The sequence below is a fragment of the Dendrobates tinctorius genome, unplaced genomic scaffold (genome assembly GCF_039654945.1).
Source record: "Dendrobates tinctorius isolate UK_male_01 unplaced genomic scaffold, ASM3965494v1 ptg000001l, whole genome shotgun sequence".
NCBI classification, from domain to species: Eukaryota; Metazoa; Chordata; class Amphibia; order Anura; family Dendrobatidae; genus Dendrobates; species Dendrobates tinctorius.
In genome coordinates this window covers 11,072,215-11,143,578 of record NW_027361669.1, presented here as the reverse complement: position 1 = coordinate 11,143,578, position 71,364 = coordinate 11,072,215, and the positions used below count along the sequence as shown (strand labels likewise).

The following is a 71,364-nucleotide window of genomic DNA, read 5'->3' as shown; positions in this document are numbered from 1 at the left end:
CCTCACCAATCGTTACACCGATGCCTCTACCTTGTGCCAGTCATTACACTGGCTACCCATCCACTCCAGAATTCAGTATAAACTTATTACCCTCATCCACAAAGCCCTCCATAGCTCAGCACCACCTTACATCTTCTCCCTTGTTTCAGTATACCACCCTACCCGCGCCCTCCGTTCTGCTGATGACCTGAGGTTAGCATCCTCAATAGTCAGAACCTCCCACTCCCGTCTCCAAGACTTTACACGTGCCGCGCCAATTCTTTGGAATGTACTTCCCAGGTCAATACGATTAGTCCCCAATCCCCAGAATTTTAAGCGTGCCCTGAAAACGCATTTATTCCGACTGGCCTATCGCCTCAACACATTAACCTAATCTATCCCTGTGTGGCACAGCCAAAAGTTTTACCTTAACCAGATTTCCCGCATCATGTTCCCACATGCTTTATGCATCCATTAGCCCTCTGTGTTTGTACTGTTACACACTTAACATTATGGCTGGTCCATACAATCAGGGCAACTGTTACCACCCACCTTTCGTGTCTACCTCTTTCCTCATAGACTGTAAGCTTGCGAGCAGGGCCCTCTTTCCTCTTGGTATTTGTTATAATCTACTGTATGTGATTATTGTTATGCTGTAATGTCTATTGTCTGTACAAATCCCCTCTGAAATGTAAAGTGCTGCGGAATATGTCGGCGCTATAAAAATAAAATTTATTATTATTATTATAAGTGGACAGAAGACCAAGGTTCCTCTGGCCACTTGGTTTTAGCCTGCTCACTGTGAAAAGCTAAATCTCAGTGGGCTAAAGGACCAGGTCCCTTGGAGTGGTTTAATACCAGACTTAGTAAGCGAAAAGACCAGGTCCTTCTGCCCACTTGGATTTAGCCTGCTCACCATGAGAAAGCTAAATCCAAGTGGCCAGGGAGATCTGGTAATTCTGCCCACTTTGAAATAGCCGGCTCACAATGAGAAAGCTAAATCCAAGTGGCCAGAGAGATCTCGTCCTTCTGCCCACTTGAAAATAGCCGGTTCACACTGAGAAAGCTAAATCCCAGTGGGTTAAAGGGCCAGGTCCTTTGGAGTAGTTTAATACCAACCTTAGGTGGTGTCTTCCATACCACCCTTAGTGTGTGTATGGAAGACATGGGTAGAGGTCATGTTTTATGATGTCTCTGTGGCCTCTGTATGTATTGGAACCGGGGATCATCTTGGGACATTGATGTGGATTACGCAAGATCTTGTGCATTACATTGGACCTGCAGGTGTTTTTTTTTGGTAAATAAATGGGTGAAAGATGGTGTCTGTTTTTATATTTAAAATCCTTGTTTTTTATCTGTGTGTTCTTTATTTTTATTTACAGTGTTATTAATCGGGGTTTTTCATAGACACCTCTCTTACGAACCCTGGGTTTGATGTAAGCTGTGATTTTTTACAGATAACAGCTGGAATTATACTTAGAGATTACCCCAATTGCCACTGCACAAAAGCAATCAGGAAGAGCTGAGGCAAAGCACAAGAATCAGCACATGTAATAGATTATCCATTTAGCATGCAGCTGAGGACTAGTTTTATTAGTGTGGGAAGGGGCCAATATCCCTGGCCCATCACAGCTTTTTAATATCAGCCCTTAGCTGTCTGTTTTGCCTTAGTTGTTTATTAAAAATGGAGGGGACCCTAATTAATTTTTTTGGGGAGTCCACTAATTTTTTAATAACCAGCAAATAAAAAGCTAAAAAGCATACAGCTGTTGACTGATTAGTAGGCTGAAAAGGTTCATGTTTATTGGGCCATTCCCAGCATAATGAGACCATATCACAGCCAATAGAGGTCAACGTGGTCTCGATCTTTCATGCTGCAAAATGGGGGTATTAAGGGGTAAAGCTGAAAAAGGGAACAAAATGGGGGTAAGCAGGACAATAGCCCTGAAAAAAATGTGGATATTGAGATTACTTAACCCCTTCACGACCCATGATGCCTACGTAGGCATCATGAAAAGCCGTGCCCAAACGACCCATGACGCCCCCGTAAGCGTCATGCTATAAATAGCCCCCCTGCGGGTCGGGTGACCGGGGTTAATGAAAGGTCACCCGACCCGCACACAAAGGACCCTTTATGCTTCACCACAGGGGGGTGGCTTAGCCCCCATGTGGCTACGATCGCTCTGATTGGCTGTTGAAAGTGAAACAGCCAATCAGAGCGATACAATCCAGCCATGGCCGATGCTGCAGTAGCATCGGACATGGCTGGAGACACTAATTTAACCCCCCACACCGGCTGGCAGGGGCGATCGGCCCCCGCCACGGACTGACAGCAGCGATGGGCTGCTGCTGTCACGATCTGCCCCCCCTCTTCTTCCTTCCGCTCCCCCCGATGTCCGATCCCCCCCTCACCCTCCCCGGTACTTGTCATGTCCCGCTCCGGCTCCCGGTGTCCCGCCGTCCCTCCTGCATGGGCGCCGCCATCTTTGAAAATGGTGGGTGCATGCGCAGTATGATTGCAATATTTCAACAATTAAATTTGGTGAAATATTACAACATATCCATGGCTAGAGACTGCAATCAGATCCCCCACCCACCGACTGATGGCGCCAATCGGCTGCCGCCAACAACTGACGGCAGCTATCGGCAGCCGCAGTCATCATCAGGTCCCCTCCCACTTCCCTCCGCTCCCCCCAGCCATCTGATACCCCCCCACCGTCCCCGGTACCTCCTGTCCCTCCAGTAGCTCCTGGCCGTCCCGGTGTCCTGCGTCATGGGCGCCGCCATCTTGGAAAATGGCGGGCGCATGCGCAGTGCGCCGGCTGCAGATTCATTCATTTATTTTGATCACTGTGAGAAACTCTCACAGTGATCAAAATAAAAAAAAAGTAAATAAAACCCCCCTTTATCACCCCCATAGGTAGGGACATATAATAAAATAAAGAAAATATTTTTATTTTTCCATTAGGGTTAGGGTTGGTATTAGGGTTAGGGCTGGCATTAGGGTTAGGACTGGCATTAGGGTTAGGGCTGGAATTAGGGTTAGGGTTGGAATTAGGGTTAGGGCTGGAATTAGGGTTAGGGCTGGAATTAGGGTTGGGATTAGGGCTAGGGTTGTGATTAGGGTTGGAATTAGGGTTAAGATTAGGGTTAGGGGTGGGTTGGGATTAGGGTTAGTCTTGTAGTTAGGTTTAGAGTTGGGATTATGGTTAGGGGTGTGTTGGGGTTAGGGTTGTGGTTAGGATTATTAGGGTTGGGATTAGGGTTAGGGGTGTGTTGGGTTTAGGGTTGGAGTTAGAATTGAGGGGTTTCCACCATTTAGGCACATCACAGGGTCTCCGAACGCGACATGGCGCCACCATTTATTCCAGCCAATTTTGCGTTTTAAAAGTCAAACAGCGCTCCCTCCATTCCGAGCCCCGAAATGTGCCCAAACAGTGGTTTACCACCACATATGGGGTATCAGCATACTCAGGAAAAATTGCACAACACCTTTTGGGGTCTAATTTCCACTGTTAACCTTGGGAAGATAAAAAATTGGGGGCTAAAATAATTATTTTTGTGGAAAAAAAATGATTTTTTATTTTCATGGCTCTGCGTTATAAACTTCTGTGAAGCACTCGGGGGTTCGAAGTGCTCACCACACATCTGGATAAGTTCCTTGGGGGGTCTAGTTTCCAAAATGGGGTCACTTGTGTGGGGTTTCTACTGTTTAGGCACATCAGAGGCTCTGCAAACGTAACATGACGCCTGCAGACTATTCCATCAAGTCGGCATTTCAATACCTCACTACTTCCCTTCCGAGCCCTGACGTGTGCCCAAACAGTGGTAACCCCCACATATGGGGTACCAGCGTACTCAGGACAAACTGTACGACAACTTTTGGGGTCCAATCTCTCCTGTTACCCTTGTGAAAATAAAAAATTGTGGGCTAAAAAATCATTTTTTGAGGAAAAAATTTTTTTTTTTATTTTCACGCCTTTGCGTTATAAACTTCTGTGAAGAACTTGGGGGTTCAAAGTGCTCACCACACATCTAGATAAGTTCCTTGGGTGGTCTAGTTTCCAAAATGGGGTCTGTTGTGAGTTCATTTTCCTCTTCACCATTGAGGTCTGATGAACTCCCTCTTCTGTTGAAGGAAGGTAGTGAGGCTCATTACCAAGCACCTGGGCTGGATGATGATGACTGGGTGACAGGAATTACTGACGCCCTTCTGCCTTGCTGGTGATCTCTCTGAGGGATTCTAGGAGACCAGTCTGATTCCTGCTCCTCAAAAGCTAAGTTTTCTGCTCTGCTTTTTGCATTTGTGTTTTGGTTTTGTTTTGCCTTGTTTTTCTGGATTTCTGCTATTCCTTGCTGGGGTGAGCTGAATTCCTTTTTGCTCTGTCTTCAGAAAATACCTGAGTACTGATATAGTCTTTTTGAAGCCTAGCGTCTTCAGGGCTTTTTTCCCTATCAGCTGTTGGCTCTTGTTTTGATAGAGTTTTGGCGGATTACAGACAGCAGCTTTTTATCCTGTCCTATTTAGTTAGCTTGGGCCCCATCATTTGCTCAGCCTATCTTTCTATCTGTGTGAGTGTTTTTTCATCTTGCTTCACCGTCATTATATGTTGGGGGCTGCCTATTGCTTTGGGGTCTGCTCTGGGGCAGTTTACATTTCCCTTTCTGTCTTTAGGCTATGTAGTTCTCCGGCTGTGATCGAGGGGTCTAGGGCACCGTAGGAACCCCCCACGGCTACTGCTAGTTGTTGCTGATAGGTTCAGGGGTCTGCAATCCGATAGCTGCCAACTTCTCTGGTTTTCTGGACTTAGCTAGTATTTCTGTTTTTGCCTCCTACGGTGACTCATTCATAACAGAATCACCAGCCATACCGCAGATCCTAGGGTACTCAATAGCAGGAAAGAATTGTTAAAGAAAAAAAAAAAGTGTGTGTATATTTTTTGCTCTATATCTCTGAGGCCGTAGGGGGAATTTTTTTTTCTCTCAATGGAGATAAAGCAATTGTCTGATCGTGTGGAGCAGCTCGCTGCGGAAGTGCGGGGAATTTCCACCTACCTTGCTCATTCACATGCTGCTGAACCAAAGATCCCTACTCCTGATGTGTTTTTTGGGGATCGGTCTAAATTTTTGAATTTCAAAAATAATTGTAAATTATTTTTTGCCTTGAAGCCTAACTCGTCATGGAGCTCCGCACAGCAGGTTAAAATTGTCATCTCTTTGCTGCGTGGCGATCCCCAGGATTGGGCGTTTTCTTTGAAACCAGATGATCCTATTCTGACTAATGTGAATGCATTTTTTCAAGCCTTGGGGTTGTTGTATGATGAACCTAATGCTATTGATCAGGCTGAAAAGACCCTGTTGGCATTGAGCCAGGGTCGAGATTCTGCAGAATTGTACTGTCAAAAATTCCGAAAGTGGGTGGTCCTTACTACCTGGAATGATAATGCCTTGGCAGCTCTCTTTCGGAAGGGTTTGTCACAAGCCGTAAAAGATACTATGGTGGGATTTCCTGTTCCCTCTGGTCTTGACGATTCTATGTCATTAGCCTTTCAGGTTGATCGGCGTTTACGTGAACGCAGGACTGCACGAGAGGTGTTGCCACCTGTTGAACAAGTGTCTGAACCTATGCAATGTGATGGAGTTTTGTCCAGAGAGCAACGTCAGGAGTTCAGAAGGCGTAATAAGCTGTGTTTTTTTGTGGAGATGCCTCGCATATTATTTCTGTCTGTCCTAAACGAGAGAAACGTTTTGCACACACGTTTTCTGTGGGTGGTGTTCAACCTAAGTTTCTTCTGGCAATTACTCTGATTTGCTCCCTGTCCACATTTTCCGCCAAGGCTTTTGTGGATTCGGGAGCAGCCCTGAACCTAATGGACTTGGATTTTGCTAAACGTTGTGGATTTCCGATGACACCTCTGCGGATGCCTATCCCTTTGAGGGGGATAGATGCTACTCCTTTGGCGAAAAATAAACCTCAGTTTTGGACCCAGGTGGTAATGCGGGTTTCCCCAGACCATCAAGAAAATTGCAGATTTTTGGTGTTGCATAATTTGCATGATACCATTGTTCTGGGGTTTCCCTGGTTGCAAATTCATAATCCAGTTTTGGATTGGAAATCTGTGTCTGTGGTGAGTTGGGGTTGTCGGTGTGCCCTTAGTGAGGCTCCGGTTTTTTCCACCTCTCCTCAGTCGCATGATGTTCCTGACTATTTGGCGGATTTTTATGATGTATTTAGTGACAATGAGTCTGCATCTTTGCCTCCTCATAGGAGTTATGACTGTGCAATTGAACTGAGCCCGGGGTGTAAATTTCCCAAGGGTCGGCTCTTCAATTTATCTGTACCCGAGCACAAGTCTATGCGATCCTATATTAAGGAGGCGTTGGAGAAGGGTCATATTAGACCATCCTCTTCACCATTAGGTGCTGGGTTTTTTTTCGTGGCCAAAAAGGATGGTTCATTAAGGCCTTGTATTGATTATCATGCCCTCAACAAAATTACTATTAAATATCAGTATCCGTTACCCCTGATTTCGGATCTATTCTCCAGAGTTAAAGGAGCTTGCTGGTTTACCAAGCTTGACCTCAGGGGGGCGTATAATCTTATCCGCATTAAGCATTGGGATGAATGGAAGACGGCGTTTAATACTCCGGAGGGACATTTTGAGTACCTGGTGATGCCTTTTGGGCTCACTAATGCCCCTTCTGTCTTCCAGTGCTTCATGAACGATATTTTCCGAGACTTTGTGGATAAATTTTTGATTATCTATCTGGATGATATTTTGATCTTCTCCAAGGATTGGGATTCTCATGTGGAACATGTTCGGACTGTGTTCCAGATCTTGAGGGAGAATTCCCTGTATGTCAAAGGATCGAAATGCCTTTTTGGGGTACAGAGGATTTCTTTTTTGGGATTTTTTTGTCTCCGTCAACTATTGAAATGGACCCGGCCAAGGTACAGGCCATTTATGTTTGGGCTCAGCCCACTTCTTTGAAGGCCCTCCAGAAGTTTTTGGGTTTTGCTAATTTTTATCGGAAATTTATAGCAAAATTTTCTAGTATTGCCAAGCAATTGACTGATCTGACTAAGAAGGGTGCTGATGTGTTGAATTGGTCTCCAGAGGCTGTTTCTTCCTTTCAGGAGCTGAAGCGAAGATTCACTTCTGCCCCGGTTTTGCGGCAACCTGATGTCTCACTCCCGTTCCAGTAGAGGTGGACGCTTCTGAGATTGGTGCAGGAGCTGTTTTGTCCCAAAAGGATCCTGTAACATCTAAAATGAATCCCTGTGCTTTCTTTTCCCGAAAGTTCTCTCCATCTGAACGTAACTATGATGTGGGGAATCGGGAACTGTCAGCCATGAAATTGGCATTTGAGGAGTGGAGACATTATTTGGAGGGAGCTAAACATCAAGTCGTGGTCCTCACTGACCACAAGAATTTGATTTACCTTGAGTCGGCCAAACGCTTGAACCCTAGACAGGCTAGGTGGGCCTTGTTTTTTACACGTTTTGATTTTGTGGTCTCTTTTCTTCCTGGCACTAAGAATGTCAAGGCTGACGCTCTCTCTAGGAGCTTCTTTGCTGATTCTCCTGTGGTGACCAAGCCTGCTACCATCTTAGGCGAAGAGGTAGTTCTTTCTGCCATCTTGCCCGATTTGAGACGTGCTCTGGAAGAGTTCCAGGAGGACAAACCTGAGCGTTGTCCCAGTGGAAAGTTGTATGTTCCTGACCAGTGGAAGAAGAGAGTGATGTCTGAAGTTCATTGCTCTGCATTGGCTGGTCATCCAGGTATTTTTGGTACTAGAGATCTGGTGAGTCGGTCTTTTTGGTGGCCCGCCATGTCTCGTGATGTCAGGAATTTTGTGCAGTCCTGTGGGACTTGCTCCCGGTCTAAACCTTGTTCTCGCTCTAGTGGGTTGTTGATGCCTTTGCCGGTCCCCAGGAGGCCATGGACCCATATTTCAATGGATTTCATCTCTGATATGCCTGTCTCTCAGAGAATGACTGTTATTTGGGTGATTTGTGATAGGTTCTCTAAGATGGTTCATCTTGTACCACTCCCTAAGTTGCCATCTTCCTCTGAGTTGGTGCCCCTGTTTTTGCAACAGGTGGTTCGCTTGCACGGGATTCCTGAGAACATTGTATCTGACAGAGGAGTTCAGTTTGTGTCTAGATTTTGGAGGACTTTCTGTTCCAAGCTGGGAATTCAGTTGTCCTTCCTTTTCACCCTCAGTCCAATGGGCAGACGGAGAGAACAAACCAGACCTTGGAGTCGTATTTGAGATGTTTTATTTCCGCTGATCAGGATGATTGGGTTTCATTTTTGCCCTTGGCCGAATTTGCTTTAAATAATAGAGCTAGTTTTGCCACTTTGATGTCACCTTTTTTTTGTAACTTTGGGTTTCATCCTCGATTTTCTTCAGGGCAGGTGGAGCCTTCTGCCTGCCCAGGTGTTGACACTGTGGTGGAGAGAATGCACCAGATCTGGGACCAAGTGGTGGATAAGTTATCTCTCACCCAGGAAAAGGCCCAGCGGTTTTCCAACCGACATAGGACCATTGGTCCCCAGTTTAAGGTTGGTGATATGGTTTGGTTATCATCAAAAAACATTGCTATGAAGGTGGCTTCTCCTAAGCTTAAACCTAGATTTATTGGACCTTACAAGATTTTGGAGATTATTAATCCGGTCTCTTTTCGATTGGCTCTTCCTATCACATTTAAAATCCATAATGTGCTTCATAAGTCCTTGTTGAAGAGGTTTGTTGAACCAGTAGTTCCTGGGGTGGCACCTCCGGACCCTGTATTGGTTGAAGGTAACATGGAATATGAGGTAGAGAAGATACTGGATTCCCGTCTGGCTAGACAGAGACTCCAGTATTTGGTTAAGTGGAAGGGTTATGGTCAGGAGGATAATTCCTGGGTCTCTGCCTCTTATATTCATGCCAAAAGATTGGTGCGTGTCTTTCATCGGGCTCACCCTGATCGCCCTGGTGGCATGGATGAGGGTTCGGTGACCCCTCCTCAAGGGGGAGGTACTGTTGTGAGTTAATTTTCCCCTTCACCATTGAGGTCTGATGAACTCCCTCTTCTGGTGAAGGAAGGTAGTGAGGCTCATTACCAAGCACCTGGGCAGGATGATGATGACTGGGTGATGGGAATTACTGACTGGATATAAGGCAGCCGACGCCCTTCTGCCTTGCTGGAGATCTCTCTGAGGGATTCTAGGAGACCAGTCTGATTCCTGCTCCTCAAAAGCTAAGTTTTCTGCTCTGCTTTTTGCATTTGTGTTTTGGTTTTGTTTTGCCTTGTTTTTCTGGATTTCTGCCATTCCCTGCTGGGGTGAGCTGAATTCCTTTTTGCTCTGTCTTCAGAAAATACCTGAGTACTGATATAGTCTTTTTGAAGCCTAGCGTCTTCAGGGCTTTTTTCCCTATCAGCTGTTGGCTCTTGTTTTGATAGGGTTTTGGCGGATTACAGACAGCAGCTTTTCTATCCTGTCCTATTTAGTTAGCTTGGGCACCATCATTTGCTCAGCCTATCTTTCTATCTGTGTGAGTGTTTTTTCATCTTGCTTCACCGTCATTATATGTTGGGGGCTGCCTATTGCTTTGGGGTCTGCTCTGGGGCAGTTTACATTTCCCTTTCTGTCTTTAGGCTATGTAGTTCTCTGGCTGTGATCGAGGGGTCTAGGGCACCGTAGGAACCCCCCACGGCTACTGCTAGTTGTTGTTGATAGGTTCAGGGGTCTGCAATCCAATAGCTGCCAACTTCTCTGGTTTTCTGGACTTAGCTAGTATTTCTGTTTTTGCCTCCTACGGTGACTCATTCATAACAGGGGTCACTTGTCAGGGGTTTCCACTGTTTAGGCACATCAGGGGCTCTGCAAACGTAACATGACACCTGCAGACCATTCCATCAAGTCGACATTTCAAAACGTCACTACTTCCCTTCCGAGCCCCGACGTGTGCCCAAACAGTGGTTCCCCCACATATGGGGTACCAGCGTACTCAGGACAAACTGTACAACATCTTTTGGGGTCCAATCTCTCCAGTTACCCTTGTGAAAATAAAAAATTGTGGGCTAAAAAATCATTTTTTGAGAAAAAAAAATATTTTTTATTTTCACGCCTTTGCGTTATAAACTTCTGTGAAGAACTTGGGGGTTCAAAGTGCTCACCACACATCTAGATAAGTTCCTTGGGTGGTCTAGTTTTCAAAATGGGGTCACTAGACAGGGGTTTCCACTGTTTAGGCGCATCAGGGGCTCTGCAAACGTAACATGATGCCCGCAGACCATTCCATCAAGTCGACATTTCAAAACGTCACTACTTCCCTTCCGAGCCCCGACGTGTGCCCAAACAGTGGTTCTCCCCCACATATGGGGTACAAGCATACTCAGGACAAACTGTACAACAACTTTTGGGGTCCAATCTCTCCTGTTACCCTTGTGAAAATAAAAAATTGTGGGCTAAAAAATCATTTTTTGAGGAAAAAAAATATTTCTATTTTCACAGCTCTGCATTATAAACTTCTGTGAAGCACCTGAGGGTTCAAAGTGCTCACTATCCATCTAGATAAGTTCCTTGGGGGGTCTAGTTTCCAAAATGGGGGAATTTGTGTGGGAGCTCCAAATTTTAGGCACGCAGGGGCTCTCCAAACACGAAATGGTGTCCACTAATGATGGAGCTAATTTTTCATTCAAAAAGTCAAATGGCGATCCTTCCCTTCTGAGCCCTACCGTGCGCCCAAACAGTGGTTTACCCCCACATATGGGGTACCAGCGTACTCAGGACAAACTGGACAATAACTTTTGGGGTCCAATTTCTCCTGTTAGCCTTGTGAAAACAAAAAATAGTGGGCTAAAAAATCATTTTTGAGGAAAAAAAATATTTTTTTATTTTCTCTGCTCTGCGTTATAATCTTCTGTGAAGCACTTGGGGATTCAAAGTGCTCACTACACATCTAGATAAGTTCCTTCGGGGGTCTAGTTTCCAAAATGGGGTCACTTGTGGGGGAGCTCCAATGTTTAGGCACACAGGGGCTCTCCAAACGCGACATGGTGTCCGCTAACGATTGGAGCTAATTTTTCATTAAAAAGTCAAATGGCACTCCTTCCCTTCCGGGCCCTGCCGTGCGCCCAAACAGTGGTTTGTGACCACATATGAGGTATAAGTGTACTCAGGAGAAATTTCCCAACAAATTTTAGGATCCATTTTACCCTGTTGCCCATGTGAAAATGAAAAACCTGAGGCTAAAAGAAAATTTTTGTGAAAAAAAGTACTTTTTTTTTCTTCGGATCAATTTGTGAAGCACCTGGGGGTTCAAAGTGCTAATTATGCATCTAGATAAGTTCCTTGGAGGGTCTAGTTTCCAAAATGGGGTCACTTGTGGGTGAGCTCCAATGTTTAGGCACACAGGGACTTTCCAAACGCGATATGGTAACCGATAAATATTCCAGCATATTTTCCACTCAAAAAGTCAAATGGCGCTCCTTCCCTTCTGAGCCCTGCCGTGCACCCAAACAGTGGTTTATGACCACATATGAGGTATCAGGGTACTCAGAAGAAATTCCCCAACAAATTTTAGGATCCATTTTATCCTGTTACCCATGTGAAAATGAAAAAAATGATGCTAAAAGAAAGTTTTTGTTGGAAAAATTAAAATGTCCATTTTTTCCTTCCATGTTGCTTTAGTCCCTGTGAAGCACCTGAAGGGTTAATAATCTCCTTGAATGGAGTTTTGAGTAGCTTGAGGGGTTCAGTTTTTAGAATGGTGTCACTTTTAGGTATTTTCTGCCATATAGACACCTCAAAGTGACTTCAAATGTGAGGTGCTCCCTAAAAAAAATGAGAAATCGCTGGTCAACTTTTAACCCTTATAACTTCCTAACAATAAAAAATTTTGTTTCCAAAATTGTGCTGATGTAAAGTAGACATGTGGGAAATGTTATTTATTAACTATTTTGTGTCATATAACTCTCTGGTTTAACAGAATAAAAATTCAAAATTTGAAAATTGTGAAATTTTCAAAATTTTCGCCAAATTTCCATTTTTTTCACAAATAAACGCAAAAATTATCAACCTCAATTTACCACTAACATGAAGCCCAATATGTCACGAAAAAACAATTCATTATTTGAATGAAGCCACCAGACAACTTTCAGAGGTTAATACTTACATGAAGCTTAAAAATGATCCCAGAGGAAAATTTAAAAATGATCTTCGTTCTTTTCTCAGGAGATATGTTGAATTAGGGGTCATCCCCAAGAAATTAGCAGAACGCTTGCTACCGGAGTTCCCCAAAAAACCCTATTGTACTGTATTCGTAAAATACATAAGTCTATGTCTTGCCCTCCCAGCCGACCCATTGTGTCCGGGATAGGGTCTCTTACTGAACCTCTCTCCCAGTATATGGATTGGCTGCTTCATCCTCTTCTTGGCGACATCTCCTCCTATATAAAGGACACTAAGGATTTTTTGAAAGTTGTCAATGATTTTGAATAGCAGCCTGGTTTTTCTCTTGTGTCCATTGATATGGAAAGTCTGTAATAAGATTCCCCAGGATTTAGGGGTAGATGTGATAAGGGAAATTTTAGCCACAACGGACAAAGATGCTGCATTCATTGACTTTGTATGTGAGGGGATTTGTTTTGTTTTTAGACACAATGCATTTAAATTTCAGAATACTTGGTACTTACAGCAGTTTGGGACCGCGATGGGGACACCGGTGGCGTGCACTTTCGCCAATCTTTTTTTGGCTGTTTTTGAAAACAGGCATATCTATTCACTTTCAAACGTCTTTTTGAAGAAACACATCAAGATGTATATTAGATATGTGGACGATGTATTCATTGTGTGGTACGGCCCCCCAGATACATTTGACAATTTTGTGGATTATCTTAACAATTTAGGTGACATCAACATGTCATTTACTTCCAAATTTGGGGGCACCTCAATTGAATGTTTGGATTTTTTTTAGAAGTTAGAGAGGGTTCTCTCGTTACTTCAGTTTTTCGTAAACATCATCCTCTAACGCCGTGTTTCACTATGACAGTTATAACCCTTTTTACATGAAAAATTCTTTACCGTACAGTCAGTTTCTTAGACTAAAACGTATAAATAATACTAAGAAAGGCTTTGTTGACCAATCACGAGAATTATATAGCAGATTTTTGAAGAGGGGGTACCCTGAAAACCTGCTAAAAAAAACACAGACCAGGTTTAATCAGAACTCAAGTGGTGAGGCGAATAAAAGGGTTAATTGCAAGAAGAATGAAAAGGGGTTTGTTTTTTCGTTTGATTTTGGTCCTATGGACGGGGCAGTCAGGTCTGCAATCCGTAAAAATTTTACACATTTTAAGTCACGATACTGATTTATCAGAAGTGGTGGAGCGAGGACCCCTTTCTGCTTGTAGGAAAAGTGTCAGTTTAAAGGATATTCTTGTACATAATCGCATGGAAAATCCACATAGTAATTGGCTCAATTTGATGCCCCCGAAAGGTAATTATCGATGTGGGCAGTGCCCGTTTTGTTCTAATCATATTCTTGACCGTTGTTTACGTATAGGATCGGTAACTCATTATGTCACTGATTTTATTTCATGCAAAACTACTCATGTTGTTTATGTTTTATTTTGTCCTTGTAAGTTTTTTATATAGGGAAAACTATACGTCCTCTTTATGTTAGGTTTAGGGAGCACTTCAATTCTATTTTAACAGGCAAAGGGGTTCCTAGACTTATTAACCATATGAGAGAAGCACACGGTGGCAATCCCGATGCATTATCATTTGCTGGTATAGAAAGGGTTACTCTATCCTCACGGGGAGGTGATCTGAATAGGAATTTACTGAAATGAGAGGCCAGGTGGATTATGCAAACCCGTGCTATAGAGCGCACGGGACTCAATTAGAGGATTGATATGTGTGTTTTTTTGTGATATGAAAAAAATTTTTTGTAAAAAAAACTTTGTAAAAATTTTTTTTTTTGAAAAATCATTATTTTTTCGCCATTTTCTGGCTTGTTTTTTTCTCTTTCCTTTTGTATTTATGGTACTATTATATGTATTATATATTTATATTTTTGTTTTCACTTATGTGAACTATGTATATATATATTTTGTTGATTGCTCAGCAGGTGAGCGGCACCGGTGGGAGGGGTCCTGACTTCTGGTTGTGGGTATTTCCTCCTTGGCCGGCTGCAGCTCACCATAACCTGTGGAAGCAACTTTGCAGCGTGAAACGATCGTCGTTGCTATCTCCTTTTTGCACCCGTTCTCCCGCTGATATGCTTTTATAATAAAGCCTTGACTACACTACCCGGTGAGTGCCGTTCTTTTCCACTATTTTTTGCTATATGAATTAGCTTATTTTCCCTGAATGTGCACCTAAGGGTAAAGCAGTTGTATTGCCGGCTGCGTCTCTTTTATACACGTATGTTGGTTCGGATGTGTGGACTATTGTGATGGTGCTCGCCTTCTATTTCTGGACTTTGTATCATTGTTATTAGTGATGAGCGAACGTGTTGGGATAAGGTGTTATCTGAGCATGCTCGGGTGCTATCCGAGTGTCTTCGGCGTGCTCAAAAAATATGGCTGTGTCTTGTTGCTGTTCGACAGGCACAACACATGCAGGGATTCCCTGTTTGTTAGTCAATCCCTGCATGGGGCTATCAAACATCCACAAGACATGCAGCCACGGGGACTCAAACATATTATTCAAGCATGCCTGATATATTCGGTTAGCACCCGAGCATGCTCAGATAACACCTTATCCCAGCACGTTCCCTCGTCGCTAATTGTTGTACAAATTTGTGATTGAGGATGATGTCACATTTACATGTAGCTGAAACGTGGAGCCCTGGAGTTGATTTCTGGTGGGCCCTTAGCACCTCAATCCAAAACTGAACACAGATATTACTGACCTTCTCCATTCCAGTCAGTTTTTGCGCTTTGGCTGAGGTGGAGGGATCACAACTATAGCGCACATCACCTACCATCTATCTGTTATCTATCTAACGATCTATTATCTATCTAACGATCTATCTATAATCTATTTAACTATCTATCTATCCCTTATCTATCATCTATCTATTATTTATTATCTATCTGTCGATCTATCTATCTCTACCTGTCTATACAGGCTCAATGTGAGCAGAAATGTCATCATGATGGGCTATTAAACTGAAGCACTTCTATTTTTTTCACTTTGAATGGTGTGCTGCCTCCATTTTTTAATATCTATCTATTATCTATTTTCAATAAATTTACTATCTATTATCTATCTATTTATCTGTCTTTCTATTATCTATCTATCTATTAGCTATCTATTAGTCTGTCTATCTATCTATTATCTATCATCTATCTATCTATCATCTATCTAGCTAACTAGCTCATATCTACTTCTTTACCAACCTGGGCAAAACTTGAATGGCCCCAATAAAAAAACTTCAACAGAATTTTGAACTATCACAAGGTTTTTATTTGTACTGAACTTCTCAGTTGTGAAAAAGGGACCTTCTAGGCCCTCCCAGTCTCCAGAGCTCGGGTGTGACTGCAAACTGCCCCATTATAGTTATGGCCCAGCCGCCACAAACACGCAATAACTTCCTTCTATGACAGAATCACTGACTGAGTGGATCAGGGAAATGCTGTAGATATAGTATATCTTTACTTCAGCAAAGCATTTGACAAAGTATCTCACACAATCCTTATTGAAAAAATGGCTAAGTATGGAATGGACAAGGCAACTGTAAGGTGGATTCATAACTGGCTTAGTGATCGGACCCAAAGAGTGGTCGTAAATGGCTGCACATCCAGTTGGAAGAATGTCTCAAGTGGGGTACCACAGGGCTCTGTCCTGGGCCCTGTATTGTTCAACATCTTTATCAATGATTTAGATGAAGGGATTGAGGGTAAACTGATTACATTTGCTGATGACACAAAGCTAGGAAGCATAGCCAATACTAGAGAAGAGAGAGAGAGGATTCAAAAAGATATAAATAAACTGGAGCAGTGGGCAGCAACTAACAGAATTGATTTTAACAGGGAAAAATTTAAAGTACTACATCTGGGCAATAAAAATAAAAAAAGCATATACAGAATGCGAGGAATAGGGTTAAATAACAGCACATGTGAAAAAGACTGAACATGAGTCAACAGTGTGATGCAGCAGCAAAAAAGGCAAATGCAATTCTAGTATGTATTAACAGAAGCATACAGTCTAGATCACGTGAAGTCTTTATCCCCCTCTACTCTTCCTTGGTCAGACCTCATCTGGAATACTGTGTCCAGTTTTGGGCGCCACATTTTAAAAAAGACATCAACAAACTGGAGCAAGTTCAGAGAAGACTGACCAGAATGGTGACCGGTCTGCAAACCATGTCCTATGAGGAACAGTTACAGGATTTGGGAATGTTTAGCTTGCAAAAGAGAAGACTGAGAGGATGCTTAATAGCTGTCTACAAACATCTCAGGTATCAGCGCACTCAGGACAAATTGCACAATAACTTTTGAAGTCCAATTTCTCCTGTTACCCTTGGTAAAAAAAAATAGTAATTTTTTTTGTGAAAAAAAGTTAAACATTCTTTTTTTTTTTAAACATTCAAAAAATTCCTGTGAAGCACCTGAAGGGTTAATAAACTTCTTAAATATGGTTCTGAGCACCTTGAGGGGTGCAGTTTTTAGAATGGTGTCACTTTTCAGTATTTTTTATCATATAGACCCCTTAAAGTGACTCCAAATGTGATGTGGTCCCTAAAAAAATGGTGTTGTAAAAATGAGAAATCGCTGGTCAAATTTTAACCCTTATAACATCCTAAAAAAACCCATTTTGCTCCAAAATTGTGCTGATGTAAAGTAAACATGTGGAAAATGTTATTTATTAAGTTATTTGTGTGCCGTATCTCTGTGATTTAAGGGCATAAAAATTCAAAGTTGGAAAATTACTAAATTTTCAAAATTTTTACCAAATTTCCGTAATTTTCACAAATAAACGCAAGCTACATGAATGAAATTTTACCACTAACATTAAGCACAACATGTCACAAGAAAGCAATGTCAGAATCACCAGGATCCTTGGAAGCATTCCAGAGTTATGACCTCATAAAGGGACAGTGGTCAGAATTGTAAAAATTGGCCCGGTCATTAACGTGCAAACCACCCTTGGGAGTAAAGGGGTTAAGAAACACACATAATATAAATGAATGAAGCTGCTTGATCTTTAGTGGTTACAAGTATCTGACATCACTCGTGTTCCGCTCCTCTGTGATGTCACTCGTGTTCCGCTCCTCTGTGACGTCACACTTAGATCACCATTGTGACCTCACGGACTGAGGGGTTATACGGAATGACACTGCAGGAAGAGGCTTTGTCTGGAAAGACTCACTGTGTGTTACACAACTAGCAATATTCCTCCGGGATAAACTGCTGTTTTGATTTCTTCTGATCGTGACTGAGCTATTAAGATCTGTACAAGGCGCTCCTATCAACATCCACCACCAGCATTTTGGGCTTTGGCCCCTGGAGGTAAGTGTTTTCCCAGATATTTATCCAATATGGGGTTATTGTTAGTAAGTCACATGGTACATTTCTTGGAGGATTCTTCATGTGTCACTTGTAATTCCAGGAGCCTTCTCCCATCATGTATTCCCTATTCCAGGCTCAAACAAATTGTAAGCTTGAATGGAGATCCCCTGTAAGCGAAAAAGAAGTCACGTATATCTCTGATCTTCAAATTTGTGACTTCATCAATACTTTAGGGGAAAATAATTACAAATTTATATTAATGTCATGATCCAGGTCGGGGTGTGATTCTTGCTTTTCTTTCCCTGGCCTGGTCATGGAGGGGTTAACTTTTCCTGCCTCTTTTTGGTTCTTGGGTGGCTATGTATTGGTGCGGTTTTTGGTAGCCTTTGTCAGTGATAGCTCTGGCCCTTGGTTTGTGCAACTGATCTGTATACCCTATCTGTATACAGTAAGTGCAAAACTTTTTTCCTATGACAGCTCCCCCTGGTGGTGGTGCTCCGTAGTTGCATTACAGGTAATTGGGGAATTTATCCAACTTGTTGGTATTTACTATTTTCCTGATCTGTTCAGTCTTAGAGTTCAGACCCCCATACACATGAGACTAGTGACAGACCAATTCCCCAATATCAGCAGCTCTGCCCACAGTCCAAGTGTTGATCCTTTTGTTCCCAGCTAAATAAGCCACCACCAGAGGAATCTACCAGCGGCTTTCTCACATAGAACACAGGTGCGATCGGCAGAGCTAGCGCTCCTGTGCATGGAGGAGTCAGGAGAAATATCTGCCGGCTGAACAGATCAGCTGAACCATGGGCCGACAGCTAGGTGTTGTGTATGTGTCCCCTTACTCATAGGAATGATCCTAGGTCTGGTTACATAAATGAGGTGCAAAATATAATGTCTATATTAGTAGCTCCAAATATCTGACGTCTATTCTTTTCTTCCAATAGAATACTTCATTATGGTTATTCTACATCCTGCCATCTACTTCTTCCTTGGATTCTTCTCCGGTGTCGCCTGTACCATCATCTGTGGGTAAGTCTTATACTGATTTATGGGCTACACGGGAGTCTATAGAAGAAACATCCCATCTTCAGGTCATCACACGGATTCAGGAAAGGGAATCATCTAGAGAAGATGTTTCGTGGGTCATAAACTGGCTCTGACCGGTCCAAGCACAATGGACTTTTCTGTATAATTGAAAAAAATGCTGATTGTCATAGATCACAAAAATGACTGCAGATCGCGAGAGACAAAATAGATGGCGAAAAATAAATGTCTTCATAACATTCTGCAGAACACAGATAGACTTTACTTTACAATTTGCTACATGACTTCTGTTTTATCATTTTATAGACTTCTGATAAAGAAATGCTGGAGAAAAGATACAGAGAATCGGGCTGATCCTGACGGTATGTACAGCCTAACTAATCTGACACTAACGCATTTTGCAGCATTTTTTATGATTTTTTGTGTGTTTCTGGCAGCGGTTTTGGCGTGCTCGATTTATCTCTTGTGCATGCTGATAAAGTTTAGTGTTAAAAAAATCCTATTCCATAGAATCTGGTTTTAGCACAAAAAAATACAGCAAAACACGATACTTGCATTTTTGGTGCGGATTTTCTGGGGTTTTTCACCATCCATTGAAGTCAATGGATGAAAAAACACTAAAAGAAGTGACGTGCTGTACGTCCAAAGAAACATGCAAAGCACAAAATACCAATGACTAAAAAGCAATGTGTGCGCAGGAGATTTCTGAAATGTCATATGTTTTGCTGGTAATGTAAACCGCAACTGAAAATTAGCATGAAAAAACACAAGTGCAACATTTTACACTAAACATAATCTCTTAATAGATCTTGACAGTGAATTTACTGTAGACAAAAAGGAAACAATCTAGAAGAAACATAGAATATTTTTCTTTTGAAATGCTGATTTCAATGTTTTGTGTCACAGGAAAACAGGAGAACTCATCTGACCCTGGTTATATGCTCTACACTATAGATTCAGATGAGGATGTGATCATCTTTGACAGTAAGTTCTCAGGCTTTTCATACTTTACAAATTAGCCGTTATAAAACCTGTAAAATGTTGATATTCTTTAACAAACATAGAAGCTTTTATTTTAATAATGTTAATTTGAATGTTACACCTTTCGGAGAACATTTCGATAATATAAAGATTGTAAATGAAGAAGCTGCTCATGGACCCACTGCCGAAAACACCGACATCTCTACATCTGGCCCCGATCATGTAACCATCTACATGCCAGATTAGACTGTGGTCGCCGCCTCGGACAGTAAGTTCCTTTTTTCTTCATGTTGATAAGAAGAATGCTTACTACCATAAAAATAATCTGTTCTAATCTCCATAACTTGCATAAATTAAAAATCTGCCATCCTAAGCAATATATTATTGAACTGCAGTTCAAGCAATTTCTTAAAATTTCCTGGCCCTCAATCTCAGACCGACAGAGTAGAATCAATGTCCATTAATGAACAACTCATTAATTATACACTATCATTTACAAAACAAGAGGGCAGACGACTTATTCCACCTCCTCCTCTGACTCCTCCTTTGTCTACTCCTCCGCCTCCTCAAAATTTTGAGAAACATCTTGTCCTGGACAAAGACAGAGAGAAATATTAAGTCGTCATGAAGTTTGTTTTTCAGGAACTTCTGGCTTATGCCAACAAAAACCAAATGTAAGGCTTTAGAGCTTCATAAATATGTTTTATGATCTATGTTATGTATTAGTATTAACAGGCAATAGGCTAAATAATTAGGAATTGGGCACTAATGGCCTAAATATCGATGCGTTACTTTTCTTTATGCAAGCTAAATCATCAGTCTGTGAGCCAAAATTGGCTGCACTACAGGAGAATGGGAGTTGTCATTCTCAAATCACAAATACAATAAAGAATTATATAAATCATCTTTAATAAATCACAATACATAACAATATTTGATGAGTATATAACTATTGGATGAGCATATAACTACAAATAGAAAAACTACAGTCGGTGGTCATGGCAAAAACAAACAGATGAATATTTAATCACGATCACATTTTATACATAGCAATACTGACTTAAAGTGCAAATGTAAAAAATCAAAAGAGCTGATGGCAGAGTAAAAAGTGTTCTATATCCAATGTACTACCAGATGTCATAAGCAAATACTTGTACAAATGCTAAGCCTTAGTAACACAGAAAACCAATAATAAAAACAAAAGTCAGTACTAAGTACAATTAAGAATGCTATAGTACCAAAACTGCCACTCCACCACTTAACCCTGACACTTGTTTCACCATCAATCACAGCTTTTTCATGGGGATATAGGAACATGGTGCAGTGCTGTAATCTAAACATAGAAGATCCTAAAATAATAGGCAGGGTGCTATTCATATCACAGCACTGATAGGATGTAGAACATACCTGAACATAGACATTAAATAAAACCCATTATGTATTACATAGTACAGTATTATAACCTATAGATAAAGGATGACATGTAAATGTCTTCTGTTGCCCCTCTCATTATAATCTGTCTGCTTGTATATTAATATATTAATCTTTACTGTTTTACTAATTTTGTGACATTTATATTGCAGGTGAGGCAGAGCAGGGTCTCGCTGTGAACCCACAAAGAACATGGGATCCAGCTGGAGACGACAACTTTACATCAGCAAAAAGAGGCAGATTCCAGGCTTGGTCTCTGTTCTCCACCACTGGATATGACATTACTGGACTTTCTGCAGCTATATGCACTCACTGAACAAGTGGGTGTCCTACTGCACTACAAGGCAGATTCCGGGCTCGGTCTCTGTTCTCCACCATTGGATATGACATTACTGGACTTTCTGCAGCTAGATGCACTCACTGAACAAGTGGGTGTCCTGCCCAACGAGGCAGATTCCGGGCTCGGTCTCTGTTCTCCACCATTGGATATGACATTACTGGACTTTCTGCAGCTAGACGCACTCAATGAACAAGTGGGTGTCCTACTGCACAACGAGGCAGATTCTGGGCTCGGTCTTTGTTCTCCACCATTGGATATGACATTACTGGACTTTCTGCAGCTAGATGCACTCACTGAACAAGTGGGTGTCCTACTGCACATCGAGGCAGATTCCGGGCTCGGTCTCTGTTCTCATCAATGAACATCTACAGCTTAAGGGAAGTGCAGCCTTTCAGCCATGGTGCCCAAGAGGTTTCCTCCACTGGAGGTTTTTCCTCTCCTGAGTGCTGAAGGTCAAAAGCGGGACTAACTCCTAGCCGCGGTCTACGGACCAAACATTGGGCATGGGCAGGGCCTTGGGGGCAGATCCCAAGTGCGCTCAACCATGTGAAATAGCTTACGCTCAGGAACACTGAGGGATAGCGCTATCAGATAGCTCTACCCATTCATTTCCTTTAGGAATAGAGCTATGGGATAGCTCTACCCATTTACTTTCTTCATGGATAGTGCTATCGGATAGCTCTACTCAAACAGTATTAACGACAGAGCTTTTTCATACACAAGGTAGGAGTGGCAAGAAAGGTACACCAGGTATTTATGTTTGCTGTTAGTCTGCATATATGCCAGTCTGGTGCATGGTTATACACCATTGCGAGGTCAGTCTGGTGTGTGATGCAAATTGAGTCTTCAGAGAGGAGGAGGACTTAAACTTTAGCACCACCTATTGGAAGCAGCAATCCTAAAAGTCAATATCGACCCTTTAATGAGTCTTGTCACATGACTTAGGACGAAAACCAATCCGGAATCTCTATTTGCAGACACATGTTTTGGTGTGTTGTCCCTCGTCAGTGCAAAGTATGAGATCTGATTTGGTTAAGTAGGAGGCTTAAGACTGGAATAGCTGCTAGTCCTGGCTCGTCGTTCTCCACAAGTAGAAATGTTACCGCTTAGATCCCAGTCCTAAGCCTCTCATCTAGTCAAGTCTACAAGATTTTTTGCAAATTCCTAAAAGAAACGTTGTAGTAAGTTTGCAAGGGACAGAGGAGCTTCCTGCAAATCTGATTTTGGGTAATCAAATAGCCAATAACAGTTGAGTAATTTACATTTTAAGTCCATCTCCAAAGACCTGAATGTTCCTGTGTCTACCGTGCGCAGTGTCATCAAGAAGTTTAAAGCCCATGGCACTGTGGCTAACCTCCCTAGATGTGGACGGAAAAGAAAAATTGACAAGAGATTTCAACGCAAGATTGTGCGGATGTTGGATAAAGAACCTCGACTAACATCCAAACAAGTTCAAGCTGCCCTGCAGTCCGAGGGTACAACAGTGTCAACCCGTACTATCTGTCGGCGTCTGAATGAAAAGGGACTGTATGGTAGGAGATCCAGGAAGACCCCACTTCTTACCCCGAGACATAAAAAAGCCAGGCTGGAGTTTGCCAAAACTTACCTGAAAAAGCCTAAAACGTTTTGGAACAATGTTTTTTGGTTTGATGAGACAAAAGTAGAGCTTTTTGGGCAAAGGCATCAACATAGTTTTCAGGAGAAAAAAAGAGGCAATCAAAGAAAAGAACACGGTCCATACAGTCAAACATGGCGAAGGTTCCCTGATGTTTTGGGGTTGCTTTGCTGCCTCTGGCACTGGACTGCTTGACCGTGTGCATGGCATTATGAAGTCTGAAGACTACCAACAAATTTTGCAGCATAATATAGGGCCCAGTGTGAGAAAGCTGGGTCTCCCTCAGAGGTCATGGGTCTTCCAGTAGGACAATGACCCAAAACACACTTCAAAAAGCACTAGAAAATGGTTTGAGAGAAAGCACTGGAGACTTCTAAGGTGGCCAGCAATGAGTCCAGACCTGAATCCCATAGAACACCTGTGGAGAGATCTAAAAATGGCAGTTTGGAGAAGGCACCCTTCAAATATCAGGGACCTGGAGCAGTTTGCCAAAGAATGGTCTAAAATTCCAGCAGAGCATTGTAAGAAACACATTGATGGTTACCGGAAGCGGTTGGTCGCAGTTATTTTGGGTAAAGGTTGTGCAACCAAGTATTAGGCTGAGGGTGCCAATACTTTTGTCTGGCCCATTTTTGGAGTTTTGTGTGAAATGATCAATGTTTTGCTTTTTGCTTCATTCTCTTTTGTGTTTTTTCATTTAAGACAAATTAAATGAAGATAATAATACCAAAGAATTTGTGTTTTCCATCATTTTCAGGAAGAAACAGTATTATCTGACAGAATTGCAGGGGTGTCAATACTTTTGGCCACAACTGTACCTGCAAACATGTGGACATGGACAAGTACTCTTTCACCATGTTGTTATAATGCTGGCACCTGGTTGTACGGACACCGTATCAGATGGTGCTGGTGGATGTTGTGGCGTGCTGATGAATTTGTTTCATATTTCAGCCATGCTAACCCTCCCTTCCAAGGTGGTTCCCCAGGTGCATTGGCGACTTCCTCCTCATATGCCATGTGTTTCATCTGTCAGGTGGGAACGCCGTCAGTAGTGCTTCTACCTGCGTGTGCTTGTATTCACACATTTTGCCATCCCGCTCCATTGTTGGAAGTAATGATGGTTCTTTGTCTTTGCAGCAGGGATCCAGCAGGGTGGCAACCCAGTAATCAGGAAGGGTATGATCGGGGCAACTCTGCGGTCATTGCGCAGGCTCAGCAGCATGTATTGGCTCATTTGTGCCAGGCTGCCCAGAGGCAAAGACAAGCTGTCCTCCGTAGGCGGTGTATGGTCTGTGTCCTATATCCTCCATGCCATGCTCCAGTGATGCTCGCGAGCGACTTTGAGGGCCATTCTGTTGTGTTCACTACATGATGGTGAAGTGGTGTTGTTCCGCAGAGCGACTCACCCGTGCGTGCTGCAGTTGAAACTCCTTTATTACTTCTGCTCTCAGTGTCTACAGCGTATTCAACTCTTGACTTCCACCTTGTTGATACGTCGCATATGAGGCGCTGAGCAAGAAGGCAGAAGTGACGCTGCAGTGCAGACAGGCGAGCAGCTGCAGGGTGTGAACGCCATAAGTGTGCACAGACCTACAATTTCTGCAGCAGCTCTCACATATGGGTAATTTTAATAAAGATTTGCACCACTAAATTTAACACATGTGGCAGGCAAGGGATGTATATCAAACAGGCTAGGCCTAGAGCTGCTATCAGATTTCGCACGTTATCGCACACCATCAGGCCAAGACTTATGTTCAGTGGCCCCAACCACTCATCGGTCTTTTGTTTAATCACTGTCCACAGCTCCTGCGCAGTAACGTCCCTGCCCGCCCTTACTGTTTCACGTATCAGTAGTTATCTGTACCTTGCCACTGATGGCGTTGTGCAGTGCACACCTGATTTTTGCTGCAACTTGTCTATGCTGGACAGGGATGGCCCGCTTGAAAAATTAGTGGTGGATGGGAACCACGTACTGCACAACAGCCACCACCATCACTTTTTTAAAACTGTTTTTCTCCAATAGATTGAATGGCAGCGTTTCAAAGGCCAGGAATTTGTAACTGCTGTTATTCAGGACCATGGCCAGTGGGCGGGTAGTGTATTTCCTCTTTTTCTATAGGGTTTGGGTGATGGAGAGCTGAACACTTCCATGGGACGGGGTGGAGATGCTCGGTGACACTGCTGTAAGGACAAAGACCGGGCTGTGGGTACCTGTACCGAGCCAGGTCCGGAACTGTAGAGGCTGCCTCCCATGTTGCATGGGGCAGTAATGAGGAGCCGGACCAACCTCATGACCCGGGGAGGCGTTTGCTGTCCACAGCGGGACCGCGGGAGATAAAGGTGGCTTGCGCCCCATGACAGAAACCGAGAAGGGTGCTGTGGAGAAACCAGAGTATATTATATCTTAATTGCCCAGACGGCTATGTTTTTGCAGGCCTGGAGGAATTGACTTTTTGTATGTATATTTGGCTTGTGGATTTAAGTGTGGATTCTGGTGGGTCAAGAAGACCAACTTGCACAATGATATACCATGTAACATAGTGTGTGCTTATCTGATGTTTGTTTATATTCTGTAATCAGTTTGTTGATTTAGATAGGGAAAGGCTGTACTGAAGGAAACTGGGTAATTCTAAAAATAGCTTACCTGCCTCAGGTTTAAAAAGATTCTGAGACAGAGAGACGGGGTCTCATCTCATCACAAACAGCCACCAGCCAGACATTCTGCTAAACACCCAACGGACAAGAAACTCTTCAAGATCCCAGCTGAGGGTATGTCAGACCCGGCTGAAAGAACACAGGACTGCTCTCGGTTATCTCTCTACGCCTGTCGTGACCTCCTCTCTGTGTTATCACAGGTGGAATAGCGACCCTGGGAGCTCTGACATAACATCCACTAGCATCCCGGTGAGTCAGCGGAGGAGTGAGACCTTGTAATGTGCACCATCTTGGGGAAATTGCTGGAATTGTTCTGTTTACTAGTGGGTGTTGTGGTTCAATAAAGCTTGGCCACACTGTTTTACCCTAACCCTGCGTTGTCTGTGTAGTGTTCAGCCCACAAGGAGATAGAGCGGGCGTTCAGTGGTATGAGCCCTGGTCCATGCAGTCTTTCTAAAGACAGCCGGGCCAGTGGACGAGAGCACCCACTAACCGTGTTTCTCCACAGGTGCTGTGCCCTCCGAAAGCCAAGCACCGGACATACGCTTGCAGCCTTCCCTGCCAATTGCTGCACGGCAATTTCCGCGTCACTCTGGGATTGCTGCGGTTTTGTTTCGGCTTTATGTGCTTATGGACTAGAGGCGTTGCTCCGAGTGCAGGCCAATGTGCAGAGGATTGCACTCATCTATTATGCCAGCAGGAGTGAGACACAGAATGTGAAGAGTCACATATTATACAGAACAGTACTGGCAGGAAATAAGACAAGGGAAGCAGAACTATAAATATGGGAGAGTGATAAACAGTGGTGACAATAAATATTGGGGCAGTTCATAGATAAGGAGTGTGAGATTTTAGGGGATGTGCACACGTTGCCGATTTCCTGCAAGTGATTTACAGTACCATGTTATTCTATTGTGAAAAAAACCCGCTGTGCACATGCTGTGGAAAAATCTACGCGGAAATGCAGCGGTTTATTTTCCGCAGCATGTCAATTCTTTGTGTGGATTCCGCAGCATTTCTACACCCATTCCATTATAGGAATCCGCAGGTGTAAAAACGCAGGCCAAATCCGCATAAAAAACGTGCGGATTTTGACCTGCGGATTCTGCCAAAAGATGCAGATTCCGCGCGGAAAATTCCACCCAGCAATCCACAACGTGTGCACATCCCCTTATTGTCCTGTGATTTTAGGTCTGATCCAGGGCTGTGAAGTCTCCAAGAGGTCTGAGGAGCACATTCCTTCATTGATGTAGCAAGACATAAATCCATGCGACACATTCATTCCAGCTCTGGCACAGGTCGTCATCATTTTGTAAACCATTAGTATCCAAAAAATAAAATGTGAATATTGCCTAACATTACAAAGATATCTTTCCTCTGGAAAATCTGCCATAGCCTGTCCCATCAGTGGTGACAGCAGCAGTCAGACCCTCAGAGAAACGCAGCTTCTGTATTTTTAACAATAAAAAAAACAAAAACATACAGCTGTTTCGGCTGTACGAGCTCCTTGGAAGTGCGGGTCTAGTCTACTGGTGAGGACTTCTCTGCAGATAGTTCCCCCAATAAACCGCAATGTGTGGACACAGCACGATACAGACCCAACTGCAGTTACCGTATTTTTCGGAGAAAAATAAGAAAAAAATATTTTTTTAATAAAATGGTGGTGCTTCTTATAATCCATGCATCTTATTGCTTACCCGGGGGTGGTGGCTGCGGTGGAGCGGTGTCCCAGGGTCGCTGCTGGAGGAGGAAGGAGTGGGGTGATTCTGCAGGTCACAGGCAGGGATGAGGGGGTGCTCTGATGTGCAGCTTGCTGGTGCGGGGGATCTCTGGCGGTTGCTGGCTGCTGCTGCAGGTGTCTCCGGCGGTGCTGCCTGGGGCTCTGCCGACATTTTACGACATGCCAGAGCCCCGATACTTCCACATTTCCCTGTGCGTGTGCAGTGGACTCCGATAATCTGTCCGCTGCCAGTGGCGGGGCATCCGCAGACGGTGTTCTCGGGACCAATATTTCAAGAGATGAGATTTCAGTGCTGAGATTTCATGTCTTGAGATCTTGGTCCCGAGAGCACCATCTGCGCATGCGCCACCCCCAGTGGCAGCCATATTCCCAGAGTCCACAGCACACACACAGGGAACCATGGAAGTACTGGGGCTCTGGCATGTCGCAAAATGTCGGCAGAGCCCTGGGCAGCGCCAGACACCCACGCAGCACCGCTAGGCACTCGAGACACCCGCAGCAGCGGCCAGCAACCACCGGGCACCCTCCCTCATCCCAGCCTTCGGCCTACACCCACAGTATCGGTAAGATGTACTCTTTGTAAGACGCACCCCCATTTTCCCAACTTTGGGGGAAAAAAGTGCATCTTACAAAGCGAAAAATATGGAACTCCACTAATGTCACACCGAGCTTTATCATTCTAGAGATGAAAATTCAACTCATAGCTGTCAAACTATTTTATTACATGTCAAATAGTTAGAACTAAAATATATAAATATACTGTATGCATACATACAAATGAATGATAATGAGTTTTAGAAATCAAAACAATGAATTAAGGCACATTAGAGATTAATGACAAAAAAAACCCAAAAAACATTTTGTACCAATGTCCCCTGTGCTTCAGCTGCAAAAATTGTATTGCGGTACTTAGCACAAAATTCATTTCTCATTGAATACACTATAGGACACGAGCGAGGGTAAAGGGAAGGTGACCTAGGTGGGCCCTGTGCCATAGAGAACACGTCCTAGGATGACCCAAAAAAAAAAAAAAAAAAACCACATAAAACAAACATAGAGAAGCATAACAGTACAGAGAGTATGTAAAGCAAATACGGTAAGGCTGTGTGCACACGCTGCGGATCTAGGTGCGGATTCATCCGCGCGGATTTTGTAAAATCCGCAGGTGAAACCGCAGGTCAAAAGACCTTCGGTTTTACCTGCAGATTGCTCTGCGGTTTTTCATCTCCTCAATGGAGGAGATGGCAAACCGCAGTGGAATCCGCAGAAAGAATTGACGTGTCAATTCTTTCTGAGGATTAAAAACCGCAGATAATCCGCGTGGAAAATTCCGCACCGTCTGCACTGCGGTTTTTGATTCCCATAGGGAATCATGGTACTGTACACCACAGCAAAATCCGCAGTGTGTGCACACAGCCTAAAGGTGAGAACTAAATGTTGGACAAAGGAAATGAAAAGGTGGTAGACCCCCACAGGACCCACCCTAGCAAGCCGTGGGAAGAGGGGAATTTCAGAGATCTTAGACTCATCTATTGGACATCGGAGGGGCGCTGGGTCACACCTATTTTGGCAGAACACGGATGGTGGAGGCACCAGCACTGCACTTGGTGGAGAGATGACAAATGAAGAATTGGCTTCCAAAGAGGTCACTACTGTGGAGGGCACGGTGAAAGAAGATGGAGGAAATTCACAACACCTAGAATGAAACAAAGACATTTTTTAAAGAAAATTCCTGCCTAAGGCTACTTTCACACATCAGGTTTTCGGCGTCAGGCGCGATCAGGCGTCGTGCTGGAGCGCCGGATCCGGCAAATATTTCGTAAAACCGGATGTGACGGATCAGTTTTTCTGCCGGATCCGTCTTGTTCTTGACAGACAAAACCGGATCCGTCTTATCCGGTTAATCCGGTTTTTGTTCCGTTTTTTGACGGATTACGCCGGATCCGGTTTTTAAAATTGACCCTTGTGGCCTTCCGAACGGGATTGGCTACTGGAAAACTATATATAGCGTGTTCCTACAGCCCTTCTTTGACAGGTTGTAGAGGAGAAAGTGCAGGTTGGAGAGAAGAGCAAGTTACTGGCGAAGATGGATGTTGTGATTGGAAATATTTTGAAGAATTTGGCGAATTTTACAGCGGAGGCGAATCGTTTGAGGGTGATTGTTCTGGAGAAGGAGAGAGCGAGACAGCAGCGCATCAGGCATCGTAGACGACGTTTGTGGATCCACCCCATCACAGCCAAGAGAATGACGCGTGGGGTCTACTCTACACTCTGCATGGACCTTAGACGAAACCCGGAGACATTTTTTGCATGTGTTCGGATGAAAATGGAGAATTTTGATTACTTGGTGGAGCGCATTGCACACCTCATAAGAAAAGCGGACACCTATTGCCGCTTCTCTGTTTCACCCGCAGAGCGCCTGATGGTGACTTTAAGGTAAGCCACATTTATTGGATATGCTCGCATCAGAGCACACTTTCACTGCAATCTTGTTGGTGGTAGTTTGTATCTCCAAGTGTTATAGGTGAGTTTTGGTATTTAATGCTCTGATTTTAAACTAATTGAGTTTCCGAACTGCTTGGGCGTTGTGGACGGGAAACATATCCGCATTGTAAAGCCAGCCGGATCGGGATCGGAATATTTCAATTACAAGAAATATTTTTCCATTGTCCTTCGCTGACGCGGAATACAAATTTATTGCGGTTGATATTGGGGCCTATGGCCGCTCCAATGACTCTCAAGTTTTCAAACTGTCTGCCATGGGGCGTAAACTGTATGGAAACACCTTCCAGTTTCCACCCCCTAGACCGCTGCCGCAAACATCTGGTCCACCTATGCCTTTTGTCTGTGTAGGGGATGAAGCCTTCCAGCTGTCAGAACACCTTTTGAAACCATACTCTAGCAGAGGATTGACAAGAACAAAATGCATTTTTAATTACCGCCTCACAAGAGCAAGAAGAATGGTTGAATGTACCTTTGGTATTCTGGCAGCCAAATGGCGAGTCCTATTGACTGCGATCAACCTCAAGACAGAAACTGTGGACGAGGTGATCAAAGCTTGCGTGGTACTCCACAATTTTGTTATCTGCAAGGAACCCATTTCCATTGAGGACACCTCTGAAGAAACCACCTTGCAAGATTACCATGACATTACCACTAGAAGTTCTGTGACGGTTTCAGTAATGAGGGACAATTTTGCACTATACTTTATGTCACCTCAAGGCAGAGTACACTGGCAGGATGACAGAGTGTGAAAGATTTGTGCCCTAACCAAACTTGTGTACCTTCTGTACCAACAGTATATACCTTTGCCAACCAAAGTTGGCTATCTTGTCATGGTCTTACTATTTTTACCTTTAGGCCACAGGTGTGTACCTGGTTGTGTTTTATGCAAAGTATTTCACCTTGTAACAAAAGTTGTGTACATTGTTAGGAAATCACCAACAATAAACACAACTTTTTAGGTGAAATACTTTGCTTCAAACACAACCAGGAACACAACTGTGGCAAAAAGCTAAAATTTACCCACAGTTATATACCTGGTTTTGAATACCTTTTTACCTTTGAAATACCCTGTATTTAACCTTTTTTTTAAACATAGTTCGCCGCAGAAAGAAATGACAGACAACCATTGTGAAACGATAATTTAACTTTTATTTAAAATATTTTTTTTTTGTAAAATGTTTTTAATGTGCAAAAAACTTTTTTAATAAAGGTTTTAAAAAGAATAGGCATTTTTACTAAAAAACACATTACAAATCTGTGTAGTGTGGGGTGGAAATACTGCTGGAGGGGCTGCGGGACACTTCGACACTGGGAGTGTGGAGAGAGGATTGGGATCGTGGTGGGGAAGGAACAGTTAGAGGTGAAGGTGTGGAAAAAGCTACAGAATGGGTGGACATGTGGGAGGCAGAAGAGGTGGTGGGCGGTGGAGTGGAGGGTTGGGCAGGGACTGTAGGAGCAGATGATGTTGATGGCAAGTTGTATGGGGAAGGAGTTTGGTAAGGGGCAGGTTGCTGGAAGTGGGGAGATGTCTGGTACTGGGGAGGTTGCTGGTACTGGGGAGGTTGCTAGTACTGGGGAGGTGGCTGGTATGTAATAGGAGGGGGAGGATGGAAAGTGGCTGGAGGGGGTGCAGATGTAATAGGAGGGGGAGGATGGAAAGTGGCTGGAGGGGGTGCAGGTGGAGGAACTACTGTGGTGGGAGGAGGAGGTTGGGAGGTAACGTGCTGGAGAGCACCGTGGCATGAATGCATTACATGCATCTGCTGGGTAGGAGAGAGCGTTTCCATGCGCTCCACAACAGACCTGAAAAAGGTGTGGTTTGGCAAAGATCTTGCTTCTGAATGCATGGTTTGCAGAAGTGTCTTCACCTCCAGAATGCTGGAGTTGATCTGCTGAAAGCCTGCGGAGATTTGCTCTGACAAGACTTTTAGACAGTTCTGGAAAGATGCATTCAGATGCAAGAACTCTTGCGCATAACTCTTTTCCTGACCCCTCTGCCGCTGCCGCCCAGTACCCGCAGGTGTACTAGAGGTGGCAGGGGCAGAAGGGTGGGGTAAAGGGAAAGCGATCTCCTCACCAGCAGCTTCATGTAATGTAGGCGGCCACGATGCTCCTGTGCTGGTGGATGGGACAGATGGGTCGAATGTGTGGGAAGGCTGTGAAGGTGCAGATGTACCGGGGCGGTCGAAGTGTCCCTCGGTGCCGGTCTCCTCAGGGATCGCCTCAGAAGGGTCCAACCGTGCAGGCTTCCGAGTGCTGCTCACTGTGCTGTGGAATAAAGAGAAAAAAAAACAATTAAAATAGTGACATGGTATGGCCCTGGCTGAAAAAAAAAAAGTTACATGTAAACATTTTTTTTCACATGTGCTGTGTAATATTTACCTTCTCGTGACCATTGTTTCCCGGAGGAACGACAGAGCTTGTGCGTACTTGTACTTGCTCCTGCGTCCTCCAGATCCACTCGGGGCCCGCATCTCTTTATTGAACTCCTTCTTGAAACGATCCCTCACAGACCGCCACCGCTTCACAATTCTGTCCCCTGAAACGAGAAAGGAGTGGTTAGTATACAACATCAGTGTTTCCCAAACTCCAGTCCTCATGGTCCCCAGGGGTCATGTTTTCAGGATTTCCATAGTAAATGGAAATCCTGAACACATGATCCGTGGGGACCACGAGGACTGGAGTTCGGGAAACACTGGTTTACATCAAGCAACCGGTACTGTATATACTTACGCTCTTTAATCTGGGCCCGAGCATCGAGGTCCTCCCAGCGGTCCACAAGGAGCGAACAGATTTCCTCCCAGAGTCGTCGGGTAACGATCAGGTCAGCGTGGCGGCGGTCAGCCATATTCCAGAGCGGCTCCCTTTCTCTGACGAGATCGATGAGGTGGTCCACATCGATTCCTCCATCCTCACCGTCAGAGTCGGGAGCACGCTGTGAAGGCTGTTAAAGAAAAAGACAAAAATAACATAATTAGCCTCCACAAAAGAAATGAAATAAAAAGTGCAAAAAAACAAAGCAAAAATATTTATACTTACACGCTGGTGACCGCCGCGTTGCTGTCGCCGACGACCCTGGGAGGCACTGCGAGGACCTCTTGACCGAGCACCAGATTGGGAAGACTAGAGAAGAAAACAAAAAATGTTATGTCTTTGGATGTAGGCATTTGTTTGCTGTGTGTGGTCTGCAGAACATTGTTTTCTATGTGTTGTGTGTAGTGTGATGTTGTGTTTCTGCGTTTGATGCAAAAAACTTACCAATTGTGAGCCCACTCCAGGTATCTGTCCACCCCTTCCTTCTTCTTCTGGGAGCTCCTCTTCATCTTGTGATTCCTGTTTTGAAATAAAAGGCAATGAATAGACATATATTACAGAGATGATGGATTTTGGAAATAAAAACTTACCGTCAAACGCTGACGATGCGAGGGAGGGCTCCCAGAAGATGATGTGCTGTCTTCCTGGTGGCCACACTCCATGCCTGTGGGTGGTGTTACTGCTGCTGCCAGTGCTGCCACTGTTGCTGCTGCTGCTGCATCTCTTGGGCGGCTGTTGAATAAAGAGAAACAAAGGGCCATGTCTTGATATTCCATGGCCCTAGTTTGGAGGAATGGGGGATTTGATAATTACCATCTCTCATCTGCTGCTGGACTCCCCTCCTGTTGTTCAGCATGATGCTCCATTTGGGGTGGTGGTGGTGCTGATGGTGCTGCTGCAGTGGTCTCCTGCCTTCTCCTGCGCCTGGTTCCTGTCTTGGGTGGCATGTTGGGTGTGGCTGAGGGTCCCACTGTCATGCTTTTATATATGTCTTGTGGGAAGAGCTACTGAGCATGCTCAGACCAAAAAAAACGGATCCGGCGCATTGCGGCGCTCATAGGCTTTCATTGTGTGAAAAAGCCGGACGCGCCGGATCCGGCTTTTTCGCCGGAGACAAAAAACGTTACAGTAGCCGTTTTTCCCAGACGCCGGATTGCGACACATTGCCGGATCCGCCGAAAACCGGATGAAACGCATGGCCATCCGGCGCGATCCAGCGCAAATGCAAGTCAATGGGGGGGAAACCGGATCCGGCATTGCATTTCGCCGGATCCGTTTTTTGTCAAAAGCGCCGGATCGCGCCTGACGGCGAAAACCTGATGTGTGAAAGAGGCCTTAGTTGTACAAAAAGACATAACCGCACCTCCCAATATTCACACCTTGATCTAATGCCCATCAGCTAAAATGTACAAACTGAACATGAGGTTATTACATTACATTCTGATCAGACTGTATGAAGCCCACTACCACATCACAGTGACCAAAACAGTGGGTCCCTAGCCTTAATGGTGCGGCGCCGTGGGAAAACCGTGGTTACAGCGGCAGCGCACCCGGCAGCACACTTCTTTCCCTAGGTACACCCCGAGCATGCAGTCCCATCCAACCTACACTCACTTCCCCAGGCAGATTCCCAGCATGCAGTCCCATGCAAGTAACATCACCCTCTTCTCCCCAGGCAGACCCCCCTCCAGCATACACATGCAGCCCCATGCAAGCAACATCACCTCCTCCCCAGGAAGACCCCCCCCTCCAGCATGCACGTGCAGCCCCATGGAAGCAACATCACCCCCTTCTCCCCAGGCAGACCCCCCTCCAGCATGCACATGCAGCCCCATACAAGCAACATCACCCCCTTCTCTCCAGGCAGACCCCCCCCTCCAGCATGCACATGCAGCCCCATGCAAGCAACATCACCCCCTTCTCCCCAGGCAGACCCCCCCTCCAGCATACACATGCAGCCCCATGCAAGCAGCATCATCCCCTTCTCCCCAGGCAGATCTCTCTCCAGCATGCACATCCAACCCCATGCAAGCAACATCACCCCCTTCTCCCCAGGCAGACCCCCCTCCAGCATGCACATGCAGCCCCATGCAAGCAACATCACCCCCTTCTCCCCAGGCAGACCCCCCCTCCAGCATGCACATGCAGCCCCATGCAAGCAACATCACCCCCTTCTCCCCAGGCAAACCCCCCTCCAGCATGCACATGCAGCCCCATGCAAGCAACATCACCCCCTTCTCCCAGGCAGACCCCCCTCCAGCATGCACATGCAGCCCCATGCAAGCAAAATCACCCCCTTCTCCCCAGGCAGACCCCCCCTCCAGCATGCACATGCAGCCCCATGCAAGCATCACCCCCTTCTCCCCAGGAAGACCCCCCTCCAGCATGCACATGCAGCCCCATGCAAGCAACATCACCCCCTTCTCCCCAGGCAGACCCCCCCTCCAGCATGCACATGCATCTCCATGCAAGCAACATCACCCCCTTCTCCCCAGGCAGACCCCCCTCCAGCATGCACATGCAGTCCCATGCAAGCAACATCACCCCCTTCTCCCCAGGCAGACCCCCCCTCCAGCATGCACATGCAGCCCCATGCAAGCAACATCAGCCCCTTCTCCCAAGGCAGACACCCCCCTCCAGCATACACAAGCAGCCCCATGCAAGCAGCATCATCCCCTTCTCCCCAGGCAGATCTCTCTCCAGCATGCACATCCAGCCCCATGCAAGCAACATCACCCCCTTCTGCCCAGGCAGACCCCCCTCCAGCATGCACATGCAGCCCCATGCAAGCAACATCACCCCCTTCTCCCCAGGCAGACCCCCCCTCCAGTATGCACATGCAGCCCCATGCAAGCAGCATCACCCCTTCTCCCCAGGAAGACCCCCCTCCAGCATACACATGCAGCCCCATGCAAGCATCATCATCCCCTTCTCCCCAGGAAGCCCCCCTCCAGCATGCACATGCAGCCCCATGCAAGCAGCATCATCCCCTTCTCCCCAGGCAGATCCCTCTCCAGCATACACATGCAGCCCCAAGCAAGCAACATCACCCCCTTCTCCCCAGGCAGACCCCCCCTCCAGTATGCACATGCAGCCCCATGCAAGCAGCATCACCCCTTCTCCCCAGGAAGACCCCCCCTCCAGCATACACATGCAGCCCCATGCAAGCATCATCATCCCCTTCTCCCCAGGAAGCCCCCCTCCAGTATGCACATGCAGCCCCATGCCAGCAGCATCATCCCCTTCTCCCCAGGAAGACCCCCCCTCCAGCATACACATGCAGCCCCATGCAAGCAGCATCACCCCTTCTCCCCAGGAAGACCCCCCCTCCAGCATACACATGCAGCCCCATGCAAGCATCATCATCCCCTTCTCCCCAGGCAGACCCCCCCTCCAGCATACACATGCAGCCCCATGCAAGCAGCATCATCCCCTTCTCCCCAGGCAGATCCCTCTCCAGCATGCACATGCAGCCCCATGCAAGCAACATCACCCCTTCTCCCCAGGCAGACCCCCCTCCAGTATGCACATGCAGCCCCATGCAAGCAGCATCACCCCTTCTCCCCAGAAAGACCCCCCCTCCAGCATACACATGCAGCCCCATGCAAGCAGCATCATCCCCTTCTCCCCAGGCAGACCCCCACTCCAGCATACACATGCAGCCCCATGCAAGCAGCATCACCCCTTCTCCCCAGAAAGACCCCCCCCTCCAGCATACACATGCAGCCCCATGCAAGCAGCATCATCCCCTTCTCCCCAGGCAGACCCCCACTCCAGCATACACATGCATCCCCATGCCAGCAGCATCATCCCCTTCTCCCCAGGCAGACCCCCCTCCAGCATGCACATGCAGCCCCATGCAAGCAACATCACCCCCTTCTCTCCAGGCAGACTCCCAGCTCGTGGATGAACATCCACTTACCTGATCTGTGACCCCAAAATACTCCAAATTCCGCCATGACATCCATAGCTTCCTTGTGTCTGCTCTACTCTATGGAGTTCTGGTCACATGGGCATGATGTCACCAGAGGTCCTTTAGCTGACTTGGATTTAGCCTCTACCGTGACGTCACGGGAGGGACAACGGGCTTCCGGGTCTCCGGCCCCGCCCCTTCCTGTGACATCACAGGTCACATGAGTATGACGTCGGCAGAGGTCCTTTAGCCCGCTTGGATTTGCGTCTGTCCGCATCATGTCGGCGGTGTCGCTGCAGGAACACTTCAAGGCGAACAGCAAGACCCGAGAGTTCCCGGCACACACCGCCAAGGTGCACTCGGTGGCCTGGAGCTGTGATGGAAAGCGCTTGGCGTCGGGATCCTTCGATAAGACGGCCAGTGTGTTTCTGCTGGAGAAGGACCGGCTGGTGAGACCACGCGTCACCTGGGAGGTGCTGGGGTGTAATGTATGGCCGCGGGGTCACCTGGGAGGTGCTGGGGAATAGTGTATGGCCGCGGGGTCACCTAGGAGCTGCCGGGGTGTAATGTATGGCCGCGGGGTCACCTAGGAGCTGCCGGGGTGTAATGTATGGCCGCGGGGTCACCTAGGAGCTGCCGGGGTGTAATGTATGGCCGCGGGGTCACCTAGGAGGTGCCGGGGTATAATGTATGGCCGCGGGGTCACCTAGGAGGTGCCGGGGTATAATGTATGGCCGCGGGGTCACCTAGGAGGTGCTGGGGAATAATATATGGCTGCGGGGTCACCTGGGAGGTGCTGGGGTGTAATGTATGGCCGCGGGGTCACCTGGGAGGTGCTGGGGAATAGTGTATGGCCGCGGGGTCACCTGGGAGGTGCTGGGGTGTAATGTATGGCCGCGGGGTCACCTAGGAGCTGCCGGGGTGTAATGTATGGCCGCGGGGGTCACCTAGGAGCTGCCGGGGTGTAATGTATGGCCGCTGGGTCACCTAGGAGGTGCCGGGGTATAATGTATGGCCGCGGGGTCACCTAGGAGGTGCCGGGGTATAATGTATGGCCGCGGGGTCACCTAGGAGGTGCTGGGGAATAATATATGGCTGCGGGGTCACCTGGGAGGTGCTGGGGTGTAATGTATGGCCGCGGGGTCACCTGGGAGGTGCTGGGGAATAGTGTATGGCCGCGGGGTCACCTAGGAGCTGCCGGGGTGTAATGTATGGCCGCGGGGTCACCTAGGAGCTGCCGGGGTGTAATGTATGGCCGCGGGGTCACCTAGGAGGTGCCGGGGTATAATGTATGGCCGCGGGGTCACCTAGGAGGTGCTGGGGAATAATATATGGCTGCGGGGTCACCTGGGAGGTGCTGAGGTATAATGTATGGCCGCGGGGTCACCTGGGAGGTGCTGAGGTATAATGTATGGCTGCAGGGTCACCTGGGAGGTGCTGAGGTATAATGTATGGCTGCGGGGTCACCTGGGAGGTGCTGAGGTATAATGTATGGCCGCGGGGTCACCTGGGAGGTGCTGGGGTATAATGTATGGCTGTGGGGTCACCTGGGAGGTGCTGGGGTATAATATATGGCCTCTGGGTCACCTGGGAGGTGCTGGGGTATAATGTATGACTGTGGGGTCACCTGGGAGGTGCTGGGGAATAGTGTATGGCCGCGGGGTCACCTGGGAAGTGCTGGGGTGTATTGTATGGCCGTGGGGTCACCTGGGAGGTGCTGGGGTGTATTGTATGTTCGCGGGGTCACGTGGGAGGTGCTGGGGTGTAATGTATGGCCTCCGGGTCACCTGGGAGGTGCTGGGGAATAGTGTATGGCCGCGGGGTCACCTGGGAGGTGCTGGGGTGTAATGTATGGCCACGGGGTCACCTGGGAGGTGCTGGGGTGTAATGTATGGCCACGGAGTCACCTGGGAGGTGCTGGGGTGTAATGTATGGCCACGGGGTCACCTGGGAGGTGCTGGGGTGTAATGTATGGCCACGGGGTCACCTGGGAGGTGCTGGGGTGTAATGTATGGCCGCGGGGTCACCTGGGAGGTGCTGGGGTGTAATGTATGGCCGCGGGGTCACCTGGGAGGTGCTGGGGTGTAATGTATGGCCGCGGGGTCACCTGGGAGGTGCTGGGGTGTAATGTATGGCCGCGGGGTCACCTGGGAGGTGCTGGGGTGTAATGTATGGCCACGGGGTCACCTGGGAGGTGCTGGGGTGTAATGTATGGCCACGGGGTCACCTGGGAGGTGCTGGGGTGTAATGTATGGCCACGGGGTCACCTGGGAGGTGCTGGGGTGTAATGTATGGCCGCGGGGTCACCTGGGAGGTGCTGGGGTGTAATGTATGGCCGCGGGGTCACCTGGGAGGTGCTGGGGTGTAATGTATGGCCGCGGGGTCACCTGGGAGGTGCTGGGGTGTAATGTATGGCCGCGGGGTCACCTGGGAGGTGCTGGGGTGTAATGTATGGCCGCGGGGTCACCTGGGAGGTGCTGGGGTGTAATGTATGGCCGCGGGGTCACCTGGGAGGTGCTGGGGTGTAATGTATGGCCGCGGGGTCACCTGGGAGGTGCTGGGGTGTAATGTATGGCCGCGGGGTCACCTGGGAGGTGCTGGGGTGTAATGTATGGCCGCGGGGTCACCTGGGAGGTGCTGGGGTGTAATGTATGGCCGCGGGGTCACCTGGGAGGTGCTGGGGTGTAATGTATGGCCGCGGGGTCACCTGGGAGGTGCTGGGGTGTAATGTATGGCCGCGGGGTCACCTGGGAGGTGCTGGGGTGTAATGTATGGCCGCGGGGTCACCTGGGAGGTGCTGGGGTGTAATGTATGGCCGCGGGGTCACCTGGGAGGTGCTGGGGTGTAATGTATGGCCGCGGGGTCACCTGGGAGGTGCTGGGGTGTAATGTATGGCCGCGGGGTCACCTGGGAGGTGCTGGGGTGTAATGTATGGCCGCGGGGTCACCTGGGAGGTGCTGGGGTGTAATGTATGGCCGCGGGGTCACCTGGGAGGTGCTGGGGTGTAATGTATGGCCGCGGGGTCACCTGGGAGGTGCTGGGGTGTAATGTATGGCCGCGGGGTCACCTGGGAGGTGCTGGGGTGTAATGTATGGCCGCGGGGTCACCTGGGAGGTGCTGGGGTGTAATGTATGGCCGCGGGGTCACCTGGGAGGTGCTGGGGTGTAATGTATGGCCGCGGGGTCACCTGGGAGGTGCTGGGGTGTAATGTATGGCCGCGGGGTCACCTGGGAGGTGCTGGGGTGTAATGTATGGCCGCGGGGTCACCTGGGAGGTGCTGGGGTGTAATGTATGGCCGCGGGGTCACCTGGGAGGTGCTGGGGTGTAATGTATGGCCGCGGGGTCACCTGGGAGGTGCTGGGGTGTAATGTATGGCCGCGGGGTCACCTGGGAGGTGCTGGGGTGTAATGTATGGCCGCGGGGTCACCTGGGAGGTGCTGGGGTGTAATGTATGGCCGCGGGGTCACCTGGGAGGTGCTGGGGTGTAATGTATGGCCGCGGGGTCACCTGGGAGGTGCTGGGGTGTAATGTATGGCCGCGGGGTCACCTGGGAGGTGCTGGGGTGTAATGTATGGCCGCGGGGTCACCTGGGAGGTGCTGGGGTGTAATGTATGGCCGCGGGGTCACCTGGGAGGTGCTGGGGTGTAATGTATGGCCGCGGGGTCACCTGGGAGGTGCTGGGGTGTAATGTATGGCCGCGGGGTCACCTGGGAGGTGCTGGGGTGTAATGTATGGCCGCGGGGTCACCTGGGAGGTGCTGGGGTGTAATGTATGGCCGCGGGGTCACCTGGGAGGTGCTGGGGTGTAATGTATGGCCGCGGGGTCACCTGGGAGGTGCTGGGGTGTAATGTATGGCCGCGGGGTCACCTGGGAGGTGCTGGGGTGTAATGTATGGCCGCGGGGTCACCTGGGAGGTGCTGGGGTGTAATGTATGGCCGCGGGGTCACCTGGGAGGTGCTGGGGTGTAATGTATGGCCGCGGGGTCACCTGGGAGGTGCTGGGGTGTAATGTATGGCCGCGGGGTCACCTGGGAGGTGCTGGGGTGTAATGTATGGCCGCGGGGTCACCTGGGAGGTGCTGGGGTGTAATGTATGGCCGCGGGGTCACCTGGGAGGTGCTGGGGTGTAATGTATGGCCGCGGGGTCACCTGGGAGGTGCTGGGGAATAGTGTATGGCCGCGGGGTCACCTGGGACGTGCTGGGGTGTATTGTATGGCCGCGGGGTCACGTGGGAGGTGCTGGGGAATAGTGTATGGCCGCGGGGTCACCTGGGAGGTGCTGGGGTGTATTGTATGGTTGCGGGGTCACCTGGGAGGTGCTGGGGTGTATTGTATGGTTGCGGGGTCACCTGGGAGGTGCTGGGGTGTATTGTATGGCAGCGGGGTCACCTGGGAGGTGCTGGGGTGTATTGTATGGCCGCGGGGTCACCTGGGAGGTGCTGGGGTGTATTGTATGGCCGTGGGGTCTCCTGGGAGCTGTGTGCTACAGTGACAGCGTCATGTACTGGTGTTCTATATAGTCAGTATGATGGCCCCACTTAGCGCCCCGTACTCTATAATGGGTCTCGCATAAGAAGAAAAAAAATCTGCTCTGGTGTCTTCATGGTGTGTTCAGCTCCTCTCAGTACAGCACTGAGGTGTCAGATGCAGAAGGGGGGATGATAGGAGAGAGAGTGTACGCTGACTCTCCCTCTGCCATCATTGCTTTCAACTGAATTACTGTATTTGCATCTGGGTAGCAAAAAGTATTGTCTTCATCACATAGTACAGGGCGACACAAATGTTTCCCAGTTACAAAACAGCCAGGTCTTGATAAAGAGGTAAGGGAGAAACGTTGCTGCCTTCTTGTACTATGTGATGCATTAATAAAGAAGACGATGCTTTTTGCTCTCATGAATGCTGTTGTCGCTCTTCTGTGGATCTTATGGAGGGTTGGATCATCCTCTTTTTGGCATGATTGCAGCCGCTACCTGCATATCAATTCGTATGGTGAGATGCTGCCGTAAACATGCTTTTATTTCTACGCTCTGATCGGGAGCCCCGCTGGTCACTGTGCATTGCGGTCCCATGTATACAGTCATCTGAACGCACTTGTTAGTGGGCAGCCCTGCCACTTGGCTCCCGATTGGTCTTAGTTGACAGCTTGCGTGTTTTCCTAATGTCAGATACTGTGTCTGCGCCTTATGATCAAGGGTTGGCACATGAGCAGTGCTTTCATCGCTGTGGGATTACATGGCACATGTGTAAGATTTCAGTGCTGAAGAATGAAATTCCTTGTGCTGCGGCGGGCTGGATCAGTGGGTAAAGCTGGGTATATCATGTATACAGTCCTGCACAGACGATTATCCTCTTTGATGTACCTACAGCTGCGATGATGCAAATTACTGTTGTGTATATGTCCGTATAATCAGAGAACAGCGTCAGTACATGAGCCCAAATCGGACGGTCCCAAAATACATTGGTAACACGCAGGATCTGGCTGTGAGCTGTTGGACACACACTCCTGCTTTCATTTTATTTTTTTACATTTGCAGATAAAAGAGAGAAATTATCGTGCCCATGGGGACAGCGTCGATCAGCTCTGTTGGCATCCCACAAACCCAAATCTGTTCGTCACCGCATCGGGGGACAAGACTATTCGTATATGGGATGTTAAATCGGAGAGGTGCCTTACAACTGTTACCACCAAAGGTGAGTGTCCACAACCACTCCATGTATAGGACTGAAGAAGGCCCTTCATATTTGAAGATGTATTACAGTTGGTTTCCTGGAAAAGACGTTTCACTTATTTGTGGAATTCTTAATGGGGCTGTACTTGAGCAACCCCCTTCTTGGTTTAAATGTTGCATATCAAATCAAAAACCTATACTCTCCTCCCGTGCTGGCACCATTCCAGCACTCGCGGTATCGCGGTTGTTGTGACATGTGACGCCCAATCAACACCGGGGTCACCCTCCCCTGCCTTTGAACAAATCAAATATGAAGTCCGGGCTGCAGCTGCTCTCTCACTTCCTCATCATGTCAATTCGACAGTGACGTCAGCGCTGATTGTGTGCTCGGCCACTGCTCCATTCACACGTGGTCAGACCTCAAACAATCAGGAATCCTCTATCCTTTGTATGTAGTTATAATGTGGTACAACCCCCTTACGAGGAACCATGTCCTTCCCATACTAGCGATCAGTGGAGCCCCTTGTGGTCATAGATTTCTCCTATATTTGCACCCTTACCAGTCCCATCCATCCAGCAGAACATGGGATCCTGAACTATTTCCACAGGCTGCATAGTAAACCTGCTTGTTGGGTCCTGCTATGCTACATTTCTACCTTCTATGTTATTGATGGCATGTCTTGCCCTTAGGTGAAAATATTAATATCTGCTGGAGCCCGGACGGTCAGACCATTGCAGTAGGAAATAAAGACGATGTTGTCACCTTTATAGATGTTAAAACCCATCGCCCCAAAGCAGAGGAACAGTTCAAGTTTGAAGTCAATGAAATCTCCTGGAACAATGACAACAATATGTTCTTCCTCACCAGCGGGAATGGTTGTATTAATATCCTGAGGTACGGTGTCCATCATTCAGCACTCCTGTCGCTGGTGTAGTAATTGATGTCATCTTCTTATAGGGAACCTGGAAGTAACCCCCCACCTTTCTCCTAAACAAACAGGTTGCATGGTGTTACTGAAAATACAGGTTAATACCCACCTTAATATCAGCACGATTTTGTACCCTACTGAGATTTGAATGCATTGGGTCATAATGATGCCCGTCCATTGCCTAGCCCCTTTCCAGGGCTGTAGAGTCAGTAAGCCAAACCTCCGACTCCTCAATTTCCTTGCCACCAACTCTGACTTCACCAAAATGGGCTCCGACTCCACAGCATTCTCTCTGCCAAACGCCTCCCTCGACTAGATGAATGACTGTTATTGCTACACTCCCAGCCTCATTGGTATATCGCTTCAGAGCGCCTTTTTGTTAGTAAGGGAACAATACTGTGGGATATAAAGGTATTGATTAACTTGTATTTTCAGTGGCTACTGCCCACTATATGTATTCGGTTGTGAGGGAAGGTTACTGACCAGTCCCTGTTAAGTAAATTCATATAATATTTGTCACCTGTAAAGGATATTATCAAGTTATGAAATTCCCCCAGAGCCGACCAGAAAGATAAGAAAAATAACTTTTATTATACTCATCTGTCCGGTCTGATGGGTGTCACAGGTCCGGGGTCTCCCATCTTCTTGCGATGCTGTCCTCTTGCTTCTTCAGGGCTCCCCGGCATCGCGCTCCTGCACAGGCGTACTTATCTGCCCTGTTGAGGGCAGAGCAAATTCCTGCAGTGCGCAGGCGCTGGGCCTCTCTGACCTTTCCCTGCATACTGCAGTACTCTGCTCTGCCTGCAACAGGTCAGATAAGTACACCTTCACCGGGGAGCGATGAAGCAAGCAGAAGGGCGGCGGTGCAAGAAGATGGGAGGCGCCGGACCAGGACCTGAGACGCCCATCGGACCGGACCGCCCCACTGGGTGAGTATAATAAAACGTATTTTTCTTCTCTTGCAGGTCAGACCGGGGGCTTATCTACAGCATTGTAGAATGCTATAGATAAGCCCTGAAAGGCAGTGACCTCATATCTGCCAAAACTGCTGACAGGTTTACTTTGACACCTCTATACTGGGCTGTATAAATAAAATGATCACTGGCTTATGTCTTAGGGATTTCTGTCATTCGCACAAGAAAAAGTTAAATTGTCTCCTGAAATGTACCCTAGTCTTTCCATTTCTCCTAGAATATTGGGTGCTTTAGGACTTTTGGTGTTTTATAATGTCTGTATGATTTGTCTTCTGCTGAAATGCCCTGATTACCCCACTCTGTAAGGATGATGGATCTGTCACCTCACTGTTTACACAGTGGGAAAACTTCAGATTTAGAATCGTCGATAATATGGGTCTAGACATTAGCACCACATATCCTATTGTTTTTAATGTATGTTTGTTTGTTTTTTTTTCTATGCTAGTTATCCAGAGCTCAAACCTATTCAGTCCATTAATGCTCACCCTTCAAATTGCATCTGTATAAAGTTTGACCCTACCGGGAAGTACTTTGCCACTGGTAGTGCGGATGCCCTCGTCAGTCTGTGGGACATAGAAGAGCTGGTGTGTGTGCGTTGCTTCTCCAGGTAAATAGTTTCTTCAAGCTTACAGAGGTAACTTACTTTTAGAGATTTACCGTATATACTAGAATATAAGCTGAGATTTTCAGCCCTTTTTTGGGGCTGAAAGTCCCCCTCTCGGCTTATATTCGAGTCATATACACCAGGGGGTCGGAGGGGGAGGGGGGGCGGGGGTGTCAGGTCATACTTACCCGTCCTGGCGCTGTCTCTTCAGCCCCCAGCTTCCCTGCGATCTCCCTTCAGCGGTCACATGGTACCACTCATTAAACTCATGAATATGCACATATTCATGAGTTTTAATGAGCGGTACCACGTGACCGCTGAAGGCAGTAAGGGAGATAGCCGAGAAGCTGGGGGCTGAAGAGACAGCTCCAGGACGGGTAAGTATAGCGATACTCACATGTCCTGTGTCCATGGCTGCTTGCTGCTGTCTGGCACGTCATCTGTCTTTGACGTTCATACAGCAGAGGGCACGGTGACGTGGATAGTGCGCGCCGCGCACCCTGCAGTCTGAACGTCACTGACAGATGACATGCCAGACAGCAGCTAGCAGCCATGGACGCAGGACAGGTGAGTATCTCAGGTGCCAGCAGTGACACTGGCACCCAGCGACGGAGAGGTGTGTGTCATTTTTTTTTTTAAATGCAGCAGCAGTTGCAGCATATGGGGGAATAATCTATGGAGCATCTTATGGGGGCATAATCTATGGAGCAACTTATGGGGGCAGCATATGGGGGAATAATCTATGGGCCACCTTATGGGGGCATAGTCTATGGAGCAGCATATGGGGGCATAGTCTATGGAGCAGCATATGGGGGAATAATTTTCCACCCTAGGCTTATACTCGAGTCAATAAGTTTTCCCAGTTTTTTGTGGCAAAATTAGGGGAGTTGGCTTATACTCGAGTATATACGGTACTCTCTTCTTACTCTTTGTCTAGTTGATTTAACATAATCCAACATAATAATGAACATAATGCTTTTTCCTATCTAGGAAAAAGAAAGTTCATAATGGCATAAACAAGAGGGCAACTCCCTTGGCAATATATAGACCTACATAGAAAATGGAGTATAACGCCATAAAGTCAATAAAATAGGTTATAATGTCAAAAAATATTCGCTCTTTATTGATACAGGTGCATAAAAAGTGTACATTACAAAATATAATCATATGATCAGATGTCGGATATGACACTACAAAAATAAAGGGGATGGATACACCGCACATGCATGGTAAATGCAATGGTACCAACAAGTCAAATTACAACGCCCCAAAGAAATGCATGAAAGTAGGTACCCATGCTAAAGAGTCTCCCATTTAACCGTCAAATATTACTAGCAAAGTGAAGTGCATAGCACGCAGCATGGGGAGGTCATACAACCACTTTCCAATAAAGTGCTATATGCAAGAAAAATTGGGAAATTTTTGGGGGAATTTTGTAGAAAGGTGATCATGCTTACCCATTACAAAAGTGCATGTGCGTAGCGTCCAGCCCCAAAACCCCTACGCACGTTTCGCGCTGGGCTTCATCGGGGGGCATGTGACACATGCCCAATTTTCCCAATTTTTCTTGCATATAGCACTTTATTGGAAAGTTGTTGTATGAACTCCCCATGCTGCGTGCTATGCACTTCACTTTGCTAGTAATATTTGACTGTTAAATGGGAGACTCTTTAGCATGGGTACCTACTTTTATGCATTTCTTTGGGGCGTTGTAATTTGACTTGTTGGTACCATTGCATTTACCATGCATGTGCGGTGTATCCATCCCCTTTATTTTTGTAGTGTCATATCCGACATCTGATCATATGATTATATTTTGTAATGTACACTTTTTATGCACCTGTATCAATAAAGAGCGAATATTTTTTGACATTATAACCTATTTTATTGACTTTATGGCGTTATACTCCATTTTCTATGTAGGTCTATATCTTTGTCTAGTTGGTATAGTGCTACCTGTTCACAAGGGTTCTTTCCCATGAAAATTATAATTTCAAGTGTGTGACAATGACATAGCATTTGCTTGTATTTTGTTTGCACCCCCACCCTTTACCTGTACTCCTTATTAAAGCCTTCCTTGTGATAGATGCCTTAACACTAGTTTGTACCCATGTGTTGGAATTGTCATCAGTCCCTAGAATGGGGGACACTCTGTACAGTGCGTGCACATTACCATGTTATACACTTCTGGAGATCTACCCCAGCCGTAATCCATGCATGTTATGTGCACAAGCTATAATGGAATGGAATACATAGATTATAGCAAACATTATATGCTCTCTCTTGGCACACAAGCTGTCAGTTTATTATAGAAAATAAACCACAAAAGTAATTGCATTTACTTTAAAGCGAACCTGTCATCAGTGTTTTACTCAATAAACAACAGTTGCTGTTGTTACACTGATTAAAATGATACCTGGGGTGAAGAAATCTGTCTTGTGGTTCTTGTGTAATCAATGTTAGAAGTTTGCAGCTAGTGATATGCCCGTGCTCCGGGCAGGACTGTAGTCGTATCTTCCTGCTCTAAGCCAGAGAAACCAAGGAGAGACCTACCCACAGGCCACCACAAACATGCTCCTCATCATAGAGACAGACTCTTTGTGCTTCAGGGAAGCCTGTGGGCAGGTCTTTCCTTGGTTTCTCTGGCTTAGAGCAGGAAGATGAGACTCTACAGTCCTGACTGGAGCACGGGCATATCTTTAGCTGCAAAATTCTAACATTGATTACACAAGAACCACAAGACTGATTTCTTCACCCCAGGTGTCATTTTACAACACCAACATGACAGTGCCTGTAGTTTATTGCACAAAATCCTGCTGACAGGTCGCTTTTAATAAATTGTAGGTGTATGATGCATGTAAGCCATTCTTCTTGGTTGCAGGTTGGACTGGCCTGTGAGGACACTAAGCTTCAGCTATGATGGGAAAATGCTGGCATCTGCATCTGAGGACCATTTCATTGACATCGCACACGTTGAAACAGGTATTTGCGCTAGTACTTCATAAGACTACAAATGAAACATCATTACTTCAGATGTGTAAAGCGGACCTGTCCTTTCACACAAAACCTGGATATAAGCAGCGTTATGTTCTTATTCCCCCACACATTAAAATTGCTGTTGGCGCGCACACACACTAACATTATGTCAAGAACCTGTCTTTGTTCTCATGTCCTGTTATTTGCCATTCATTCTCTTTGAGTGACTGGTTGCCCTATGTCAGCATTCTGCCTGCACTTCAGGTGCTAGAACTTCCTTTCCACTCACTTTCCAACATGCATTTTTCTCGGAGTTCTCCTTTTGGCTTTCCTGACACAGGAGAGCAGGAACAGACAGTCAGACCTTTCCAACTTTCCTGAAATCTTAAAACATATTTAAAATCAATAAAAAATAATTTGATATAGGTTTTTCAATCTCTTTCTCCTGTGAACAACAATATGTTCAATAAATGGTACTGTGTAATATACCTGCTAGATTTATCTGTATAATCCCTTTAAGAGACAAAGTCATAAATGCCCTAAGCTAGGGGTGGGCAATTAATTTTCCCGAGGGGCCACATGAGAGACCGTGACTGTTGTGGAGGGCCGAACCAATAGGCCAGAATTAATTCTGCTCAATATTGATATCGATATTTTATATTATATTGATTTTATTAGTATTAATTGTATCAGAATTGTATATTGAGCAGACATCCCCCTATACAGTGCCTACAAGTAGTATTCAACCCCCTGCAGATTTAGCAGGTTTACACATTCGGAATTAACTTGGCATTGTGACATTTGGACTGTAGATCAGCCTGGAAGTGTGAAATGCACTGCAGCAAAAAAGAATGTTATTTCTTTGTTTAATTTTTTTTTTAAATTGTGAAAAGTTTATTCAGAGGGTCATTTATTATTCAACCCCTCAAACCACCAGAATTCTGTTTGGTTCCCCTAAAGTATTAAGAAGTATTTCAGGCACAAAGAACAAAGAGCTTCACATGTTTGGATTAATTATCTCTTTTTCCAGCTTTTTCTGACTATTTAAGACCCTCCCCAAACTTGTGAACAGCACTCATACATGGTCAACATGGGAAAGACAAAGGAGCATTCCAAGGCCATCAGAGACAAGATCGTGGAGGGTCACAAGGCTGGCAAGGGGTACAAAACCCTTTCCAAGGAGTTGGGCCTACCTGTCTCCACTGTTGGGAGCATCATCCGGAAGTGGAAGGCTTATGGAACTACAGTTAGCCTTCCATGGCCTGGACAGCCTTTGAAGGTTTCCTCCCGTGCCGAGGCCAGGCTTGTCCGAAGAGTCAAGGCTAACCCAAGGACAACAAGGAAGGAGCTCCGGGAAGATCTCATGGCAGTGGGGACATTGGTTTCAGTCAATACCATAAGTAACGTACTCCACCGCAATGGTCTCCGTTCCAGACGAGCCCGTAAGGTACCTTTACTTTCAAAGCGTCATGTCAAGGCTCGTCTACAGTTTGCTCATGATCACTTGGAGGACTCTGAGACAGACTGGTTCAAGGTTCTCTGGTCTGATGAGACCAAGATCGAGATCTTTGGTGCCAACCACACACGTGACGTTTGGAGACTGGATGGCACTGCATACGACCCCAAGAACACCATCCCTACAGTCAAGCATGGTGGTGGCAGCATCATGCTGTGGGGCTGTTTCTCAGCCAAGGGGCCTGGCCATCTGGTCCGCATCCATGGGAAGATGGATAGCACGGCCTACCTGGAGATTTTGGCCAAGAACCTCCGCTTCTCCATCAAGGATCTTAAGATGGGTCGTCATTTCATCTTCCAACAAGACAACGACCCAAAGCACACAGCCAAGAAAACCAAGGCCTGGTTCAAGAGGCAAAAAATCAAGGTGTTGGAGTGGCCTAGTCAGTCTCCTGACCTTAACCCAATTGAAAACTTGTGGAAGGAGCTCAAGATTAAAGTCCACATGAGACACCCAAAGAACCTAGATAACTTGGAGAAGATCTGCATGGAGGAGTGGGCCAAGATAACTCCAGAGACCTTTGCCGGCCTGATCAGGTCTTATAAAAGACGATTATTAGCTGTAATTGCAAACAAGGGTTATTCCACAAAATATTAAACCTAGGGGTTGAATAATAATTGACCCACACTTGTATGTTTAAAATTTATTAAAATTTAACTGAGCAACATAACTTTTTGGTTTGTAAGATTTATGCATCTGTTAATAAATCCTGCTCTTGTGTGAAGTTTGAAGGCTCTAACTTATTTGCATCTTATCAAACCTGCTAAATCTGCAGGGGGTTGAATACTACTTGTAGGCACTGTATATCGTTTGAACCCGTGCACAGTCCTTTCTGTATATCGTATGAGCCCCCCAACAGCCCCTTTTTTGCGGCATGAGCTCCACACAGTCTCCTCAATATGCGACAAGAGCCCCACGCAGCCTCCCTATGTATGCACTGCGTGAGGCCCACGCAGCCTCCCTATGTATGCACTGCGTGAGGCCCACGCAGCCTCCCTATGTATGCACTGCGTGTCGTCGCCCACGCAGCCTCCCCATGCCCACCCAATTAGCCCATACACATAAGGACAAAAAAACCCGCCACATGCTCGTCTCGTCCCGTTCCCTGGCGCTGTGCTTCTTTCACCTGCCTAAAGTGCGCGGACTCCCTGGAGTAAACAGCTGACACGATGACATCATTTCATCACGTCAGCTGTTTCACACGCTGATTGGTGGAGGAAGTGGCCGGATGTGGCCCGTGGGCCGCACTTTGCCCAGGTCTGCTCCAATAAAATAGTGTGGAATGTATTATCAGAATCCTTCCTAGATGGAGTAATAGAAGTGTCATTACAAAAGGTGCGGCTCCCCCTAGTGGGGCTCCTTACAAGTGCAGATACACAATTATCAAATCTCTACATAGACAAGACCACGCTTTCATTCCAGATAGTTTTTATTATAATAAGATTTCAGTGCCGAGATCTCCATTTGCGCTTGTGCGGCGTCCATTTTCCCGGAAGCAATTCACCGCACAGGCATGGATGGAACGGCAGAGCCCCCCACGCAGCAAGGGACAGAGCCCGGCGGTGGCAAGCACCAGGGGACCCAGCGCGGCAGCACCCGGGGATAGAGCGGGCGTCGGGACCCAGCGCGGCGGCGTCAGCTCCCTGGGGACAGAGTGGAAAGCAATAAGATGCCTGGATTATAGGAAGCACCTCCATTTTATAAAAAAAAACAAAAACGTTTTTTCCTATTTTTCTCCTCAAAATTTGGGGTGCGTCTTATAATCCGGAGCGTCTTTTAAAGTGAAAAATATGGTATAAGGGTTAGAAGTTGACCAGCGATTTTCTCATTTTTCCAACAAAATTTATAAAACCATTTTCTTTAGGGACCACTTCACATTTGAAATGAGTTTGGGGGGTCAATATAAGAGAAAATATCCAAAGGTGACACCATTCTAAAAACTGCACCCCTCAAGGTGTTCAAAACCACATACAAGAATTTATTAACCGTTAAGGTACTTCACAAGAATTGAAGCAATGTGGAAGGAAAAAATGAACATTTAACTTTTTTTCCCAAAAATTTTTTATTTGGACACAATTTTCTTTATTTTGTCAAGGGTATCAGGAGAAATTGCACAACAAATATTGTGGTTCATTTTCTCCTGAGTACACCGATATCCCATGTGTGGAGGAAGATCAATCTTTAGGCGCACGGCAGTGCTCAGAAAGGAAGGAGCATCATTTGAGATTTTGAATGTCAAATTGGCTGGAATTGAGATCGGGCGCCATGTCGCGTTTTGGAGAGCCCCTTATGTACCTAAACAGTGGAAACCCCCCCACAAGTGACCCCATTTTGGAAACCAGACCCCGCAAGGAACTTATCTAAATATGTGTTGAGGGCTTCACAGAAGGTTATAATGTAGAGCCATAAAATTAAAAAATCATATTTTTTCAACAAAAATGATCTTTTCACCCCCAATTTTTATTTTGCCAAGGGTAACAGGACCCCAAAAGTTATTTTCAAATTCGTACTGAGTACGCTGATACCCCATATATGGGGGTAAATTACTATTTGGGTGCATGGCAGAGCTCGGAAGGGAACGAGTGCCATTTGACTTTTTTGGCTGGAATTGAGATCGGACGCCATGTCGCATTTGGAGAGCCCCTGATGTGCCTAAACAGTGGAAACCCCCACAAGTGACCCCATTTTGGAAACTAGACCCTCCAACGAGCTTATCTAGATGTGTGTTGAGCACTTTGAACCCCCCAGTGCTTCACAGAAGTTTATAACGTAGAGCCATGAAAATAAAAAAATCCTTCTTTTTTTTTTATTTCCACAAAAATGAACTTTTTGCCCCCCAATTTTTTTTTTTTTTCCCAAGGGTAACAGGAGAAATAGGACCCCAACAGTTGTGGCGCAATTTGTCCTGAGTATGCTGATACCCCATATGTGGGGTGGATCTACTGTTTGGGCGCATGGCAGAGCTCAGAAGGGAAGGAGCGCCGTTTTGGAATGCAGACTTTGATGGAATGTTCTACGGGCGTCATGTTCACAGAAGTTTATAACGCAGAGCTCTGAAAATTAAAAAATCATATTTTTTTTCCACAAAAATGATCTTTAATGAGCTATAATCTTTCCATATTTCGGCCGACAGAGTCATGTGCGGGCTTGATTTTTGCGGGAAAAGCTGACGTTTTTATTGGTACCATTTTCGGGCACATAACGTTTTTTGATCGCTTTCTATTCTGATTTTTCTGTTCTATTTTTTGAATGAACAAAAACCAGCAATTTAGGAATGTGTTGTTGTTTTTTTTTTTTTTTTTTTTTTTTTTTTTTTTTTTTTTTTTTTTTTTCCCTCCGTTCCACATGTGGTAAAATTAGTATGGCAGCTTTATTCTTCGGGTCACTACGATTACAGCGATACCTCATTTATATCATTATTTATTTTTTTTTTTTTTTAACAATAAAAACTTTTATAGAAAAAATATTTTTTCATCACTTTATTCTGCGAGCTATAACTTTCTTTTATTTTTTCGCTGATGATGCTGTATGGCGGCTCGTTTTTTTGCGGGACAAGATGACGTTTTCAGCGGTACCATGTTTATTTGTATCCGTCTTTTTGATCGCGTGTTATTGCACTTTTTCAAAGCGGTATGATACCGCTTGGAAAAAGTATAATTTGCTACTTTTTTTTTTTTTTACGGCGTTCACTGAAGGGGTTAACTAGGGTGACACTTTTAGGCTGTGTGCCCATGATGCGTTTTGTTAAGCGTTTCCGCAGCGTTTGAGCTGGCTCAGACGCTGCAAAAACGCTTAAAAGATGCATCAAATTAATTAGCATGCGTTTTTGGCTTTCTGTGCCAATGCATGCGTTTTTAACCGCTCAGGAATCGCTTAGTGGTTAAAAACGCAGCATGCTCATTAATTACCGCATTGCTGAGCATTTTTAGCCATCCCCAATGATCCCAGAAATCGCGTGTCAAAATCGCGTCAAAAATCGCGCAAAAAACGTGCGAAAAATGACGCGCGATTTCTGGGAAGGGGATCCTTTTCCTGAGCTTTTAAAAACGCTAGCGTGGGCACATAGCCTTATAGATGGGATTTTTACGGACGTGGCGATACCAAATGTGTTTTTTTTTTTTTTTTTTTTTTTTTTCTTTATTTTACATAAAAATGTGTAATTTTTACGGGATTTTTTAGGGAATTTTTTTAAAAAAATGTTTTTTTTTTTACCTTGTCCCTTTAAGGGACTTTCACTTTCGCTTTGACTTTAGGTATAATACATTGCAATGCTCCAACATTGTAATGCATCATACCAATGCTGAAAGCTGGTGACACCATGCTGTGAGCATGGTGTCACCAGCTTTCCGTAGGTAAATGACCCGGAGGTTGTCATGACACCTCAGGGTCATCATGGCACAGGTCGGGCCCCGCAATGACATCGCGGGGACGCGGACCTGAGGCAGAGGGAGCCCCCTACCCTCTGCCTCCCCCCTCTGAACGCTGCGATCACGCTCGATCGCAGCAGTGTGAGGGGGTTAACAGCCAGGGGCTGTGGGGGCTCTGCTCCTAGCTGTCAGTGCAGGACGCTCAGCCGCTGCAGCGGCTGAGCTCCTACACTGATATAGGGCAGGAGAGGCTCAAATTTCAGCCTCTCCTGCTCATCGCTGCTGTGTTTGGTCAGTCAATCTGACAGACCAATCACAGCGTTGTGGGTGCAGGGACAGAGTGCAAGGGTCCCTGTCCCCCTTGCTGTGCCTCTCAGCTGTCATAGACAGCTGTCTGCACTGAACTGAAACTGCGTGTTTACATGCAGTGACAGTTCAAAGGCAGGACGTGCAGAGTCCGTCATGGTGCGGGAAGTTACCTCCTGCCATGACGGACTCTGCAAGTCCATAGACATTAAGGGGTTAAAGGAGATTATAAACATGTTTTTCCTATGTAATCTGAGCGGAGCATGTTGTAGGGGCTGACACACTGATTGCAGTGATGTGTCACTCACTGGACTGTGTTGCGGTTTCCATGCATTCATTGTCTTCTCACTACAGGAATAGGTGTCACAGGCTTCCTAGTTCTACTGCTCTGTTACCTTGTCCCCACCACGGATTAGCAGTTTTCTTCAATTTCCAGAGTACACAGAAGGCTGCCAATCAGTGGTGTGAGTTGGGTTAGGGTGCCGTCACACTAAACGATGCACCAGCGATCCCGACAACGATACGACCTTGTCAGGATCGCTGGTGCCTCACTACAGGATCGCTGGTGAGCTGTCAAACAGGCAGCTCTCACCAGCGATCAGGACCAGCGAGGACGCTGGTATCCAAGGTAACTATCAGGTAACTAAGCGCGTGCGTCACTTAGTTACCCGCTGTGTACTTTGGATACTTGCGTGCTCGCACTGGGAACTGGTATCCAAGGTAAATATCGAGTAACTAAGCGCGCGCGTCACTTAGTTACCCGCTGTGTACCTTGGATACCAGCTCCCAGCGCGAGCACGCACGTGTCCAAGGTACACAGTGGGTAACTAAGCGCGCGCAGCGCTTAGTTACCTAATATTTACCTTGGATACCAGCTCCCAGCATCTGCTTACAGTGCTAGGAACTCGCTGACCATTGCTCTCCCGCTGCCACACGCAGCGATGCGTGCTGGCCAGAAGGAGATCAACGATCAAAAAATGGCCCTGGACATTCCTGCACGATCAACGATACCCGGCGGGGGGCCGGTCGCTGAGGCATGTCACACACAGCGATATCACTGGCACGTCACAAAATCAGCAATCTCGCTAGCGATCTCGCTGTGTGTGATGGGGCCTCTAGATATGGATCCGCATTCAGAGCACTGCTACATCTAGAGCAGAGAAAACGGTGACACTATCAAAATGACAGTAAGCAGCCAAGTAATATACACATCACTGGAATCGGGGTCTCAACCCTAAATCATGCTACACTTATAACAAATCAAAAACCTGATAACCGATTTCCTGTAAGAACTTGATACAATTTTATCATATAACATATATTTTACACATACACACAGCGGGTAAAATAAGTATTGAACGCATTTACTGAAATGTATTTTTTTTTCCCCTAAAAAGCAAAGGAAATATGTCATCTTGAGCTTTAGGCCTTTTAGAGATCATTTCATCTTCACCTTGCTTAAGTGTTCACAAGTCATTTTAACCAGGGGTGCCTAAACTTTTGCATGCCACTTTATATATGTGTGTGTAATAGAAATATGTCTAATATATTTTTGAGAGCTTTGTTTTTTTTTTTCTTCTTCCCCATAACAGCTGTATGAGGACTTGTTTTTATTGGTACATTTTGGGGTACAGTATTTTTTTTGAACTTTCTATTCCAATTTTTGAGGCTGAATTAACAATTGCTTTCAATAATTTTTCTTTTTTTCCTTTTTCTTATTTTTTTTAAATCATATGCAGTGAATTAGACCCTTCAGTTCAGTTTTATACGTATATTCCACAGGGCACAAATGGCCACCATTTTTGGCATGCCTGGAGATCATTTTGGATGGGGGGTGGTATGGAGTTGGAGCCGAACCCCCCCAGCTTTCTTGATGTCGCAGTCCGAACACACTGTGGCATCTAGAGGGTTAAACGGTGAGGACTGTTACTGCAGTAGCACCGGGCAAAGCTTCCATAGCATTATGTCCATTTGCACAAACTCCTTCCTAAATAAGGCCTACTGTGCCGTCTTATTTTGGGAATGGGCTGGTGCTGTTAGACGTCTGACGTTCATGATCTGAGTACAGACCGCAGTGTCAGGAACAGCTGCAGGTCTCCTTTCCCGCTCTCATCGGCCTCGTATATGCCTGTGGCTGACTTGGGGGTCAGGAGACAATGTTTTTTCTGGCACTTTTGGCAATTGGCCACATATGATTTGTGGACGGCACCGTCTATGGATGCACCAACTAACACACTTTTTCGTAATTCTATTGTTTTGTATCTTTTATTTACATCTACATGTTTTTTTTGTATATACTTTTGATAGTAAAAATGAAAGCCTGTGTTCTTACTATTGTTCCTCACTGTACTGTTATGCCAGATTCCAGCTGCCGTACTAAGACTTCGGCCAGTAGTATCTGCAAATTGCTCCACTCATTCTCTGTGATCTGCAAATAAAGTCGAGAACAGCTAAGACCTTCTACATAAGTGCTAGTTGTATTTTAGGGCTTTCACGGTGTTATTTTCAACTTCATGAGTCTACATGTTTTGTAATGAAAGTGAGGGTTTAGTGACAAAGTGATTTTTAGGAATCTTAAAAGGGAATCGGTCCGTAGGTTTTTTTTCTATATATCCTGCACCCTGTAGTGTATTTGTTCAAAGACCTTGGCAGGTAAGCGGTACTACCTTTTTTTTTTTTTTTTTTTTTTTTTTTTTTTCTTTAAACTTCTGGAGGATTTTGGTTCTCTTTTTGTTGTATCCTGACGACATCAGGAGGTAGAGTTAAAACAGATTTCAACAATGTGTCAGGCTGTATGCTGTTTACTTACACTGAAGGTTTTATCACCTGGTGATTATCATTGTCTGGGCTGCAGCAGCATGTACATGCTAGTCCAATTCTGTCTCCTCTTGTGATAAGTAGCTCACTATCTATAGACGCTGTACACAGAGAGCCTGGTGTGGGCAGGGATGGCTTTTATTAGCTCTGCTGCTGTCATGCACAGTGTGGGAAGACTAAATGCAACATAAGGGTGTGTGCACACGCTGCGGATTCTGCTGCGGTATCCTATGGGAAATGGAAACCGCAGTGCAGACTGTGTGGATTTTTCCGCGTGGCTTTGCTGCGGTTTCTAATCCGCAGAAAGAATTGACATGTCGATTCTTTCTGCGGATTCCACCGCGGTTTACCATCTCCATTGTAGAGGTGATAAACCGCAGGGCAAAACCGCAGGCTAATCCTCAGATCAACCGCAGGTCTTTTGACCTGCGGATTAATCCGCAGCGTGTGCACACACCCTTAAGGGATGAGGGGAATGAAGCCCGGACACTAGGGGAAGGGTGAGTGGAGACTCCTAGGCAGATCTAATAATGCCCTACCCTCCCTAGATTGATTCCTCACCAATCGCCAAGCAGAAACCTAAGCCCTGTATCTCCCTAGAGCTAGTCCCTGGATTGGGAGGGGTGAGATGCGCTCCGGTCAATCCCCATTGTAAACTAAAGACAAAAAGGTAGACAGACAAGGGGAATGAACTTATATTGAGCAGATTCAGAGAGGTAACACCAAATGTCCTCAAAACGGCTCCAGAGAGAAAGTTAGATGACTGCTATAGCTCCAAGCCTTCACAAGGGAAAAATGTGAATATCGCCGGCAACTCTCTGAAGCAGAATGGGGATTTATAAACCCCCAGGTCCAGGTGTGTCAACTAGAGCCGGAGGGAGTTTGCCGCTGGGTCCAAGAGTCAGAAGAATTAAGGTGTCTGTAATGTCAAACGCAGAGACCTTCTGCACATCGTTGAATTCAGCTTCTCTTTGCCTATATTATGCTGCTCTCAGATGATGTAGCAAACACCTGCTGGCGGATTCCCTTTAAGTGTGGTAGATTGCAAAAAAAATCTTATTTGCATGCTTTATATTTGATATCCTTGTCAATGATGCCTTATTTTTTTTATTTTTTAGGTGAGAAGTTGTGTGAAGTACAGTGTGAGTCCCCCACTTTCACTGTTGCCTGGCACCCTAAGAGATACCTATTGGCGTTTGCTTGTGACGACAAGGATGGCAAATATGACAGTAGTCGGGAAGCTGGCACTGTGAAATTATTTGGACTTCCAAACGACTCTTGAGAAAACAATAAATGACACCCAAGTGGTTTGCAGTACACAGGCCCTACTGTCAGTGCTTACTAACTTGGTGGCTGAAAGAAGCATGGATACAAGACAATACAACATGTGCTGGACTTGGAAGCTTCTTTTAATGCCAGTGCATAATTTTTTATTTCCATTGAAAACCTTTTTTTTAATATTAATTTTGTTTATTCTTTGCACATGTTATGACACGGGTTTTTTTTTTTTTTTTTACACGTTAAAGAAAAAAAAATGCAAGAGCTGCCTTTCTGGACACAGCACCTGCCCCCTAAATAAAAAAAAAAAACAAAAACAAAAAAAGCAAAATAAAAAGTCATCTGTTCTCTCGCAGTTTTTATAACCAGCAGAGGGAAAGCCCATGGCTACGGGCTGATGTTAATAATCTGGGACAAGGGACAATAACCCATGAGGTTCCTAGGCTATTAACAGCTCACAGCTGTTTGCTTAGCCTCTCCTGGTGAATTTACTGGTGACCCCATGAAAAAAAAAAAAAAAATATAGGGTCCCTCTATATATTCACACCAGCAAAGGCTAAACACACAAACAGCTGTATATTAATCGCTTAGGAAGTGGTCAGAGATATTGTCTACCCACATAGGCTACCAACATGAGCCCTCAGCCACTCCAGAAATGGCGCCTCCTTAAGTTGCATCAAATCTGGCCTTAGTCCTGGGGCAGTGGCAAGTGGGGTTAATGTCACCTTTGTTTTTTCAGGTGATATCAAGCCCACAAGTTAGGTAGGGAGAAGCGTCTGTAAGACTCCTCTCCATTACTAACCCCATAGTTAATATTGTAAATAAACACACATCCAGAAAAAAGTCCTTTATATGAAATAATACAACATGCCCTGTTTTAGCACATTTGTTTCATATTAAGTTACACTCCCCTTACACCCATTCCATTGAAGCCCTTGTCCCTTGTAAAAAAAAGAAGAAAAAACAGAAAAAAAACCTGTCACTCACCTGTCTGACATACTGTCCCATGCCGTAATCCATCTCGACGAGAACTGCGTTACAACCTGGACTGTGCGAAGATGTAACTGTCCAGGCTGAAGAGCAGGATACAATGAGGTGCTGCAGGTACAGTGACAAGTGGTGACGTCATGGAGTACACCGCCGGTCATTGTAGCTGTGTTCTCACACTTAACTGAGCGGTGCGAAGAACTGCGGTGACTGCAAGTTCTTTTTTTATGACTATGGGAGTAGTAATGGATAGGAGTCTTATAGCCCATGTCATTATTATAAATGTAATTATTCATTTTACACAGGAGGTACACAGCTGCTGCTGAGTACAACTTCCATTATTGAGATCAGAGCATATACCGGATTCCTGTTTTGCCAGGGTTCGAATGGAAGTCCTGAGTCAGCCACAAAACATAGGGTAAAACGTGGTGTAAATCCTATCTAAGGGGGCAGACAGATGGCCATATAGCTTGTGCGGGGATCACATCACAGTACTCGGACTGGCCGTCGGCTCTCCTGATCTGAGCGTGAGAGCTGCATAGAAATACATGTTATCACACTCGGGTCAGGAAAGCCATCGGCCAGTCCGAGCATTGTGTTTTGATCCTCGCAAGAGTAATACAGCTGTCTGACTTCCCCCTAAGGCCCCAACTCTAACAGTTTGTCATATTTCTGGAGTAAAACTGTTTGAAATATATCAATTTTGGCAGTTGCGCCAAAATGTCACCAGTTTTGACATTTTTACAGCAGTGCTGGCCAGCTCTGCCATCGTACTGAAAAGCTGGTGTGGTCATAATGGCTGATGAATTGATCGTAAGTTAAGTGGCTTAAATAACCACTCGCTTTTTTTTTTTTTTTCTTCTTTTATATAAATTAAATGTGTGTACGAAAATACTCGCCACCACTCTCTCCAATGTCCAGTGCCATTCAGGTCCACTTCTGAGTGACGTTACCACGGTTGTGACTAGCCAGGTCAATCCATGCTGTGTGAGCCAGAAGTCTCTCTTATAATTGTAAAATCCACTTCTGGCTTATGGAGAGAGGATAGAGTGATGCAATTGTGGCGACATCAGTGAGAAGAGGAACAGAATGACGTTGGACATCAGAGAGAGTGGTGGCGGGGGGGTATATTAATACACTCGCACTACATTACACACTGAATGAAAAACTTAATGGGAGGGCATCTTTAAATTATGACAGAATTGTACTCTAGTCTGAGACTGGAGTACATTTCTTGCACTGCTGCATGGTAGCTGATCTATGTGCTATATTCATTAAGAGGTGCTCTTACTCCAACAGGAAAAATACTTTGTTCATTAGATGAACTGATCAACTTTTTTATCTCGCGATAATTGTGACAGATGTACCTAGCTGTGTGAGTCCAACGCATTATTTACTCCTTTCTTAATACACACTGGCAAAATTTCTACTACTCAAACTAGTTACTTTGATATGGAGATATGGATTGTGACTTCAAAGAATCTCACCAGATTTTTGTCACCTACTCTGAGAGCAACATAATGTAGAGACAGAGAACCTGATTCTAGTAGTGTGTCACTGGGCTCTTGCTGCCATGTAGTCAATATAATCAAGAGCTCTATGTAAGCCCATCCCATCACTGGTTAGCACTAGTGATGAGTTATCTGAGCTTGCTTGTGTGCTAACAGATTATTCGAGCATGCCCAAGATACTATGTTCGAGTCCCCGTGGCTGCAGGTGTTGCAGCTGTTGAACAACCACAAGACATGCAAGCGTGGGGACTTGAACATTTTTTTTTTTCTTAAACCAAACAAGAACAACCACAAAACAGGGAGATGTCTAGGAAATCGTATCTGAGCATAATAACACTAATACCAATTGGTATATATAATTCAATGCTCAAAATATAATGCAATTGGATCAAAATCCCTGAATAGAAAAATAGAGGCTCACAATGTATCAAAAAATCATGCAAAATGTATTAATCCTAACTAGATGTGACAAAAAAACATGGCTTGGGTACACACACTAAACGGTAAAGAGTCAGGGGAGAAAAAAGAGGGAGCAGGTGTGAATATGAAAATATCAGGTTCACAGCGATGCAGTCACAAAAATAATGGAAGTAAGCATGGTGTAAAAAAGTTAAATATCACAGCCGTCTTCAATGCATACATGTGAACTGGTAAGCTTTAAGCGCACACCGGGAGAAGAGAAATATATATACCACCAATTGGTATTAGTGTTATTATGCTCAGATACGATTTCCTAGACATCTCCCTGTTTTGTGGTTCTTCTTATTTGGTTTAATATATTGGTCTAGAGGCGCCTCCACCTGACTATGTGGAATTGCTTTTTGGTTTAATCAATTTTTTTTTTTCTTGCATGCCGAAGACACTCTGTTACCCACGAGCATGCTCGGATAACACCTTATCCGAGCACATTCATTAACTAGCAGCTTTCTTTCTATACACAGTGTACATAGAAAGCGACCAATCAGTGGTGGTTATACTGAGCTCAACATTCAGAGAACTGCTAGAGCTACAGCAAGCAGTCTAGTAAAATGACACATCACTGGAATCTGGGTCTCAAACACTGTTTGACAAGTGTGACCAACCTGTCAATCACTTTCCAAGCGATGCTTCAAATCGCTTGGACAGTGCTTGAATTCCGCACGCGGAAAAAACCACACGTTTTCTGGGAAGGAGTCCGGTTTTGTGTCAGGATATTTCCGTATACGTGGGCGCATAGCCTAAGGGGTGTTCTACATCTGTTTTTTAACTGCTTTAATACCAGACTGTTATGTCTAAAAATAAAAAAGCATACTTTTCTTATTAATCTCAGGTATTTCTTCTTCCAACTTTGCCTCCTCTACCTGAGACATTGTCACTGTTTCACAAACTCCAGTCCTTATGGCCACCAGCTTGCCGTGTTTTAGGATTTCCTTAGTATTGCACAGATGGTGGAATTGTCATGGTAAAACTGCCGCAGGGTCTCTCACCTGTGCAATACTAAGAAAATCCTGGAAACCTGATGAATTGAGGGAATGTGAGGATGGGGTTTGGGAAGCAGTGCATTATACGGATGTCTCAGTATTTAATGTGTTAAGGTGGGAAATATCCTTTAACCCCTTCATGACCTTGGACTTATACATCTGCTATGGCTGGGAAAGGGTCCTTTTGTTTAGGCATCAAAGGACAGCCCCAATGAAATGTTGCTTTTTTCTCTCAAAATAATAATCTTTTTTATATAGCACTTTACAGTTTGCACACATTATCATCACTGTCCCCAATGGGGTTCACAATCTAAATCCCCTATCAGTATGTCTTTGGAATGTGGGAGGAAACCCATGGAAACACGGGGAAGAACATACAAACTCCTTGCAGATGTTGTCCTTGGTGGGATTTGAACCCAGTACTCCAGCGCTGCACGGCTGCAGTGCTATCCACTGAGCCACCGTGCTGCCTATGTATGATTCAGAGGCACCCTTAACTGCATGGATTCCTCTGCCCTCTCCTGTATGGGTTCACTGCTAGACTGCTCTCCTGGCAGAAGGGCAATACCCTGAAAAAGGCTTTGGAGAAGATGGCCTTTACCCGTCTGTCCACATGTACAGCTAATGACATGGCGGCCTCTAAGGACTCGGGTTTCAGATACAGTTAAAGCATCCTTCAACCTTTCAGTGAGACCCTGAAGAAATTGGCTTCTGAGAGCTGGTCCATTCCACTTAGTATCAGTTGCCCACCTGCAGAATTCGCAGCTATATGTCGCCACTGATCGATTTCCCTGCTGAAAGCGATGCAACCTGGACGTAGCCAAGGTGACTCGGTCAGGGTCATCATTGATAAGGGCTAGAGCCAAAAAAATATCCCTCCAGAGACTGGAAACAAACTGATACCTACGGCAAAGAGAAAGCCCAGTACTGTGGGATCTCCCTGTAGTAGCCAGATCGCAATACCAACACGTTGCTCTTCATTTCCAGAGGCGTGAGCACGAAGTTTAAGATAAAGTTTGCAAGCTACCTGCAAAGATCCCAACATCAGCGACCTGCAGCCGCTGTCACTGCTGCTGAACCTCATATCGGAGGTCATTCAACTCCAGACACAGACAGTGTAGCTGCTCTGTCAGCCCTGCAACTGGATCCATTCCAAGGGAGAAAAGGGAAAAAAAACCATACACAAATAAAACCATGTCTTTTTCCCCTAAATATGCACGGCCGGTGATAGTCTTTCCAACACTGTGCGGGACATTAAGTGCAGCACGAAGGGAAGAGGGGAGTGGAGACTTCTAGGCAGATCTAAAGTCATCCTGATTGCCCTAAACGTCCCTATATAGGTTCTGCACCTATTGCCGAGCAGGAACCTAATCTCTGCCTGACCTTGGCAAGAAGTCTTGCATAGGGAATGATGGGGCTGGCACTAGTCAATTCCACTACAACTAAAGACAGATGTGATAGACAAACAAGGGAACACTTATCTTGAGTAGCCTCAGAGAGAAAACACAGACATCCTCCAACAGCACCAAAGAGGAAGAAAGCAGACTGCTGCAGCTCCAAGCCTCGACAGGGGGAAATGGAATTATCGGCAATTCCCAGAGGCAGTCAGGAAGTCTATAAACACCCAGGTGTGTCAATTAGAGCCTGGGAAGGTTGCCACTGGGTCCCAGAGCCAGAAGGACTAGGAAGGTATCTACAAAGCCAGCCGCAGAGACCTGCAGCCAGATGCTGTGCGACTGTTTGCAGGCTCTGACACACCTATGACAACTTGACACTCAAAAAACAAGCCCTCAAATTACTGTCAGTAGAAATGTAGAAACATCATAGCTGTAACAAATATTGTGATGCAAAAACCTGTTTTTGCAAAAGAAAAAGCATATTTTAGTGTGAGACAGCAGCCAAACAAAAAACTGATCTAAATCTGGTATCACTGTAATTGCACTGACCCATAGAATAAAGCTGTCTAATCACTTATACTGCAAAAGGAATGGCATACAAAATAAAAACAATTCTTGTCCTGCTTTTGATTTGTTCATTCTGCCTTTCAAAGATCGCAATAAGGCTGGGCTCACATTTATCCTGTGCTGTAAGCTGAGCGCCTTCACTGGGGTTGCCATGTAAATCTCTGAAATACTTCATTCAGACAGAACCTCCAGAAAAAGATTCTCTATAATGAGGCAGATGGAGGCGCTGTGGATGCAGTCTGGCCTGTGATCCGGCGGTGTCCGTCTTTTTAGGCATGCATAAAGGTTCTGTCGGCTACAGTTTTGTGCACTTCTAAAATGGACACCACCGAACAGAGATTGGACTGAGTCCCAGAGTAACTCTGCTTACTCATTATAGTGATATTCTACTCTTCTAGAACTTTGGGGCTCTGTGTATGTAGTCCGCAAACTATTCTAGGAAAATGTGTTTGAGGAAACATTAGTGCTCCGTTCCTCCCGATTCTCGACGTGACTAAGCAGTACTGTACAGACACATATGGGGCATTACCTTGTTCAGCAGAAATTGTGTGACACATTTTGGTGCCATTTTTTTCCCCATTTTCAATGTGAAAATGTACAATCTGTGTCTAAAACAATTTGTGGTAAGAAAGGAGTTATTTTTTCTTCACTGCGCAATGGTATAAAAATCTGTGACAACACCTTGTCAATATGATCACTGCACGCTTAGATAAATTCATTGAGAGGTATATTTTGTAATATAGGGTCAACTATGGGGGGGTTCAGCTGTTTTAGCACTACTGGGGCTTTTCCAGTGGTTCATGGCACTCGCAAACCATAACAGTAAAATCTGCACTTTAATATGGTGTTCCTTCCCTTCTGAGCTTTGCACTGTGAAAAGTAGTTCCTGATTACAAATACAGTTTTGATGTATGCAGGTGAAATTGCACAACAACCTGTGAGGTTAATTTTTTCCTATTAGCCCTTATAAAAATTAAAAATTTGGGGCTAAAACAACATTTTAGTGGTGAAAATGTAATTATTCTTTCTTCACCGCCTAATGATATAAAATTCTGTGAGGCACATACGGTGTCAACATGCTCAATGCACCCCTAGATGAATTTATTGGGGGGTGTAGTTTGTAAAATGACATCATACATGGGAGGTTTCTGCTGTTCTAGCACCTCATGGGCGCTGCCAATGGGACATGGCCACCTAAAATCATTCCAGCAAAATCTGAACTCCAAAATGGCGCTTCTTCGATTCTGAGCCTTGCACTGTACCTCAAAAGTAGTTTTCCAGGATGTCCAACTGACAGCACCATGGAGGACGTCCTACTCCTCCTTACAGGAAAGCACACGAGAGGTTAAAAGGTCCCGTCCCACCCCCTTTTCCTCCAGTATTTTTCCTGTCCCTGCATGGAGAGACACACGAGAGATCGCTGCACAGAAGCTTACTGGAGGGCTCGGGGATCATGTGGCCCGTCCAATCCTTCCCCCTGTCAAGAAGCCCAGGGCCAAAACTTCCCAAGGGGGAGTCCCTCTGCCCCAAAGGCCAGTGAGCATGATGACGCTCCTGGAGGGGAGCCGCTCCTCCCGGTGGGAGGCTCTCGGCTCTGGACATCTGACCACCGGATCCTTGACGGTGGAGGTGGTGTGGCGCACGGTCCCCGCAGGCAGCTGGGCTTCCGGGTGGGTGCCGACGTCATGATCAGGCGCCGTCAGGGGCGCAAGCGGCGACTTGCATTCCAGGGTGGAACGTGGAAGTGGCCGGCGCGTGGTTTCCTGGCCTCTCTCGAGAAGACGCGCGTCACTTCCGGTGATGTCCCGGACGCAGGGTTTGCACTTCAGTGCGTTCTTCGGGGGGCAGAGAGTGACTGGCTGCAGCAGGAGAAGCGGCGGCAATGGAAGCAGAAGCTCCAGCAGATGGAGGGGTAAGTGCGCCTTGCGCAGACCACCCTCCCCACAGCCAGCCCCGCAACCATTTACAGGACGGACTGACCTGACTATCCCTATTTTATGCCATTAGGATAAGGGAACCCCAGAAGCCCCCCGACCGTGACTAAGGACTCCGGCAAGGCCTCAGCAAAATCTGTCAGATGCCCTGTATGCCGCATAAAGCTACCAGACACTCACGGCAAAACCCTTTGTGGACTTTGTACATCAAGGATCATAAGAGATGAGCAGCCATCCCTCCTCTCAGAGATGAGATCCCTGATACATGAGGAAGTTCAGGCCTCCATGTCCTGCCTCTCACAACAACAGCCTCCCAGCCCAGGGCCTAGCCGCAAGCGTACAAGGTGGTAGGCAGAGCCAGAGTCCGAACCAAGCTCTGACGCGGGTTCTGACTTCTGGTACTCCGATCCAGAGGAGGAAGGAGAGATCCCAGCAGACAGTCATAACCGGGGCAGAAAGTACCTGTTTCAGTCGGAGGACACAGACAGGTTGGTCCAGGCTGTAAGAAACACTATGCAGATTGAGGAAGTCCCTAAGCCACAATCCAGATAGGACCTGATGTTCGAGGGACTCACGTCACAGAGACAAACGGTGTTCCCTATAAGCAAACACATCAGAGCTATGGTCCTAGAGGAATGGAAGGATGAGGAACATCGACTGGTATTGTCCCATGACTTTAAGGGTCGGTTACCTTTCGATCCAGAGGAAACAAGGCTATGGGAAGAGATTCCTAAGATTGATGTCCCAGTAGCCAAGGTCACCAAGAAGACTGCCATCCCATTCGAAGACTCATCCAGCCTCCGTAACCCAATGGACATAAAAGCGGACATTCTCTTGAAAAGGACATGGGAGACTTCTGCAGCTCTTATTAGAGCTAACATAGCAGCCACCTTGGTGGCTAGTTCTATGTTCTTATGGATGGGTCAGTTGAAGGAACATCTGACCAACAAGACCCCTATAGCCGATATCCTGGCATCTCTTTCCCTCATGAAGTCAGCCACAGCTTTCCTATCAGACACGTCGGCCGAATCAGTCAGATTTGCGGCCAGGAACAGCTCCCTGTCTAATGCAGCACGGAGAGCTGTCTGGCTTAAGTCCTGGTCAGGGGATAACGCTTCAAAGTCCAAATTATGCTCCATCCCCTTCTCGGGCCTAAGAGTGTTTGGGACAGCCCTAGACAACATCTTAGAGCTAGCTTCCGACAAAAACAAGGGATTTCACGAGGAAAAAACAAAACGGCCACAGTCCCTTCGGAGAGGATTCTTCTCTAGGAGACAGCCAGACTTTAGGAGACAGCCAGACTTTAGGAGACAGGGCAGGTCCAATAAAGGCTCCTACAGGAGCTCCCACAGCCAGGGTGGGAGAAGCAAGGGCTCCCTCTTTGCGTCAACCTCCAGATCTAAGAGGCAATGATGCCATTGGCATCGGGGGAAGACTCCGCCAATTTGCGGAAAATTGGGCCCAGATTACCCAGAACCAATGGTTCCTCGGAACCATTGCGGAGGGCTACAGCATAGAGCTCTGCTACACTCCTCCCAAAAGATATATTTCCCCCACCGTAGTCCAGACAGACTCCGCCATGTAGACAGACCTACAAGATGCGGTCAGTTCGATGGTTATAGCTCCGGTTCCCCTGACAGAGGTGGGAAAGGGGCACTACTCCTCGCTATTTTCCATTGCAAAACCATCCGACGAGGCACGAACTATTATAAATTTAAAACCTTTAAACGGCTGGGTCAGGTACAAAAGGTTCCGAATGGAATAGATTCGATCAGCAATCCATCTCATAGACCGGGACGCTGTCATGTGCACCCTCGACCTGAAGAGTGCTTACCATCAGGTCCCAATCCATCCCTCATCCCTGAAACTGCTAAGGTTCGCAGTGAAACTACCGACCTGGACCTGCCACTTCCAGTTCCAATGCCTCCCATTTTGGCTGGCTTCGGCCCCCCGAATCTTCACAAAGCTGGAGGCGGAGGTACGGGCCTACCTGAGAAGCCAAGGAATCGTGATTATACCATACTTAGACGATTTTCTCCTGGTGGCAGGATCAGAAGAAGCGCTCATCAGAGACAGAAACCGGACATTCACAGTAATGGAGTTCCTGGATTATCAACTGGCAAAAAAAGTCAGACCTGATACCAGAGAACAGGAAGATCTTCCTTGGGGTACTCCTAGACTCAGGACGCAGACTATCTCTTCTACCAGAAGAAAAGCAGGATGCAATACAAAACAAAGTCGAAGACCTCCTGAAGCACCGCGCCTCCATAACAGCGGCCATGAAGGTTCTGGGCCTTATGACGGCATGCATTCTGTGTGTCAGATGGGCTCAGTTCATGTTATGCGAGGCTTAGGTCGAAGGAGGCTGACAAAACCCGGGCCCCTGCGGAGTCCCTCAAACTAGGGAAAACCCTGTCTGACCCTCAACCCAGGGTTTTTGCTAAAGGTGCAAATGCCTGAGCCTCCAGCCTCTCCTTATCTCCTGCTCAGCCCTAAGCTGAACCCTCCACCCTCCACCCAGTGAGTTGTCAAACCACCAAAACCCACACAGTAATGACAGACAGGGAGAACTCAAACCACACCGCGCCGCAACCACACAGGACAATACTGTAATGTGAACAGGGCAAAACAAAGCACAAATATAGGAAGACGAAAAAGGTAACAACGGATCATACGACACCAGCTATGAATTTCTCTCTCCAACACCTCCACTCCAGACCGGAACCACTTGGCACAAAACACAAGCTATAATCGGCGACGCCCACAGGCCAGCACGACTATTTAAAGACCGTGGGCGTGACCAAACATCCCACCTGATTTCCAGCTAGATTAACCCCAGATAACCTGAGTAAAATCAAGCCGGCGCCACTGAGGCTATAGTGGACGGAGATGGAACTACCGCTGCCTGCCGGACGCTGTGGTGTGAACAGCGACCGACATGACAGTACCCCGTCTTCTACGAGGGACCCCAGGGCCCTCAAGACTTATAGGACCCGGCTTGTCCGGATGACGGTGGTGAAAGGAACTGACCAGCCGATCCGCATGTATGTCCGAGGCTGGTACCCAAGACCTCTCCTCCGGACCATACCCCCGCCAGTGCACCAAATACTGAAGGGTACGGCGCAGTACTCGAGAGTCCACCACTTTGGAGACTTCAAACTCTAAATCGCCATCCACCATGACTGGAGGTGGCATCGGCGTCGTGTCCACAGAGCCTACCACCTTTTTCAATAAAGACCTGTGAAACACGTTGTGTATCTTGTATACCGCAGGAAGCTCCAACCGAAAAGCAACCGGGTTTATAATGGCAGCAATCTTAAAAGGGCCAATAAACCTTGGACCCAATTTCAATGATGGAATTTTGAGTTTTATGTTTTTAGTAGCTAACCACACCCAATCACCCACACACAGGTCCGGACCTGGCACGCGTCTAGAGTCAGCCACACGTTTGTATCTTGCACTCATGCTCAGCAATCGCTGTTTCACACTCCTCCAGACCGATGATAGTTGAACTCCTAACCGGTCCTCCTCTTGGACGCCCCCAGAGCCCCCCTGATGCAAGGTACAAAATTGAGGATGGTGCCCATAAACACAAAAGAACGGAGACTCTCCCGATGATTCTTGGCGGTGATTATTTAATGCGAACTCGGCCAAGGGAAGGAACGTCGACCACTCCTCTTGGTTGTCAGACACAAAACATCGCAAATACTGCTCCAGATTTTGGTTCATATGCTCAGTTTGACCATTTGACTGCGGATGAAATGCCGACGAATGAGACAACTTGATCCCCAATCGTGAGCAAAAAGCTTTCCAAAACTTCGCCACAAACTGGGTACCCCTATCAGACACTATGTCCGACGGAACTCCGTGCAGTCTGACCACCTCCTGCACAAAGACCTGAGCCAACGTCTTCGCGTTGGGCAAGGAAGGCAACGACACAAAATGCGCCATCTTCGAAAATCGATCAACCACCACCAGGATGACTGTGTTCCCCGCCGAGGCAGGCAAGTCTGTGATAAAGTCCATGGAGATTTCTGTCCATGGCCTACTAGGTTTCCCCAGAGGCTGTAGAGTGCCAGCAGGACGGGTTCTGGGCGACTTGGCCCTGGCGCACGTGATGCAAGCTGTCACGTAGGAAACCACATCCTGCCGGATTTTTGGCCACCAGAAGCGGCGCGATACCAGTTCCAAGGTGCTCCTAACCCCTGGATGACCGGCCAGGACTGAGTCATGGTGTTCCCCCAACACTTTAAGACGAAGATGAAGGGGTACGAACGACTTATTAGCGGGAAGTCCTGGTGGTACCTCCTCCTGGGCCTCGGCAATCTCCGCCTCTACCTCAGTCGTGAGAGCCGAAACCACTACACCTTCCTGGAGGATGGGTACCGGCTCTTCCCGAGGTTCTCCCCCCGGAAAACACCTGGACAAGGCATCCGCCTTGGTGTTTTTCGCCCCAGGATGGTAAGTCACCAGAAAGTTAAAACGTGTAAAAAAACAATGCCCAGCGAGCCTGCCTGGGAGACAGACGCTTGGCCGACTCCAGATAGAGCAGGTTTTTATGGTCGGTGATGACTGTGACCTGGTGGGCCGCCCCCTCCAAGAAGTGTCGCCATTCCTCAAAAGCCAATTTGATGGCCAACAACTCCCTGTTGCCGATGTCGTAATTCCGTTCGGCCGGCGACAGCTTCTTGGAGAAGTAGGCGCATGGACGCAAATTGCTCAAGGACGAGCCTTGTGACAGTACTGCCCCCACTCCCACCTCAGACGCATCGACCTCCACCGTAAAAGGTTTAGATACGTCCGGTTGCACCAGAATGGGGGCTGAAGCAAAACGGTTCTTCAGAAGCTCAAATGCACGCACCGCATCCTCAGACCAGATAGCGAGATTGGTACCTTTTTTCGTCATGTCCGTGAGCGGTTTGGCTATAGTAGAGAAATTCTTAATAAACTTCCTATAATAGTTGGCAAACCGAAGGAACCGCTGGAGCGCCTTTAGATTACCAGGCCGTTCCCATCGCAGCACCGCTTGCACCTTCGCGGCATCCATTTTAAACCCTGCGGCGGACACAATATATCCCAAAAAAGGCAACTCTTGAACAAAAAACACGCATTTTTCAAGCTTAGCATAGAGCTTATTCTCACGGAGCAGCTGTAACACCTGCCTGACATGCTCTAAATGAGTGTCCTGGTCGCTCGAATAAATAAGGATATCATCCAGGTACACAATCACAAATTTCCCCAGCACATGAGCAAATACATCATTTATGAAATGTTGGAACACAGCAGGCGCGGTTGTCAACCCAAATGGCATAACTAGGCTTTCAAAATGACCCTCAGGGGTATTAAATGCCGTCTTCCACTCATCCCCCTGACGGACCCTTATGAGGTTATATGCCCCCCTGAGGTCAAGTTTGGAAAACCACTTCGCACCAGCCACCTGGTTGAACAAATCAGGGATAAGAGGCATCGGGTAGGGATCACGGACCGTAATCTGGTTTAACTCCCGGAAATCCAGACACGGGCGTAACCCCCCATCTT

General features: G+C 46.4%; 3 protein-coding genes and 1 long non-coding RNA gene across 4 annotated transcripts; 1 reads left to right on the top strand and 3 right to left on the bottom strand.

Moving 5' to 3' along the window:
- Positions 1-28,005: 28,005 nt before the first annotated feature.
- Positions 28,006-36,742, bottom strand: LOC141080664 (uncharacterized). The gene is made up of 2 exons (XR_012228995.1): positions 36,546-36,742; positions 28,006-29,000 (listed from the first exon to the last, which is right to left on the bottom strand). It is a non-coding gene; the product is annotated as an uncharacterized lncRNA (long non-coding RNA).
- On the bottom strand, positions 30,812-32,418 carry LOC141080474 (uncharacterized). The gene is made up of 2 exons (XM_073565741.1): positions 32,192-32,418; positions 30,812-32,077 (listed from the first exon to the last, which is right to left on the bottom strand). Exons 1-2 carry the CDS (start codon positions 32,407-32,409, stop codon positions 31,375-31,377), a joined length of 921 nt encoding a protein of 306 aa, XP_073421842.1. The 5' UTR covers positions 32,410-32,418; the 3' UTR covers positions 30,812-31,374.
- Positions 32,586-34,342, bottom strand: LOC141080543 (uncharacterized). Its single transcript, XM_073565854.1, has 4 exons — positions 33,437-34,342; positions 33,214-33,355; positions 33,068-33,142; positions 32,586-32,932 (listed from the first exon to the last, which is right to left on the bottom strand). Exons 1-4 carry the CDS (start codon positions 33,598-33,600, stop codon positions 32,630-32,632), a joined length of 684 nt encoding a protein of 227 aa, XP_073421955.1. The 5' UTR covers positions 33,601-34,342; the 3' UTR covers positions 32,586-32,629.
- A 72-nt stretch (positions 36,743-36,814) lies between the features above and the next one.
- On the top strand, positions 36,815-61,771 carry THOC3 (THO complex subunit 3). Its single transcript, XM_073565974.1, has 6 exons — positions 36,815-36,985; positions 42,069-42,225; positions 42,894-43,098; positions 44,552-44,713; positions 47,592-47,692; positions 57,811-61,771. The coding sequence occupies exons 1-6, from the start codon at positions 36,815-36,817 to the stop codon at positions 57,972-57,974; spliced, it is 960 nt and encodes a 319-aa protein (XP_073422075.1). The 3' UTR covers positions 57,975-61,771.
- The last annotated feature ends 9,593 nt before the right edge of the window (positions 61,772-71,364 follow it).

Bases quoted from the DNA above. Each gene is read 5' to 3' on its own strand.
- LOC141080474 (XM_073565741.1), bottom strand. From the start codon at position 32,409: ATGAGGACTGGAGTTTGGGAAACACTGATGTTGTATACTAACCACTCC. The intron at 32,078-32,191 runs GTAAATATTACA...TTTATTCCACAG, and splicing joins GAAACAATGGTCACGAGAAG to CACAGTGAGCAGCACTCGGA.
- THOC3 (XM_073565974.1), top strand. From the start codon at position 36,815: ATGTCGGCGGTGTCGCTGCAGGAACACTTCAAGGCGAACAGCAAGACC. The intron at 42,226-42,893 runs GTGAGTGTCCAC...TCTTGCCCTTAG, and splicing joins TACAACTGTTACCACCAAAG to GTGAAAATATTAATATCTGC. The intron at 44,714-47,591 runs GTAAATAGTTTC...TCTTGGTTGCAG, and splicing joins TGTGTGCGTTGCTTCTCCAG to GTTGGACTGGCCTGTGAGGA.
- LOC141080543 (XM_073565854.1), bottom strand. From the start codon at position 33,600: ATGACAGTGGGACCCTCAGCCACACCCAACATGCCACCCAAGACAGGA. The intron at 33,143-33,213 runs GTAAGTTTTTAT...ATTTCAAAACAG, and splicing joins CGCATCGTCAGCGTTTGACG to GAATCACAAGATGAAGAGGA. The intron at 32,933-33,067 runs GTAAGTTTTTTG...TTTCTTCTCTAG, and splicing joins CTGGAGTGGGCTCACAATTG to TCTTCCCAATCTGGTGCTCG.